This window comes from Chiloscyllium plagiosum, chromosome 21 (assembly GCF_004010195.1).
Source record: "Chiloscyllium plagiosum isolate BGI_BamShark_2017 chromosome 21, ASM401019v2, whole genome shotgun sequence".
Lineage (NCBI taxonomy): Eukaryota > Metazoa > Chordata > Chondrichthyes > Orectolobiformes > Hemiscylliidae > Chiloscyllium > Chiloscyllium plagiosum.
Genome location: NC_057730.1, coordinates 13,972,842 through 14,031,934, shown reverse-complemented (window position 1 = coordinate 14,031,934; position 59,093 = coordinate 13,972,842). Strand labels below are relative to the sequence as shown.

Genomic DNA, 59,093 nt, shown 5'->3' with positions numbered 1-59,093 from the left:
TCTAAATGACTAAACCTGAGACAGTCCAAATTACAAAACCTGAGATAGACTAAATGACATAACCTGAGACAACCTAAATGTCAAAACCTGCGAAAGTCTAAAATAAAAAACTAAGACAGTCTAAATTACAAAATCTCAGACAGTCTAAATGACAAAACCTGAGTAAGTCTAAAATGCAAAACCTGAGACAGTCTAAATGACAAAACCTGAGACAGTCTAAATTACATAAACTGAGACAGTCTGAATGACATAACTTGAGACAGTCTTTAATACAAAACCTGAGACAGTCTAAATGACAAAACCTGAGACAGTCTAAATTACATAAACTGAGACAGTCTGAATGACATAACTTGAGACAGTCTTTAATACAAAACCTGAGACAGTCTAAATGACAAAACCTGAGACAGTCTAAATTACATAAACTGAGACAGTCTGAATGACATAACTTGAGACAGTCTTTAATACAAAACCTGAGACAGTCTAAATGACAAAACCTGAGACAGTCTAAATTACATAAACTGAGACAGTCTGAATGACATAACTTGAGACAGTCTTTAATACAAAACCTGAGACAGTCTAAATGACAAAACCTGAGACAGTCTAAATTACATAAACTGAGACAGTCTGAATGACATAACTTGAGACAGTCTTTAATACAAAACCTGAGACAGTCTAAATGACAAAACCTGAGACAGTCTAAATTACATAAACTGAGACAGTCTGAATGACATAACTTGAGACAGTCTTTAATACAAAACCTGAGTCAGTCTAAAATACAAAACCCCAATGAGCCATCACGATGGGTTTGTTGTCTTCCTTTTCTACTCCACTCTTTTACTTTTGCCCTCTTGCTCATTTTTATTGTATACTATTCCTTTTTCTTCTTTGTTTTGAACAGGTAGCAGCTTCCTTTTGTTTGTAATTTTTTTTATAGTTGATATGCAAAGGAAAGGTCTGCCCTAAAATATAAACAAGTCAGGCAAAACCTTGTGCTTAATATATCATGGAATTCCTAATTACTGTTAATAAAATCTATGCAAACCGTTTCACTTACATGAAGCATGACTTATAAAGTAGACTGCATATTAATTGAGGAACTGCCAACAATGTTTGTAAAAATATTATTTTTCTCTTTTTATCCGTTAATGTGATGTGAGCACCATTCACAAGGCCTTTGCTCATCCCGAATTTTCCTGGAGAGTGTGGCAGTGAAGCCCCCTATTGAGGGTGTCCTTATGGTATATTGAGAATGTTAGATTTTGATCCAGTGACACAGAACGAACAGTGATATATTTTCAAGTCAGAATGGTGAGTGGCTTGGAGGGGTCCCTAACCCTAGCCCTTGCAGATTATGGACAGACTTTGTGGAGTCAGAAGGTGAGTTGCTCTCTGTAGGAATCTCAGCCTCTGACCTGCTCTGTAGCCACAGTTTCAATATAGTTAACCAAGTTGAGTTTCAGGTCTAACACCAACTCCCCCAGAATGTTTTTTGTAAGGGATTTAGTGATCCCACTGCCATTGAATGTCAAGGGGCGATAGTTAGATTCTCTCTTATTCAGCATGGTTGTGTCCTGACACATGTATGGTGCAAATGTTACTTGCCAGTTCTCAGCCCAAGCCTGATATTGTCACGCTGTTTCAGTTACTGAGAGGCTGAGAATGTTTCTGAACATTATCAGCAAACATCCCCACTTCTGTTTTATGATGGAGGGAAGGTTAATGAAGAAGCAGCTGAAGATGGTTAGGCATAGGACAGCACCCTGAGGAACTCCTGCAGGGATGTGCTGGAACTGAGTCGATTGACCTGCAACAACCACAACAAAGTCATTGAATCATACAGCATAGAAACAAGTCCTTCAGCCCACCATGTCTAGACCAACCAAAAAACACCAAACTACACAGAAGGTGGTGGGAGAAGGGTGTTTTTCCGGTTAGAAATCTGTGACTTGTGGGGTTCTGCGGCAATCCATACTGGGACTTCCGCTGTTTGTGACATATATAAATGACTTAAATGAAAATGTGGGTGGGTTAGTACGTTTGTAGATGATACAAAGATCAATGGAGGTGTGGATAGTGTTAGAAGATTGTCAAAGGATACAGCGGAATATCGATCAGTTGCAGATATGAGCGGAGAAATGGCAGATGGAGTTTAATCCAAGTGTGAGGTGCTGCACTTTAGGAGATCAAATGTTAAGGAAAAGTATACTGTTAATGATAGGACCCTGAACAGCATTGATGTACAGAAGGATCTTGGGTTTCAAATCCATAGCTCCCTGAAAGTGGTCATGCAAGTAGATAGGGTGATAAAGAAGGCCTATGGCATGCTTGCCTTTATTGGTCAGGGAATTGAGTACAAGAATCAGGATGTCATGTTGCAGCTTTAAAAGACTTTGGTTAGGCCACACTTAGAGTATTGTGTTCAATTCTGGTTACACACTACAGGAAGGATGTGGAGGTTTTGGAGAGGGTGCAGAAAAGGTTTACCAGGATGCATTAGAGGGTATGAGCTGTAAGGAGAGGCTAGAAAAATTGAGGTTGTTTTATGTTGAGCAGCAGAGGCAGAGAGGAGCCTTGACAGAAGTCTATTTAAATTATGATATGCAGAGACAAGGTTGATGGTCAGAATCTTTTTCCCAGAGTTGAAATATGTAATACTAGGGGGTATGCATTTAAGGTGAGCGGGCAAAATTCAAAGGAGATGTGAGGGGCAAGTTTATAACCCAGAGAATGGTGGGAGTATGGAATGCAGTGCCAGGGGTGGTGGTGGAGGCAGACACAATAGGGGCATTTAAGAGATGTTTAGACAAGTGCATGAATATGCAATGAATGGGGGGATATGGACCAAGGCCAGGCAGAAGGATTAGTTTAATTTGGCATCATGTTCAGCACAACATTGTGGGCTGAAGGGTCTGTTCCTGTGCTATACTGTTCATTGTTTTATGAGGCACCAAGAAGAAGGGCCCATTGATTCCCCCCCCACCCTCCTTCCCCCCTCACCCTCCTTCCCCACATTAAAATGTACATAAACGCAGTATTTGCTACACCAATATTAATAGCCGTTCTAAACTCTCATGATCATTCTCACACCTGTTCAATCACTGGACACCATGTGCCCAAACTATTTGTTTTTTGGAGAGGGGAAACTGTCCATATGAGTAGTTTGTGTGTTTTGTACTAGTGCTATCTTGGGAACAGTTTGAGATTGCCAAAACACAATTCATTCAGAACCCTTGTGTTCATACAAGAGTGGGGGAATAACTAACTATCAGGCAGCAGAGAAGCTATATTTGCTTGCTGTGCGGCCTAGGACATGGCTTAAGTGTTTGTCAGGACTTTTTTGAATGAAGTTAAGGAAACACATCTATACGCAGTGATGTTTGAATCACTTTTGTAAATGGCAGTTGATGCCAGATCAGTTTTAAATTCAGATTTGGTAGATTTTTATTGATCAAAGTTATTGAGCAAGATGGACCAGAGGTGGGTTTTGTGCACTTGGGTCACACATCAGCCCTGGTTTGTTGATTGACACAAGGGGCCGAATGGTCGTCTCCTGTTCCAGTGAAATGTGTCGTAAAATTCAAATGAGGGCCTCAATCTACATAACTGTAAATGCAATTTTTTGAAATGAGTGGTCTTTTAATGTGTTTATTTTTTCCCTCAGAATCTGGGGCAGCGGTCTGTGAATTCTTTCTGAGAGCATCATGTGGAAAGGGTGAGCTATTTCTAGTGTCAATATGCTGTTGTTTTTCCTGTTTTTGCTCATTATAGTGATGTTCTGATCTGTTTATTAAGTAGAGCTCTTACCACTGATGCATTCAGATGCTACTTTTGCTTTTTGACATCATTTTGAATCATGCATGAAGTATTCGTGTTGGGAAGAGAGTTCCTGAAGTCTCCTTCCCAATATCTCCCCTATGTTTGTGTCTCTTGACAATGACAGAGGAAGTAAGAAGCAAGTTGCCTTTCCATGAAGTCAGTTCCTCTGATAACGCTTATGTGCTGGTGCCTGGCTAAGTAGTACACGGACAGAAGTCTGAGAACAGCTCAGAAGTCAGTCTTTTCTGTTACATAACTTTTTGGACAAAGAGAGCTAGTGGGATGAGGTGAGGAAGGGAAGAAAATATAGTAGAATTATAGAATTTTACAGTACAGGGGGAAGCCATTGAACCCATTGTGTCTGTACTGGCTCCTGAGAGAGCAAGCCAGCTAGTCCCATTCTCCAGCTCTATTTCCATAGCCCTCTGAATTGATCACTTTCAAATATATATTCCACACTCTTTGAAACCTCCTATGGAATCCGCCTCCACTACTCTCCCAGGCAGGGCATTCCAAATCTTAACCACTCTGAAGTTTCTCCGTATCCCATACCTAGCTCTCTCGTTGACAATCTGGAAATTGTGATCCCTAGTTACTGACATACCACCTAGTGGAAACAGAATATTCTTTTCGACCCTGTCAAAACTGTCCATAATTTTGCTCACTTCATTAAGGTTATCTCTGCACCTTCTCTGCTCCAATGAGAATAATCACAATCTCTCTTGTTCTTCCTCATCTAAAATCCCCCATTCCTTGTATTATTCCAGTAAATCTCCTCTGAACTCGCATCAAGGCTTTAATAAGGTGCCCAGAAGTGAACAACGTGTGGCACACTTTCTCAGACTATTTCTTTTTCATGATAATTGAATAAATCTGTTACCACTGAGAGTTAGTGAGTCAGGACCATTGACCTACGCTTGTCAATTCCAGTTTAGAGCTTTCTTTATCTCTGTGGTTTCAGGGGTGTGGGGGTCCCAGATATTTCACCAGGGACTGAAAGAAAGTCACACGCTAATTCAATTCAAATTCCTGTCTTTCCAATTAAGGGCTTTCTCTCCTAGCTTATAGCCAACTCCAGTAGTGCAATGTGCCCACACAGGGAGAGAGGATTTCTTTCTTTGTATCGAGCGGGTATCATTTGTTTTATCATGTGAAATTTGCTGCTCTTTAAGTGAAACGTAAATCGATTTTTCCTGTGCACCAGAAGTCTACTTATGCAAAATCCCTGTCTATCCACGCTGCGTCCTTTCCTCATCAGAAAGCTGTGAAGGGCCCTGGTGAGGAGGAACTGATCTGGTGATTGAATCTGCTTTTGTTGTGTAGGTGGGATGTGCCCTTTTCGTCACATCAGCGGTGAGAAGACAGTGGTGTGCAAACACTGGCTGAGGGGCCTCTGCAAGAAAGGAGATCAGTGTGAATTCTTACACGAGTATGACATGACCAAGATGCCTGAGTGCTATTTCTATTCCAAATTTGGTGAGTGCTCCCTGTTTGTAGTTTCCACACCAACCCAGATGACTGATCACAATTGGGGTTGGGAACGACCAGGCTTTGTATCCCCAGTTATAGCAGAGTGGTTAACCTACTCTTTCCCCTTGCAGAGTGCAGGGGGAAGAGGCACCATTTCCTCTCTGCTAACTCACAATCACTTTAATTCTACCACTACATTCACCTCCCACCAAGGTTCAAAGTATACTGATGTTGTTAATCTTGAAAGGGTGCAGAAAAGATTTACAAAGATGTTGCCAGAGTTGGAGAATTTGAGCTATAGGGAGAGGTTGAATAGGCTGTGGCTACTTTCCCTGGAGCATTGGTGCTGAGGGGTGACCTTATAGTGGTTTATAAAATCATGAGGGGCACAAATAGAATAAATAGCCAAGATTTTTTGCCCAGGGTAGGAGAGTCCCAAACTAGAAGGCAGAGATTTAAGTGAGGGGAAAAGATTTAAAAGGGACCTAAGGGGCAACCTTTTCATGCAGAGGGTGGTGAGTGTATGGAACGAGCTACCAGAGGAAATGGTGAAGGTGGGTACAACTATGACATTTAAAAGGCATCTGGATGGGTATGTGAATAGAAAGCATTTGGAGCGATGTAGGCCAAATGCTGGCAAATGGGACTAGATTAATTTAGGATTTCTGGTCAGCACGGACAAGTTGGACCAAAGGGTCTGTTTCCGTGCTGTACATCTCTATGACTCTACTGAGATAGGACTTTAACAGTACACCACAGTTTTCCTACATAGTAGAGCTGTATATTGTTTTCTATAGTATTTAAGGTTTAAGAATATCATTAGCTGCTTTGTTTCTTTTCAGGCAGTATTGTGGATTTTATTGGGAGCAGGAAATGTACCAAGGTTGGTGAAGAGTTGGAGGGAACTCTCGTTGCTTGAAGTTTCAGCTGACCTTTGAGTTAGAAGATACTGAGAGTTTGCAGCACATGCATTTTGATTTTGTAGGCTTTTTAATTTGAGCCCATCTGCTTCCTCATCAGGAAGGAGTTTACTGTTTGGGCATGTCGCAAATAGTGAAGCTGTTCTTATGCTTTTGACATCATCTGTCCCCTGAAACAGTTCATCTCATTGAAACTGAGCTGGATTTGGTTTAAAATCTAATTTCTTTATACCCTTGAGTTAAGTTTGGGAATAAACTGTCACCAGCCTGAGGTCACTTAGTTCAGATGAAGTATTCAGAAAGGAAATGGATTGGTTCCTGAATTATTTGAAGGTAATGGATTTTGGTACAGCATCAAGACAAAAGGATCCAAGTAAAGCCTGCATATTGAGGGGGAGAAAAGAACCTGTGGGTATTTTGGTTGCTGCTTTCTCCTTGTGGTCTGTGTTTCATTTCTTCCTTTTGTTTCTGTAGGAGAATGTAGTAATAAGGAATGTCCATTTCTACACATTGACCCTGAGTCCAAAATCAAAGACTGCCCCTGGTATGACCGAGGATTTTGTAAACATGGTAAGCAGTGAGCTGTGGAAAAATGGATGAATTAGATGCCTTTGGTTTTCTCTCACAACGACTTTCTTGCGGGATATTGGCAGAGACCTGGCAGCAGGTCACTTTGTACAATCCCAATCTGGGAATGAGTTGTGGCCCATTGGGCACTTGGTCTGGGTTGAACCTGCTGTTGATGCAGGAATATTCACTAGGAGGCACTCAATGGTGATCCAAAATATCGTGATTTTTTTTAAAAAAACTACCTTCTGCCTCCTTAATCAAGGGGCAATTATAGTGGCACAACTCCCACTGTGCCCAAGATTGGCCTTCCAAAACTGCGCTGAGTGAAGTTTTAAAGTTGAGATTTCTGTCAGTGTTGGGTGAGTGCATCTTTATTTTGCTTTTGTTAACTTGTGCGTTGTCCAAATGAGAGAAATTTTGTAAGTGTTCCTCACCAACATGAGTTGTTTTAGAACAGAAGTTTTAAAGTTTAGTAATAATTCTTTAAAGCAGGTGGAGTTGTGTACAGCTAAGATCAGTCAGACCCTTTGTGATTAACTCAATTGAATCGTGTGGTGCCATGGGTATGTGATTGTTATTTGCTGAATTACAACTTTAGTCGATTACTGACCTTGAATCTTGTTTTGTTATAGGTCCCCTGTGCAGGCACCGACACACACGGCGAGTCATCTGTGTTAACTATCTGGTAGGATTCTGTCCCGAAGGCCCCAGCTGTAAATTTATGCAGTAAGTACACAGTGAGATAGGGACACTGGAATGAGAGCAGGCCATTAGTTCTGCCATTCTCTTGGATCAAATATGATGTCCACCTTGCTTCCATACAATAATGATACCAGAAATCATGTACATGTTCTTCATTAGGTGTGTGTTCAGCCAATGTTAGAGTTGTCATGCAGTATTACACAATGGGTATATAACTTTCTGTGCCACCTACACGCACAGTATTGATTGCATGTTGTGGCCATTCACTACTTAACATTGTAGATGCCTTTTAAGGTTGCCAAATCAATTTGTAAAACCTATATAATTTTATTGAGCAATACTTTCTCTAAGGTTGAGAAGAAATCTGAAGAAAATCTTGAAATGGTAATTAGTTTCAGTGGATGGAAATGGAACGGTTACTTCATCAGAAGAGATACAGAACAAGGCATACTCTTCAAATTTAAGCTGAGCCACAACGGACTGAAATTAGGCAGAATTTTGTCCACGTGAAAGGCATTGGAAATCATATGCACCAAAATACTGAGTGTATTTGGAGTCATTTGAAATTCAAGAGAGACAGCACTGGACTTTTGCTATGTAAGGGTAATAAAGATCTGAGGAAGGGAAATGGACTTGAGGCACAAATTGCCATGATCTAAAATGATTAACAGAGTGCACTTCAGGGTTGAGTAGCTTCTATGTATTTTTAATTAATTGCAGGCAGTGTTTACACTCCAGATCAATGGGTGCCTGAATAAGATGCTTAAGCAGGGCTTTCATTGTTAATGGTGTGCTATGAAGTCAGAGTTCTGTGAGTCACGTATTTTGCTTCAATGAGTGGGCTCAGTAAAGTAGTTCAGGTGAAACTGTTCTACTTGTAAAAGGAGCAAAAACAAGAGTCTGGTTAAACTAGTCCCCAGTTGTCTCTGAGAAGAGATTAACCCTATGGTCCTTGGGGGACTATGGCAACTTTATAAATGGTTTAGTCTTGGATGTAAGAGGATTGATCAGTAAGTTTGCAAATGACCATAAGAGCATAAGACATAGGAGTGGAAGTAAGGCCATTTGGCCCATGAAGTCCACTCTGCCATTTAATCATGGCTAATGGGCATTTGAACTCCTCTTACCCGCACACTTTCCTGTGGCCCTTAATTCCTTGCGATTTCAAGAAATTATCAATCTCTATTTGAAGATATTTAAAGACCCGGCCTCCACTGTGTTCCTGGGCAATGAATTCCACAGGCCCACCACTCTCTGGCTGAAGAATTGTCTCCTCATTTCCGTTCTCTAATTCTAAGGCTGTGCCCATGGGTCCTAGTCTTCCTGCCTAATGGAAACAACTTCCCAGTGTCCATTCTTTCTAAGCCATGCATTATCTTGTAAGTTTCTATTAGATCTCACCTCAACCTTCTAAACTCTAATGAATACAATCCCAGGATCCTCAACTGTTCATCGTATGTTAGATTTACCATTCCAACGATCATCCGTGTGAATCTCCGCTGGACACGCTCCAGTGCCAGTACATCCTTCCTGAGGTGTGAGGTCCTAAATTGGACACAGTATTCTAAATGGGGCCTAACTGGAGCTTTATAAAGTCTCAGAAGCACGTTGCTGCTTTTATATTCCAACTCTATTGAGATAAATGACAACATTATATTCGCTTTCTTAATCACTGACTCAACCTGCAAGTTAACCTTTAGAGAATCCTGGACTAGCACTCCCAGGTCCCTTTGTACTTTGGCTTATGAATTTTCTCACTGTTTAGAAAATAATCCATGCCTGTATTCTTTTTTCCAAAGTGCAAGACCTCACATTTGCTCAAGTTGAAGTTCATCAGCCATATCCTGGACCACTCTCCTAAACTGCCTAAATCTTTCGCAGCCTTCCCACCACCTCAGAACTACCTGTCTGTCCACCTAACTTCATGTCATCATCAAACTTCGCCAGAATGCCTCCAGTCCCTTCATCCAGATTATTAATATATCAATTGAACAACTGCAGCCCCAACACAGAACCCTGCGGGACACCACTTGTACTAGCTGCCATTCCAAAAAAGAACCTTTTATCCCAACTCTCTACCTTCTGTCAGATGGCCACCCTCAATCCTTGCCAGTAATTCACCTCGAACACTATGAGCCCTCACCTTACTCAGCAACCTCCCGTGAGGCACCTTATCAAAGGCCTTTTGGAAGTCTAGATAGATAACATCCACTGGCTTTCCCAGGTCTAACTTACTTGTTAGCTCTTCAAAGAATTCTAACAGGTTTGTCAGGCATGACTTCCCCTTAATAAATCCATGCTAACTTGTTCTAATCCGACCCTGCACTTCCAAGAATTTAGAAATCGCATCCTTAACGATGGATGCTAGAATTTTACCAACAACTGAGGTTAGGTTATTCGGCCTATAGTTTTCCATCTTTTGTCTTGATCCTTTCTTGAACAAGAGGGTCACAACAGAGATTTTCTAATCATCTGGGACTTTCCCTGGTTTCAGTGACTTTTGAAAGATCACAATTAATGCCTCTGCTATTTCCTCAGGCACTTCCCTCAGAATTCTAGAATGTCAGAGATTTATCAATTTTTAGACCTTTTAGCTTTTCTAGCACTTTCTCCTTTGTAATGGCAATCATGTTCAACTCTGCCCCCAACTCTCATTATTTGTTGGGATATTACTCATGTCTTCCACTGTGTAGGCTGCGCAAAGTACTTAAGTTCTTCAGCTATTTCCTTATCTCCCAGCACTAGCCTTCCAGCATCAATTTGGAGCGGCCCCATGTCTACTTTCGCTTCTCGTTTGTTTCTTATGTATTGAAAGAAACTTTTACTGTCATTTCTAATATTATTGGCTCGCCTACCTTCATGTTTGATCCCCTCCTTCTTTATTTCTCTCTTTGTTATCCTCTGTTTGTTTTTGTAGTCTTCCCAATCTTCTGATTTCCGAGTGCTCTTGGCCACTTTATAAGCTGTCTCTTTTTTTTGATACATTTCCTGACTTCCTTTGTCAGTCATGGCTGTCTAACCTCCCCCCTTACTTCCCTCCAAGGCCCTAGGGATCCTTCCATATCCGCCACAAATTCACCTGCACCTCCACACACATCATTTATTGCATCCGCTGCACCCGATGTGGCCTCCTCTATATTGGGGAGACAGGCCGCCTACTTGCGGAACGTTTCAGAGAACACCTCTGGGACACCCGGACAAACCAACCTAACCACCCCGTGGCTCAACACTTCAACTCCCCCTCCCACTCCACCAAGAATATGCAAGTCTTTGGACTCCTCCATCGCCAGACAACAACAACACGACGGTTGGAGGAAGAGCACCTCATCTTCCGCCTAGGAACCTCCAACCACAAGGGATGAACTCGGATTTCACCAGTTTCCTCATTCCTCCCCCCCCCACCTTGTCTCAGTCAAATCCATCGAATTCAGCACCGCCTTCCTAACCTGCAATCTTCTTCCTCACCTCTCCGCCCCCACCCCAGTCTGACCTATCACCCTCACCTTGACCTCTTTCCACCTATCACATTTCCGACGCCCCTCCCCCAAGTCCCTCCTCCCTACCTTTTATCTTAGCCTGCTGGACACACTTTCCTCATTCCTGAAGAAAGGCTCATGCCCGAAATGTCAATTCTCCCCCTTGGATGCTGCCTGACCTGCTGTGCTTTTCCAGCAACACATTTTCACCCCGCTAGAGAATCTTTCTTTTCTTTGGGATGAACCTTTGCACTGTCCTCAATTACACCCAGAAATTCCTGCCATTATTGCTGTAATGTCTTTCCCATGAGGCTCTGCTTCCAGTCAATTTTCGTCAGTTCCTCTCTCATGCCCTTGTAATTACCTTTACTTAACTGGAACACCATTACATCCAATTTTGCCTTCTCCCTTTCAAACTGCAGTCTGAACTCTACCATATTATGATTGCTGCCTCCTTACTTTAAGATCTTTCATAAAGTCTGGCTCATTACATAGCGCTGAGTCCAGAATATCCTGCTCCCTTGTGGGCTCCATCACAGGCTGTTCCAAAAAGCCATCCTGTAAGCATTCCATGAATTCCCTTTCTTTGCATCCACCGGCAACATTATTCACCCAGTGTATTTCCATATTGAAGTCCCCGTGATCACCGTGACCTTGCCTTTCTGACTTGCCCTACCTATTTTCCAGTACATCTTACGCCCCTGGTCCTGACCACTGTTCGGAGGTCTGTACATAACTCCCATTTTGATTGTTTACCTTTGTGGTTCCTCAACTCCACCCACACAGACTCCACATCATCCGACGGTATGTCATTCAGTGCCATAGATTTAATTTCATTCTTAACTAAAAGGGAACCCTGCCTCATCTGCCCACCTCCCTGTCTTTTCGATAAGTTTTAAATCCTTGGATGTTTAACTGTCCTGAACCCTCTGCAACCACATTTCTGTGATGCCTACCATAACATAATCATTCACGATGATTTGGGCCGTTAATTTATCTACTTTGTTACGAATACTATAAGCATTCAGGTGAAGCTCCTTATTAATTTTCTTATCCTCGTGACTTCCAACATCTCTAGTATTACGTCTTAAGTTATCCTTCCTTTTTGTTTCATTCCTAGTCTGTGTTGAACTCAAACCTTGTACATGTTAACCTGCTGCTTATCTTTCTACTTGATTCCATACTCTGTCGCTTTCCCTTTCCCTTCCCCACTCACAAGTTTAAAGTCCTAGTGACCACCCTATTTATCCTTTTCACTAGAACACTGGTTCCAGATAGGTCCAGGTGGAGACCGTCCCATCGGTAGATTCCTCCCCCCCCCCCCCCCCCCCCCCCCCCACCAATGCTAATGTCCCATGAATCCCTCTTTTCCACATCAATCTCTTAGCTATCTGTTTACTTCCCTAATTTTCTTATCCCTATGCCAATTGGCATGTGGCTGGAGCAGTAATCCAGAGATTAGGACCCTCGAGCACCTGTTCTTCCATTTCCTTCCTAATGCTTGATAATCCCCAAACAGGTCCTCCTTCCTAGCCTTGCCTATGTTGTTAGTGCCACCATGGACCACAACATCTGGATCTTCTCCCTCCCACTCCAATATCCTTTCAAGCTGGTCAGAGATGCCCTGCACCCTGGCACCAGGCAAGCAACACACCATGCAGGACTCCATATCCAGCTTGCAAAGGATACTATCTGTCCCCATAATTATAAAATGATATGAAAATTGGTGGAGTGATAAATTGTGAGGAAGATTAGTTTAGATATTGCAGGAGGATCTTGGTGGGCTGATGAGTGGCAAATGGAATTTAATCCAGTAAGTGCGAGATGATGCACTTGGACAGGACAAAGAAGGTAAGGGAATAAATGACAAATGGTAGGATCCTGAGAAGTATCAAGGGTCAGAGGAACCTTGGTGTGCTTGTTTCACCAGTTCCTTCAGATAGCTGGCAGGTAGATAAAATGATTATATGATACTTTTATTAGCCGAGGCACAAGAGTTTAAGAGACGGGAGCTTGTGCTGGAACTGTATAAAATGTTGGTTAGATAGCTAGAATATTGTGTGCAGTCCTAGAGTCTACGTTTATAGGAATGATGTAATAACTGTGAAGGGTGTAGAGGAGATTTACCAGGATGTTCCCTGGGCTGGAGACTTTCAGTTATGATGAGAGATTGGGAGGTTGGGGTTGTCTTCCTTGAAGCAAAAGAGATTGAGAGAACTACATGATCGAGATGTACAAAAATTGAGGGGAGAGTGTAGACAAGAAGGAACTTTTTTTTATTGGTGGAGGAATCAATGACTGGTGCATAGATATATCTGAGGCACACAAGACTATGGGGCAAGCACTGGGAAATGGCATTAGAATAGTTAGGTAGTTGTTTTTGACCAACACAGACTCAATGGGCCGTGTGGCTTCTTTTCTATTTGAAGACTCTGTGTCAGGACATGGATATAAATTGATTTTCAGAGGAAGCAAGAAGGGATAAGGAAATCTTTTTCACTCAGTGATTAGATAGTATATGAAATGCACTGTTGAAACTGTGGTGGAGGTAGGTTCAGTTGAGACATTCAAGAGGCTATTAGATGATTATTTGGATCTAAACAAAGTGCAAGGGAATGGGGCAAAAGCAAGAGATTGGCACGAGGTAATGATGCCCGATTTGAGAAGTCAGTGCAGGTGCCATTGAACCTCTGTGTCCTTCATATGTTAAACCGAAATGGAAGAAGCCATAAACCTTTTATTCGGATTTTATGCTTTGATTTAATTACTGATATGTCTGCTGACACTAGTGATCCTATTGCGAATGTCAACTGTACATCCTCACCTCTGATTTTCTCAGATTGCGAACGTGCAAAACAGAAAGCTGACTTTTAAAGATAATTCTACTTTGTTTAACTCTTTTTTTCCTATTCAGCAATATACTCTTTCATTCTGTTCTTTTCATTTATAAGTATTTGTAAGGTCTTAATAATTTTTTATTTAAATATATTTGAAAGATTTCACTTCTAGAATCATACAGCACATAAAGAGTCTGCAGTGACAAAGTTAAACTAGTCCCACTGTCCAGCCCAATGTTCTGATATATCAAGTGCTTATCGAAACACTTCTTAAAGGTTAGAGTTTCCTACCTCAACTATTCTCCCAGGCAGTGCATTCCAGACTCACATCACCCTCTAGTGCATATGCCCTGGGTGTCAGTAAGCACTGACCTTAATTAAAGTACTTCACAGGATCTCAATGTTGGCCTTTTTCATTGCTTGCCTTCCATGCAGGTGGCTCTCGGGATTTGTTGAGAATGACACTGCTTTTATTTTCTCCCTATCAGTCCTCGTTTTGAGCTGCCAATGGGTACTGGTGTTGACCAACCACCGTTGCAGCAACAGCAACAGATACTTCAAAAGGTGAGCCTCAGCTATGGTCCATTCCTTTACAAGATTATTTATTTGCTACGCTACTCTCTCTTCCATTCATTAATTGCTGGGATATCTTATGAATCTGGAAGAATCTGTCCTCAGCCTTTGCAGAGTGATATTTATTCAGGCGATTGAATTATGTTGCGTTGCTTTATTTTCCCTTCCTGGGTATTAAAGATGTATGCCAACTCCACCAAAATTCTTTCGGCTCCCACTCTCCATCTATAGTATGTCCTTGGGGTCAACTGTGTTACCACTGCATCTTAACAGGACAGTATCTAGATATATGGTGTTGAACTAAATCATACAGAGCAAAAGACACCAAATGATCTTTGTACTTCACTATTTTAGAGGGCCCAGTAAGTATTATACTGGTTTCATTAACCATTGGCCAGAATGAGTTATTGTTCCTGCTAAAACAACAAAAGTTTAAACAGTATTGGGTTGAGCAAGGCTAGAATAAAGCTGGACAATAGATAGATATTTTCTTATCAGCCTGTTCAGAGATGTAATTACAACATCTTATTATGATTTCTGGACCAGATGGGACCTAATTCCAGATCGCCTGGTCCTGGACAATTGCTCAGGTAGCCTGCCTATTCTGTTAGAGCTAAGAGGTGAAGAATGGATGGTTGTGTGGTATTACCAGCACCTACAGATCATTCTGCAGCAAATTTAATTCTTGTGTTGCTGATAATCGCAGAGAAGGAAGAAATTCATGAATGACTGAATTGTCTATAGTATGATTTAAAAATCATTAAAGAGGAGGTTAGAAATTTCAACCTGACTGTAACGATAGCACTCTTGTCTTAAATGTCATGGGTTCAGGCTATAATCTGGAGATACACCAGTATGACTGAGAATTAAGTTTGTGTAGTTTGATTTTTTAAATTTAGCATGGTAAAAATATTAAAAAATTACCAAGTTACATATCAGCTCATGACGCATAGTTTAGGCAATCCTGTGCCAATATGTTTTTTTTCTCTCTTTACAGCAGAGTCTTACTCCGTTTCTTCAGCGGTCATCCTCACTGGTACAGATTCCTAGCACCAACATAATTGTAGGGCAGCAGAAGTCAAACACGCAATCAAGTGGATCAGTGCAACAATCTCAATTTCAGACATTGTCGAATCGAGGCCCTAGACCATTAGAGCAAGTCACGTGTTATAAGGTGAATGCCAGCTACTTGATGGTTCTTTGTCATTGAGAAATAATTTTAGAAGTGAAGATGATTCAGTTACTCATGGGTGTATTGCTGAAAGCAAAGCTTCATATCTTGCACTCATCAGGACGTTTTGCAAGAATGCAAATTCAAGGGAGAGCCAGCATTATGAGAGGAGAATGTTGATTGATTATTTTTAGGTGGGGGCACAGTGGCTGAGGGGTTAGCACTGCTTCCTCACAGCGCCAGGGACTTGGGTTCAATTCCAGCTTTGGGCGACTGTTTGCATCTTCACCCCGTGTCTGTGTGGGTTTCCTCTGGGTGATCTGATTTCCTCCCACAGTCCAAAGATGTGTAGGTTAGGTGGATTGGCCATGCTAAATTGCCTGTGGTGTCCAGGTATGTGTTGGTTAGGTGGGTTAGCCATGGGAAATGCAGGATTACAGGGTGGGGGTGGGTCTGGGTGGGATGTTCTTCAGAGAATCGGTATGGACTTTTGGACTGAATCGCCTGTTTCCACACTGAAGGGATTCTATGAATAAACTCTGGTAGAGACAATGTTAAGGAGAATGCACCTAATGAAGCAATCATACCCTCTGTTTTTAATGACTAGCATTTATCACCCGTTGTCAATTGTTCTGGAACATAATGCTAACCCTTCTTTGGGTCAGAGTCATATACCATGGAAACAGACCCTTCGATTCAGCTAGTCCGTGCGACCATGTTCCCAACTAAACAAATCCAGTTACGTTTGGCCCTCAGTCCAGTTGGTATAGGTATGCCCACATTGCTGTTGGGCAATAAGTTCCATGTTTTTGATCCGATGTTTTTGATCCGATTACACTGACGGAACTGTATAAATCAGGGTGGACTCTGGCTTGGAGCAGAACTTGCAGGTGTTGGTGTTCCCATTCATCTGCTGCCTTTATCTGTCAAGTTGCTGCATGCATTTGTACAAAGTACATTTTACTCCCCGTTGTGGAGTGAGTGAATGTTTAAGATGATGGATGGGTTGTGTTAAAGCCAGCTGCTTTGACTTGAGTTATGAGTGTCATTCACTCTGGTACTTTATTCCAGACTATTGGGACAATTAAGTTTGAAAAGTCATTAGTGATAATTTACTTGGAAATAATCTATGAAGTACAAGTCTGGTATATTGAATATAACCAACAAGAGATAGGAACAGAAGTTAACCACATGGCACTGATATTTTATTCACTTGCAGAAGATAGGTGTTGCTGGTTGGCCACCATTTATTGCTTGTCCCTAGTTGCCCTTGAGAAAGTAGTGGTGAGCTGCTGCCTTGAACCTAAAGGTCATTTCCAGTGCCCAGATAGATACCTGCTGATCCATTCAGCTTCACTTCTACATTGAGATTTTATAGCGATTGATACAACTCAGTGGCTTGCTAGACCATTTCAGAGGGCATTTGGTCACATCGACGTTGTAATTGCCATTGTTTGGAATATTTTGACCCCATATGATTTGGTAGTGATGGGTTCTTACTTCACCTATTATATATAGTCTAGTACACTTATTATCAACATTCAAATGCGTTTACTTCATTTAAAATATATTTCAGCATTATATCTGGTATATCTTATGAAAGGAAAAATCATTTGATCGCATATTGGTCCTTGGATCAGTGCAAAATGAACTGTATTGTCCTAGTTAATGCTTCTTTATTAATTACAAGAAACAGAATGGAGTGTGAATTTTCTCATTGTGCTTCTGTCAGAATCTAACACCTAATAATGATGACCTACGTGTGCTGCTATTATTGTATTCTATAACTGACTTTGTAGTCTGCCGATTTCTGATATTGAAATAAATTGTTTTTTTTCCAGTGTGGTGAGAAAGGACATTATGCCAATCGATGTACCAAAGGACACTTGGCATTTCTTAGCGGTCAGTAGCAGAGTAATTGGTGAACAACACATTGGAAAATTCTCCAGTTCTATTGATGCCCTGATTGGAATGTACATTATTCTTGGATGGGGTTGGGAGTTGGAAAACTTAATTTATCTTTTTTTCTCCTCACCTCCCGAGCCCCTTTATGCACATTGTGACACTTGTTACTGAAATATGTGCGCTGTTTTAAAGTTTGGTGTCAGGAAGCACTACACCATGAAGAAAAGCTACTTTGAATAGCTTCTACTTGTACTGTTTCCAGCCATAGCCTTTAATATCCTTCAGCTCCGACTTTTTCAGTGAAAGTAAGTACAGAGTTGACAGTGGATTTAATTGGTAAGAAACTGAGGGAGAGAACAATGCAGATTGCTAGATTGTGATCTTTATATCTCAATTTGCGAATTACTTTTTTTTGTTTCTCCAATTGTGAGGGCAGTTTTGAGTCATGTATTGAGCTGAAGCTGTTTGTAATGTTTTTAGAGGCCTTTTCAGACATACCTCTCAATTCTGGTAGCATCCACTCAAAGCATTGAGCAGATCTGCTGTTCTCTGTAGAGAACCATAAGTTTGGTTGGTCTCAGTGTCTTAATACAAGCCTGATCCTTTTCTCTAGCGGAGCTGTTATTGAGATGCTCTGAATTTAGACATTTGAGATTTATGTATATAAAAGTGGTAAGGAAAGGAGCTGAGAACATCCTTAGTCATATTTCAATGAATGGATTTGCACCAGGCACAGGAATAGTGTCCTGATACATTGTGCCACTCAACCTCACATTGATGTGAAAGCCAACAGAAAATCCTGGCTAGATATCAAACTTGGAAACAAATATGTCTGTTGGATTAGCAAAATAATGAATGATGAGGGTTACTTTAGGTCATGTAGAATTACTTGCTAGGATTTCTTATTGATTTGCCCTGTGCGTTATCACATTTTATAGGAAAGAAGCTTTTAGCTTTGTGGCAGAAGAAAAATGCAATAAAAGTTGCAGAAATTCTACTCTTGAAACCTAAATTACCTTATGATTGTCAAGTGTTCATTTTTATCCAATTTAATAAATATTTTTTAACAAAAATCTGCCTTGTTTTGTGTCCTTATTTAATCTCATTCCCAGTATGTTCATAGTATTACCTTCTATTTCTCAATTCTTGAAATGGATTGCTTCAAAGATTTTGTTTAAGGTTCTTGTATTTTTTTTTAATTGAGTGATGCTCCTCAAAGCAACGTGAGGCCTCAATTAAGATGATTGGGAAAATGTGGGTCAAAGTTTTCTTCATAATGCAGAAATTCAGATGAAGGCACAATGAGCCACCAAGTAACATGTTGACAATGTTGAAAATATGCACGTTAACTCTTCCATATGGTGACAGGTAACATGTTTACTCGATTGATTCCAGTGTGTGTTGGATAAGAAAGGAATGTAACAGAAAAGCTGATGTGGACATTTCTTTTTAAAAAGAAGTACTCATACACAGCACTTGGATTATTTTGTTCCTTTTTACAAGACATTGGTTAGGCCACGTTTGGAACATCGTGTGCAATTCTGATCTCCCTCCTATCGGAAGGATGTTGTGAAACTTGAAAGGGTTCAGAAAAGATTTACAAGATGTTGCCAGGGTTGGAGGCTTTGAGCTACAGGGAGAGGCTGAATAGGCTGGGGCTGTTTTCCCTGGAGCGTCTGAGGCCGAGGGGTGATCTTTTATATAGGTTTATAAAATCATGAGGGGTATGGATAGGGTGTTTTTCTTGGGGTGGGGGAAATCCAGAACTAGAGGGCATAGGTTTACGATGAGAGCGGAAAAGTTTAAAAGGGACCCAAGGGGCAACTTTTTCACACAGAGGGCAGTATGTGCATGCAATGAGCTGCCAGAGGAAGTGGCGGAGGCTGATGCAATTACAACATTTAAAAGGCATCTGAATGGGTATAAGAATAGGAAGGGTTTAGAAGGATATGGGCCAAGTGCTGGCAAGTGGGATTAGATTAGGTTAGGATATCTGGTCGGCATGGACGAGTTGGACTGACGGGTCTGCTTCCGTGCTGTAGATCTCTATGACTCAAAGTGACCATGTGGTAGTGGATTTTGTGACGATACTGTGGCTTTAAGAGGTGTATTTTGTTCTAATTTGAGGGAGATTGAACGAGAGGTATTGAGTATTTTGTGGTAATGTAAATAGCTTGTGAGGGCTTGTGTTTTTAAAAAAGTTGGAACAATAGAAGCAGCCTGGGTGGCTGTGGCCAGTTCTCTCAGACCACGATTTCTAGTTTTTTTTTTTTGCTTTTAGATTCAGCAGAAGCTACTAAAGTAGAAACGTCTTCCCCCTCTCTGTTACAGCCAGAAGCTAGGGTTTCTCTTCCTTACTGTAGGTGTTGTACGTGAGAAAATCTGATTTCTAAATTTGCCTTTTTGCCAAGTGGTGTGTTCATGGGGATGTTACTATATTGGAACAGTTAATTAGTAATTACTGTATCTATTATTCTCAAGTTTTCTAAAGCAGTTAAGTTATTGAGTTTTTCTTTTGTATTTTAATTATGGGATGTTTAAATTGTTTTGCTTAATGATGAGTAGTTTGACCAGTGGAATTGCATCTGGATCACAGCACTTTACATTTGCCTTTAAAATAAGAAAGAGGTTAGGGTCTAAGCTACCTTAAAATATTTTAAGGGGTCTGGTCTGGTTGTAACAATTGAAATTCTAATAGACAGGATCTTCAAGCACTGAGACTGCTTTCTTAGTTAGAAATATGAAGAAATCTATTTACCTCTTATTATATCATCACATTTTCAAAGAAACCAGTGTGATGGAATATTCTTCATTTGCTGGGATGAATGTAGCTCCAACGATATTAAAAGTTTGACACCAATCAGGTGCTTTATCGACGTCCATCCAGCATCTTAAAAATTCAATCCCTTCATCATACACACTACTGCCACTGAGTATGAAACATCCACAGGATGCACTGCAGAAACTAAGGCTCTTGACAGCATTTTCCAAAACTGAGAGGTCTAACAAGTGGAAAAATATAGGCAGCAGATGTATAGCAACACTTGCCTGCAACTTCCCTTCCAAGCGTCACAATATTCTGCCTTAGAACAATATCATCAATCCTTCACTGTTGCTGGGTCAAAATCCTAGTTAGAGCCAAAACAAAACTACAGATGCTGGAATCAAAATCCTGAAAATGCCTTCCAAATAGCAGCGGGTGTACCTGCAGCACAGGAAATGCAGAGGTTTATGGAGGTTAACAACATCCTGAGGGCAACTGATGAGCAATAAATGGTTTAGCTTGTGGTATTTAAATCTCAAATGAATAAACAAAACCAAGACTAAATGGCAATATACTAGCTGTTTATTGAACTGACATAGAATTCCCATCAAATCAGGTTCTTTGCTGTAATAAATATGACTAATGTTTCTGTCTTGAAACTTGTAAAGAAAGAGCTTTCATTTATTTAGCACTTTTCAAACATCCCAAACAGCTTTGTAATCAATGAAGTCCTTCTGCAGCGTATTTATTTCCTGGCAAATGCAGTCGTGAATTGTAAGCTCATCTGTGCCTACCAGGCATCCCAGCCTGATGTAGTCCCATTTGCCAGCATTTGGTCCAGACCCCTCTTAAACCCTTCCTATTCATATAACCATCCAGATGCCTTTGAATTATTGTAGGCAAAAGTGAGGACTGCAGATGCTGGAAACCAGAGTTTAGATCAGAGTGGTGCTGGAAAAGCACAGCAGTTCAGGCTGCATCTGAGGAGCAGGAAAATCGACGTTTCAGGCAAAGCCCTTCATCAGGCCCATTCCTAGGGTGCTGCCTGACCTGCTGTGTTTTTCCAGCACCACTCTGATCTAAACTTTGAATTGTATCCAACTCCACCATTTCCTCTAGTAGCTCGTTCCATACACGAATTTACACACAGTAAGATCCACAAACGGCAATGAGACAAATTACCAGGTCAACCTGTTTTGCTAATAAAGATGTATTGGTGATTACACCTTTTAAATTATCTGTGGAATAGGGTTTCTAATTCTTTGGACATTGAGTCTTGCGGTGCAGTGATAGTATCCCTACCTCTGAGCCAGAAGTTCTGAGGTCAGATCCTACCTCTGATGGTCACAATGATCATAACGTATCCAAACAGGTTCATTTAAAAGAAACACTGAACATGCTCTGGGAGATGTCATCACATGACCACTCACCTCCTACTGCATACCCCCTCACTCATGCTATTGTTGCTCAAAATGAATCATCACAGAGTCCCATGGAATGTGGAATTTCAATGTGTCCTAGTTTTGGTTTTAGAAAATGTGATCATCCAAATGTACCCAAAATAAAGTTGGTGTTTCCGGCCAATCACATTTTTCAGACAGTTCTTAGAGATGCAATAGGTTTTAAACAAATGGAAAGAGAAGGTTGGGGGAGAGATGAGAACAAAAGGGTATGTCTGTCTTCAGTCAGCCTTGCTCAAGCTCTGGAATATCCACCCTGACCTTCCCAACTATCTTCCTTTCAGATGTTCCTTAAACTGATCTTTTTGACCAAGCTTTTGATGGGATAAAAATGACTCTAAGAAGTTGTAAATGATTCCTGTATGAAAAAATAGGGGAAGTGGCTACAATCTGAAATTGTTCAACTGAAGCAGGTCTTCACTAGTGATCTGGAGTCACAATTTCAAATGCCATTACACTGTTGGAAATTTACCTTTAGTTAATTAAATGAAAATATCCAGCTATCAATCATAGTAACCATGAAATTGTCAACTTATTGCAAAAATCCTCTTGGTTCATTAATATTCTTTAGCAATGGTCGGCCGAAGGACAGGCTCTCTGTTCATTACTCTATCTCTCATACTTTCCTCTTAAATTGCTCTCATAAGCCTCCCATTTTCAATTTAAAATAATCTGACATAATCATTCTCCTTCTCCCTCTTAGTGGACATCCCTCCAGTTTTTCTTCAATTGCCTTTAGCATGTTGTCATGTGTCAGAAAATGGACAATCCAACCTTGTTTCCTTTTCATGGTGATATTCACAACCAATTTTTCCTCTGCCACCATCTCCAGAATTACTTTATTGTGTGCAGTTTTGGTCGCCATACTATAAGAAGGATGTGGAGGCACTGGAACGGGTGCAGAGAAGGTTTACCAGGATGTTGCCTGGTATGGTAGGAAGATCGTATGAGGAAAGGCTGAGGCACTTGGGGCTGTTTTCATTGGAGAAAAGAAGGTTTAGGGGTGACTTGATAGAGGTGTACAAGATGATTAGGGGTTTAGATAGGGTTGACCATGAGAACCTTTTTCCACGTATGGAGTCAGCTATTACAAGGCGGCATAGCTTTAAATTAAGAGGTGGTAGGTATAGGACAGATGTTCGGGGTAGATTCTTTACTCAGCGAGTCGTGAGTTAATTGAATGCCCTGCCATTAGCAGTAAAGACTCTCCCTCTTTATGGGCATTTAAACGGGCATTGGATAGGCATATGGAGGATAGTGGGCTAGTGTAGGTTAGGTGGGCTTGGATCGGCGCAACATCGAGGGCCAAAGGGCCTGTACTGCGCTGTATTTTTTCTATGTTTCTATGTTTATTAGTCTTATGTTCTTTCCAACCGATCTGCTCCATCCTTCCCCAAACTACATTTGACAACTTTCACATCTTTCATTGCCTATTTTCCTCAAGTTGAAAAATAAGCCTTGAAGAAGCTTATGCCCGAAACGTCGATTCTCCTGCTCCTTGGATGCTGCCTGGCCTGATGTGTTTTTCGAGCATCACATTTTTCAACTCTGGTCTCCAGCATCTGCAGTCCTCACTGTTTCCTATTTTCCTCAAGGTCAATGATTCAAATGCATACATTAAAACAGTTCATATCATTGTCATGATCGTTATTTTCTTAAGATTTGTACTCTTTCATTAAACTTAGAGAATATGTTCTTCCACATTGCTAGTGTACCTTAGATTTTTTTATGGCAATAACTACCTTATGACAAGATACATTCTAAATACTTACATTGTGATCCTTGTTCCAGCTGTTGACCATTTAACTTGATGTCTACTTTCTTATGTCTTTCAATCTCCCAAGTTCTTTAATAGGAATGAAATCTTCCATCTTTATCTGTCTAGCCAATACCTGCAAGTGCCCCACAAAGCCACACACAGTCCTAACTTGGAAGTATTGTCATTGCTCCTTCACTGATAATGGGTCAAAATCCTGGACCACCCTTCCTACCAGTACCAAGGACTGCAGCAATTTAAGAAGTAGCTCATCACCACCTACTCCAGGGCAATTAATGATGGATGATAAATGCTGCCTTAGGCAATAACACCCACATTATCCTGAATGGAAGTAAACAAATCCTCAAAGGGTGCAATTCAACAAGGTGTTATAATAAGACACCAAGTGTAGCAATTATCTGAATATGAATTTGTATAGGAGACATAGATTCTGAGCTCAACAGTTGAAAATATGTTCTTGGGTGTGGAAAATGTCAGGGTCAAACAAACCAAGTGTTGCTCAACGCTGTGCCTCAGGTGCAGCCAAAGGCAAAGTCAAAAGAAGGAAAAGCAGACTCCCATTTTCATGGTTGCTTTCACAGACTGTAATTTTAGGGCAGTAGAGATCTGGTGTTTGATCTAACCTCGCATTACCTCAACTGCTACTTTGAAACTGAAAAAAAATTCAATGTGTTTTACATCCCTTTGTTAATTACACATTTAAAGAAGCCAAATTCAGCAATATATCACATTTAATTCCAGAAACAATGAACAGGTTTTTCAAATTTGTCCTTTCACAAAAATCAGGACAGAGTAATATAACAAAAGAGTAAGCAATGAGTTTTACTTATAACCAACTGGTGTAAAAAATGCATGAACAAAGTAACCATTCAATAACAACAGGTCCAGCAGAGATGTTTGTCAGCTTCTATCATTACTTCGAGCTGTAATGTTATTGCAGTCATTTAGTGGTACTTTCTCCAGCGATCCTGCTCTACAATACAATGGAATATATATTAGGCATCTGTCCTCAAATTTCTACTAAAATAGGAGATTGCAACCGTGTTTATCAGTCTGTCTCTCTGCTACATTATCTGCACATCAACGTACTGAAGCAGTTAATTGTTTGGAATTTTGAAATGACACTGCGCTTGCCTCTGTGCTATACTGCATCCTGTCAGGATTATATTTTAGAGGCTGGAACTAATCTCGCATTTAAAATCAAGCCTCTGAAATATTAATCAGCTTCAGAAAGATCCACTGAGAATTTTTTTTGTTGGTAACAAATTGGATGTGCTTCTGTTAAATTGATTGCAATTGCAAACTTAAACTCCACTAACCCACACGATCATCCCACTTTTATCCCCCCCGCCCCCCCCAGGCTGTAAATGTTTTTAATATTTAACTGAGTTAGAAATGAATCACACGAATGAGGCAAAAAGTAAATCAAAATTTGGAATAAAATTCAAGATGAGTAAATTGGTGTAATTGTATTAACAAGGTCTCTCGCCAGTAATGGAAGATTTGTTTTGATGCACTAGTGTGAATCAATCACATTCCATTTCATTTACACATAAGCAGCACTGTATATCGGCATTCATCCAAACATGAGCCTTTCCCTTGGGGAAAATGCCAGCAATTAAAGCTCACATAAAGTCACATCCGTGATTTTATAAGTGTTAAAATATGCAATCTCTGCTTGAGTTAATATGATACACTGTATGAAACTTGTTTGAATTAGTGTGCAAAGTTCATCAGAGGAGATTAATGAGGATATTTGCATTTGATACACAGAAGATACCAATTTACCCAGTTCTGCCTGTGACAGCCATAGGACACCTGAAATAGCTGGTCAGGATTTTGAATGTGCATTTTAGTGAACAAACAGTTGAAGTGCAACAGGAAAATGTCTTATTTTTATTTCAAAATCATTCCACACCTCTGCTTCCATCTTGCTCAAAGGGAGTGAGTTCTGGGTCATGACTACTTGAGAGACAAAGCAACAAGAATATACTGATGGGATTCGATGAGTCATGGAATCATTACAGTGCAGAGACAGGCCATTCAACCCATTTACATCCACTGTCAGCTCTCTCAAAAGCAATCCAATCAGCCCCATTCTCCCACTCCTTGTAACACAAAGTTTTATTTCACTTCAGAGCCCATCTAATTCCATATCAAAATTATTCATCTGCTTCCATTGTCCTCATAGGTAGAGAATTTCAGATCATTCCCACTTGGTATGTTAAAAAATGCCCCACATGTCTTGTCAAAATCTTTAAAATCTGTGTGGAGCTGGAGGAGGCACAGAAGCTGAGCCACATTATCTGTTTGTGTGCACCATGTTCTGTGAAATTCTATGCAGTTTGTAAAAAGCACTTGCCAGCAGCCCATAACCTTTAAGGATTTCACTGCAAAAATTTTATAAGTCTTACATGTGCAAGAATGTATGGGCTTGGAATCTAGTTAGGGTTTCAAAAGCTAGGTGCAACCTGCCAAATTCCACAATTAACTGCAGTACAGAGGGCTGTATGCAAGCAAATCCCTCAGGAAAGTTGGATTGTTAATTTTAACATATTACTCACTTGATTACTGCAATACTAGCAAGGCTTCTGGAATTTAACGATGTACATGTTTCCTGGGCTTCCTGCTTCCACAGCAACAACTGAGGGAACTGTATACACCACAGAAAAATACCAGCAAGTATCAAGATTTTGCAGCTCTTTTGCTGCCTGTTTGTGCAAAAGACTTTGCACAGCTGAGAAGCTGCTTGGGCAAAGTTGGAGATTTCTTTGTGTGAGCTCCAATCAGATCAACTAGGATCCTGCTTAAAATTTGGTTACTTTGGATCTTTGATGAGGACTAGCATGACAAACAGCATCAGCAGGAATAGTGTTATGAGATGCAGGGGTAGTGTACTGTAAATCAAGTACCATTGGGTGGGGGGTGCGCATAGTGGCTCAGTGGCTCAATGGTTAGCACTGCTGCCTCACAGTGCCAGGGACCCACGTTTGATTCCAGCCTTGGGCGACTGTCTGTGTGGAGTTAACACATTCTCCGTGTGTCTATGTGGGTTTCCTCCAGGTGCTTCGGTTTCCTCCACAATCCAAAGATGTTCCGGTCAGGCGAGTTGGCCATGTCGGGAAGGGGAGGGGGAATGGGTTTTGGTGGGTTACTCTTCAGAGGGTTGGTGTGGACCTGTTGGGCCGAAGAGCCTGTTTCCATACTGTAGGGAATCTAATCTAATGTACCACTATTCCTGCAGTCACATCAAATGTTAAGGTGTGCATAGTACCCAGTTTACCTGACTTTCCAAATGTGAATAAATCTTATCCCTAAGAGTTTTCTCCAATAATTTCCCTAATACTGACGTAAGGCTCACTGACCTACAATTTCCTGGATAGCGAAGAAAAGAGAAGGTAAGTTATTCTAGAATTGCATAAAAAACAGTTACACTACAGTGAGAGCACTATGTGTTGTAAGATGGTACTACACAACAGGAAGGATACATTGCCATTAGAGAGGGTACAAAGGAGATGACTTTTCCAGGAATAGAGAAATTTAGATTTGAGGGAAAAGTGGATTGGCTGGATTGTTTTCGTTGAGTTTCAGGAGTTTGAGTGGAGATTCAGTTTAGGTGCACAGAATTATGAGGAGAATAGACTTCCCTATTCACTTAGGCAGAGTGAATAGGGAAGTCTAACCCTTAGTGGAGAAGCCAAATAACCAATGGTTTAGATTTGACATAAGTGGTAGAAGGATTAGAGGGGAGTTGAGAAATAGTTTTCACCCAGAGAGTAAGTCTGAAACTCGCTGTATGAAAAGGTAATTCAAAATTCAAAGAAAAACTTGGATATGCACTTGAAGTGCCATAACTCACAAGGTTTCTGACTGACAACTGGGAAGTGGGATTAAGCTGGAAAGCTCTTTTTCAGGCCAGCACAGACACTGATAGACTTCTTCCATGCTATGAATGTTAGATGTTTCTATCTTCTCAATTGAATGATTTTCCAGCCACCCGGGTGTATTTGAAGGCAGCGTAGAGGGGGCTTGTAAATAAAGTGCTTGGCTTTTCCACCTCCTTTCTACCCACCTGTTCCTGGGGTCTCTCAAATGTTGTTGTTGGTAGGACAGGCATCGGGCAATCCACCACCCTTGGACCATTCAAAGCATTAAATAGTCAACTAATGGCAACAGAAGGCCCGATTTCACATTTGTTGTTATTTTATGAATAGTTGGGGAAGGTAGAGTCAAAACGGGTAGCATGTCAGCTTTCACTGTGCAGATTGCTGTCAGGCAGGACTCATGTTCTTTGCTGTTTGGGATTTCCCCATGAGATGCACCCTTCCCCACCAAGGTCATACCCATCCTTTACCCATTCTCCACCCTCTAAGATGTAACCTCCAAACCTACTTGCACCATTCCCAACTTCTGTGGGATTTGCGAGATGGGCTCATCCAAAATCCTAAACTTACCTGAGGTCCAGGTTCCACAACATTTGAATTTCTCCTCAGGGACAAGGCATAGTCCCAGCAGGGGCCATCGCTCAATCCTGACACAACTGGGATCGCAGAACCAGATATTCAGATTATCCAGCAGCTCTCTACATCTTAATACTAAATGATGTTGGGGGAGGTGGGGGACGTCCCACTCTGCATCATTAATGCTGCTCCCATGGTAATATGACAGTGGAGCAGTGGGCTTCTGAGTCGGTGGGCTCATGTTCAATTTCTCCTTTGGAGTAGGGAATACATCTCTGCATAAAAACCAAATGTTTTTATTCTCAGGCAGCTGCTATGTATTTTTCATGCTGCAGCAAATCTTCCTCTATAATCTCTCAAGACAGAGTTAAATGCTAGTTGAGTGGAGACACAGAAACCTCACCTAAAATGTGACTAATGACCCCTCTTACTCTGAAGAACCCAATCAATGATGCTCAGGAAAGAAACAACAAAGCTATATGGCAATCTGTTGTAGCATTCAGCAAGCCACTGGTATGCTAAAGATACACTTCAGATTCTTGGACAGATCTAGAAAGGCCTTTCAGTACCTACCACCCAGGATCTTCAATGTTGAGGCACGCTGCATACTGCACAATATGCAGTGCAACTATGAAGTTGGATGTACAGGAAGAACAAGGGAAGAAGACTATTCCTACTACTTGGAAAACCTAAATGATGTGAGATTCACTGGGGTTCCACCAGCCCAGCCATCTGACATCTACATGCAAAATGCATTCCATTCCAACAAACCACAAATCATGCACCTCCTTCACAGATCCCTGTGGCTTTGTGTTTATGAGTTTCTGCTTTTTTATCAAAAGATCACTTGCTAGGTAGCAATCAAAAATGGTGAAGATGGGCAAGTTGCAGGAGAAAGAATATTTGAATGGTTTAAATTTAAAACACAAAACTTTCCAATTTAATACTATGAAATATACCAATGTACATAATCTTGTGCAACTTCAAATTATTACTTTAAATTTTCCAAGCACTTCCACGTGGTGCTACACCTGTGGCTACAGTGGTGATAATAGGCACATTGCTCAGATCCCAGTTTGTAGATGTAGATGCTCTTCATTAACATCTACACAAGGTTTTGGAGTCCTTAAGGATTCCTTCAGTGCCTTTGCAAAGACAAATCACCTTTCTGAGATACAAAGCAGTGTTTGAGTTATTAACTGGGAAGGCAAGGAAAAGGGTAGGAAGAGGATGCTTTTGAGCTGAGTCCCCACTTCTATGTGCACATTACTATCAATCTTATAATTCTGCATTCACATTTCTCTACTTGCAATAAGGTGAAGAACACTTTATTGCAGATTAGTGGGGTGATGAATGCCCAAGGCCAGGGTATCATGCATCCTTTTTCAGGTGGCATTGATATTGTGCAATTGGTCATTGTTAAGTTTGATTCTGCAAACAGGTGGGAACTCTATGTATGTATGAAGACATAATTGTGAAGGCTTGTGATGTGACACCAATTTTATGGCGAGCCTGCACAGTATAGCTGGAATGTTCATCTGTATAACATATAACTTCAGCTGAGGAACAGCTGGAGCATCCTTAAGCCTTTGACAGTCTTCTCTTCAATTGTCTCTCATTTCAATTTGCTTTTGCTCACTGATGATGTGTCAAAATCCAACCATGTGCTTTTCTAGCACTGTGAATATCCGAGCTGGTGCACTGTTTGCATGAGACCTGTAAACTATGCACAGAGAGGGAGTGACTTCCTCTGAATAATTATTATTGTTTCCCTGCACCATCTCCAGCAGGACACAATTGCCTGCGGCAACTTAAATATATGAATTAGAATTGTCCAGGTCAGAACATTTCAAGTGATCATTATATTTCACTCGTGATTGGCATCATGTTAATGTATGCCCTGGAGGATCTATATTTAATTGTGTCACCATCTGCAACAATCATGTGCACCAAAGCTCCACTAATGATCAGTGCCTCCTCTTTTGCAACTGTCATTTGAGAAAGGAACAAGGATAGGCCACTTGGTGCCTTAAGCCTGCAGCACCACTCAATACATCATGGCTGACCTGATTTTAACCTCAACTCTATATTCCTGCAATTTCCTGGTAGGAAAGGAATTTAAAAGGTCCCTTTTAAATCTTTCCCTTCTCACCTTAAACCAATGCCCTCTAGTTTTGGACTCTCCTACCCTGGGAAATGACTGAGGCTATTCACCTTATCCATGCCTCTCATTATTTTATCAAACTCTATAAGGTCTTCCTTCAGCCACCTACGCTCCAGAAAAAAAAAGTCCTAACCTTACCCAGCCTCTCCTTCTAATTCAAACCTTCCAATCTCGGTAACATCCTTGCAAATCTTTTTTGCACACTTTCTAGTTTAATACTAATGTAGAGATTCCAGTGTTGGACTGGAGAGGACAGAGTTAAAAATCAACACCAGGTTATAGTCCAACAAGTTTATTTGGAAGTAGCGCTGTTCCGAAAGCTTATAATTTCAAATAAACCTGTTGAACTATAACCTGGTGATTTTTAACTTTGTTTAATAATATTGTTTCTATAGCAGGGTCACCAGAATTGTACACAGTACTCCTAATGTGGCCTCCATATCCAGAGAGGCATCACAACATTGAATGTGTATGCCCCAATTTACTAATTCTATCATCTGGCAAATTGTAAACCTACAGTATCCCCTTAAATACTGAAATTGAAATCAATTCATGAGGATAATTACCACACCCACTCATGCTAATTGGTTAGGAGATGCAGGAATAAAGAGAGTATACAATTCCTGGGTTTGAAAGCCACTGACTAATGTGATGTACATACTTATGGCTTTCTTACCCATTTTTGGAACCCAATGTTCCCAACCTATCAGCAATTTAAAATTCACCATCCCGTTCCCAGGTTTTTTTTTAAACTCATTCACAGGATATGGGCATTGTGGGCTACGTCAGCTCTCAGCTCTGCTTGGGCATCCGTAAAAGGTTGTCCGCAATTAGGAATTGGCAATGTCAGGGTAAACACATTCCTGAATGTATAATTTAAAAAATAAATTCTTAACAGAGACCTTACTCATTTTGCTTAAATTTACAAAGACTGTTCTGAAAGAAAATGTGCGTTTGTGTAAAAGGGTAATTAGATAAGATTTCAAAAATTAACACTCGGGAGAAAATATAATCCTCAAAATCCTGAGAATAAAGTATACTCTGACTGAATCTCTGGGAAATAAGTAATCTAAAATTAGCAGGTTTTCTCCTTAGAATATTGACTAAAACCCCAGATTTGTGGGTGGCACGGTGGCACAGTGGTTAGCACTGCTGCCTCACAGCGCCAGAGACCCGGATTCAATTCCAGACTCAGGCGACTGACTGTGTGGAGTTTGCACATTCTCCCTGTGTCTGCGTGGGTTTCCTCCGGGTGCTCCGGTTTCCTCCCACAGTCCAAAGATGTGCAGGTCAGGTGAATTGGCCTTGCTAAACTGTAGTGTTAGGTAAAGGGGTAAATGTACGGGAATGGGTGGGTTACGCTTCGGCGGGTCGGTGTGGACTTGGGCCGAAGGGCCTGTTTCCACACTGTAAGTAATCTAATCTAATCTAATCTAAAGTAAGACTAAGATGACAATTAAGGAACTTTCTATAGTAAAAGATTTCGGTGGACTGTATGCAATGTTACACAATGTCATTATACCATAGTTTCATGACACCAAGATCTGGCATTAGAGAAAAGTTGCCTCTGTTGACCAAATGGCAATGAGTAACTGAAGGACACTTGATGAATGAGGAAGATGATTGTGGTTTTTGGAGGTCAGTCATCTCAGCTCAAGGACATATCTGCGGAAGTTCGTCAGAGTAGTGTTCGAGGTCCAACAATCTCTAACTGCTTCATTAATGACCTTCCTTTCATCACAAGGTCAGAAGTGGGGATGTTTGCTGATGATTGCACAACGTTCAGCACCATTCAGATCTCCTGAGATACTCTAGCAGTTCACGTCCAAATGCCACAAGATACGCACAATATCCAGGTTTGGGCTGAATGGTGGCAAGTATGCTAGCACCATATAGATGCCAGGCAATAAGCAACAATCTAATCACCGTCCCTTGATATTCAATAGTGTCACCATCACTGAATCCCCCACTATCAACATTCTTGGGTTGCCTCTGACCAGAAACTGAACTGGACTCCCTGTACATACAATAGTTCCAAGATTAGGTCAAGGCTTGCAGTAAATAATTCACCTCCTGACTCCCGAAAAACTGTCGCCCAACTACAAGGCACAAAGCAGGAGCGTAAAGAAATACTGCCCACTTTCCTAGATGACAGCAACTCCAACAACACTTAGAGTCATAGAGTCTTAGAAATGTACAGTATGGAAACAGACCCTTCGGTTCAACCCGTCCATGCTGACCAGATATCCCAACCCAATCTAGTCCAACCTGCCAGCTCCCGGCCCAAATCCCTTCAAACCCTTCCTATTCATATACCCATCCAAATGTCTTTTAAATGTTGCAATTGTACCAGCCTCCACCACTTCCTCTGATAGCTCATTCCATACACGTACTACCCTTTGTGTGAAAACGTTGCCCCTTAGATCTCTTTTATATCTTTCCCCTTTCACCCTAAACCCGTGCTCTCTAGTTCTAGACTCCCCGACCCCAGGGAAAAGACTTTGTCTACTTATCCTATCCATGCCCCTCATAATTTTGTAAACCTCTATAAGGTCACCCCTCAGCCTCCGACGCTCCAGGAAAAAAAGCCCCAACCTGTTCAGCCTCTCCCTCTAGCTCAAATCCTCCAATCCTGGCAACACCCTTGTAAATCTTTTCCGAACCCTTTCAAGTTTCACATCTTTCCGATAGGAAGGAGACCAGAATTGCACGCAGTATTCCAACAATGGCCTAACCAATGTCCTGTACAGCCACAACATGACCTCCCAACTCCTGTACTCAATATTCTGACCAATAAGAGAAAGCATACCAAAAGCCTTCTTCACTATCCTATCTACCTGCAACTCCACTTTCAAGGACTATGAACCTGTACTCCAAGCTCTCCTTAGGACTTTACCATTAAGTGTATAAGTCCTGCTAAAATTTGCTTTCCCAAACTGCAGCACCTCGCATTTATCTGAATTAAATTCCATCTGCCACTTCTCAGCCCATTGGCCCATCTGGTCAAGATCCTGTTGTAATCTGAGGTAACCCTCTTCGCTGTCCACTACACCTCCAATTTTGGTGTCATCTGCAAACTTACTAACTGTACCTCTTATGCTCGCATCCAAATCATTTATGTAAATGACAAAAAGTAGAGGACCTAGCACTGATCCTTGTGGCACTCCACTGGTCACAGGCCTCCAGTGTGAAAAACAACCCTCCACCACCACCCTCTGTCTTCTACCTTTGAGCCAGTTCTGTATTCCGTGAGATCTAACCATGCTAACCAGTCTCCCATCAGAACAATACAGACAGCTTGATTGGCACCATATCCACAAAACTTTGGTCATTCCACCACTTGCAGGTGGAACACCCCCCACCTGCAAGGTCCCCTCCAAGCCAATCAGTGCCTTGGAAACATATCGCAGTTCCTTAAATGTTGCTGAGTCAACATCCTGGAATTCTCACCCTAATGGCATTGTGGGCATATCTACAGCATATGGACTGCAATGGTTCCAGAAGGCAGCTCACCCCCACCTTCTCAAGGGCAACAGGAGGTGGGCAATGCTGGTCAGTCAGTGACGAGATGTCCCATGAAGGAACTTTAAAAATTTGCAGGTCCATTATTTTAGTGAATTACAAGTAAATGAAAAACATCTCAAGCCCGAAGGAGTCTGTGCACATTTACTTACTAATGTGGCTGAACCCCCAAATGTAGCTGATCACAACATAACCCATCAGGAACATTGAAATGCCACCAAGGCCGCCCTTTTTCACATCGATGTAATGTTTGTAGTAAGAATCATGGCCTGTATGATGGAATACAGCAGAAATGAGTAGAACATCTGCTACGGTAAAGAAATCTTACTCAAATTCTAACCCATGCAGTAGCTGACTAGTGTACATTCAACGTGACACTGAGATCTAATGTGTAGAATTAGATTTCATAAATCACACTTACATCTGCAGATAGCATAAAAGATAGACATTGGGGATAATAGTCTCCGTACAGTCCAGGAAGGAACTTCTTTTACTTTCAGATCCAGCAGATTCTTCTCGATAAGTGGCACTACAAGACAATCACAAGTTACTTAACAAGTATGCTTGGTGCCAAACGACAAAGTGGAACAATGAAGGAAGAAGCACGTACAGGTAGTTCTTCTATAATGTGATGGCTGTGTTCTTGTGCAACCCACCCCACTATAGAAAAATCGCTCTTTAGAAACAGCGCTTACAGTGTTGTTGATGTAATTGCATTACAGCAACACACATTTTAAAAGATCGCACTTCAGAAGCAGTATTCCCAATTTGTCAACTGTGTTTGTAACAAATTCGCATTAACAAAATGCAAGTTATAGCAGAACGACCTGTATTCAAATACATCACCTCTCAGAGATCTTGAGTAAAGCATTTGGTCTGCACGACGGGCGCATGTTTAAATCACAGACCTATACTGATTTCTATCATTTGAGGACCTAAATAACAATGGACCATTTCTGAATATTATAATTGTTTCTAATATACTTCAAGTTTAATTCTGTCTGACGACCATAAAAGATCTGCCCAAACAGTGGCTAAGAACACTACTTGGTGTGGTACTGAGACCGACAGATTAGAGTTTGTGGGCTTGATTCCTCAGATTTTCTCAGTGTCTTTCTGTTAGGAAGGAAAGAAAACAAAGTCAAACTTTGTAATTGTATAACCACCCAATGATAATTGCTGGAGAATGAATGCACATTGATTGAATTTAAGACCTGGATTGTCTGGTTAACCTCTGCTGCCTGCCAGTTTACTGTCAGGTATACCAATGAGTAAATGTCATTTTATATGGAGTGTCAGAATGTTACAGTTGTCTTTGGTACTATACCCTACATTAATTTGAAAAGACTGTATCTTTTTCATTTTTCTGTATCTTTAATTGTGGGTTGAAATGGAAAGGACTGTTTTAAAAAATGCAAAGATTGTGGAAAGGATTGCTGCACTTTTAAAAAGCAGGTTGCCAACATTCATTGTTAACATTGTTGTTTGTTCAAGCAGTTCAGGTGTGGGGTGTTAGTTGCAAAGAAGCTGGAACCAGGAAATATGTACAAATGAAATTTGGCCAGCAACAAGTAGCTAACTGATCTGTGGAATTGTGGCAGTTGCCAATCACAAAGGCTTTTACCTGCCACTGAATATATGATTGGTTTCCAGGTAACTGAACAGCTTATGGATGTGAATGTTTGATCAGTAGCCATTGAACCTCTGAAACAGAAGGTGCAATCTTTTTTCTGCACCTAAAAAGTACTTCAAGTCTGGAGTAAACTAGTTTATTTCCCCATAACATTTGCTGTAGGCTGTAGCTTTTAACCAATAAATCAGAGACTTTATAACTGTGAAGTTGTCGCCATATTCCTCTTACAAGTATGTGAAAATACCTCTGAAAGATTGATGAGCAGCAAGTCCTGACAAACCCAAAGGACAGGAATCACTGAACTGCCTTTCCAGTCTTTTCCTCTACCCATAACACTAATTTTATGCACTTGTCTGCATGAGTGTGTAGGTTGGGTTTTATAAGGAGGTTAGAGTTTTAACTATTAGAGTTACATGCTGACCATTCACAATTGTTTATCTGCAGCTAGACTCTATTTAGCTGTCATAAATAGTAATTCTTGTTAAGAACAAAAACGTGGTCTATGCTTTCTGTCAATCTGGGTCAAAAAGACAGGTATTTTTGCCTATTTTAAAAATCTTTAACTCATGACAACACTGGAAATAATGAGGCTTGATTTCTAGTGTGCTTCCCCAATCTAACAAATTAGTATCTGCAGGAGAATGCTGAAACAGAGAAAGTAAAGCTTTAATTGCTGCCAGAGTATTACCATATGAAAATAAATACCAATAATGTGTAAAGTCATGGCTTGAACAGTGCTCAAATACAATATTGATTAACTGGTAAAATAGTATTAGTTTTTTTAAAATAAAAAAGTAAGGTTTGCCCATGAAAATGAAAGATATCAATCAAATGACTCCAAGAGAGGAATCTTGTTTTTCATGAAAATGCAAGCATTCCTTTCCCTTTAACTAACAACTTGCATTTATAATGATGCTCTTTCAATGCTGGAAAGTATGTCAGAATACTTTACAATAAAGAGAAGGATATAAAGTACAACAAGTACAGTAAAATGAAGCTGAAATTGAACAAAAAGAAATTTACAGAGGAGAACTTTATGACAGGGAGAATATTGGGATTTTGCAAGAGATTAAGTCAAAAATGCCGCAGAGAAGGAAACTCGTGGACAAAACAGTAATGAGTGATAATAAATGAACTGAGTGAAGAGAGTCTGGTGCAGGAAGAATCAGAAAGCACAGACAGCAACATCAAGGAAGAGAAAGTCAGTAAGTTGGGTATGAAAATTTAAAAAGACACATGTGAATTGTGAAATCAGAACTCTTGAACATAAGTTCGATGAAGACATATACTGCTGTAATTATTGGATGAGTTGCAAGATTGTTGAGATGTAGTACAAGGAAACAAAGTTGATAGATGTTGGAGAAGCCAAAATGATGAAGGCATTGAGAAGAGTACTAGTGGAAAAAGAGACAGCAACCGTAGGGATCAATTTTAAGGTAACTGAAGTTGATAGATTCCAGGCTACAACTTCTCAGTCTTTAATGTCCCAAGTCTTAATACAATACTTAGGTCACTGGACAAAGCAACAAGGTAGAAAACAGTTAATTCAGTAGACGTGAAAGCTAATGCACCAATTTGAGTTAATGAAGAATGTGGCCAGGGAGGAGCAAAGGGTTGAGAATGGAGCATAAGGAAAACAACTTAGATATAGGAAAAAGCCATGTCTCAAAGCGAAACAATTCCATCATTTTAGATTATTCTGACATAATTGTTATCAATCTGTCACCATTGCAAATTAATGTAGGAATTTATTTGTTTGAGACATTCTCTACCATTCAAAACATGGCTCCCCCTTCAAATTACTATTCAGCACGTATGATGGAAGGTTCATATTGATGACAATAGCATAAGGTTCAATTGTGATGCCACCTATGAATAAATAGCTACAGATATTGATTAGGCCAACAAATGAAGAGTTGCAGTTATGTACAATTTTACAGGTCTACTGGTGTCAAAAAATGGTGGATGTATGAATGAAGGTAAAAAACTGCTGGTTTCTGCAGGCAGCCACACTCCACTTCAAAAATTTGAGGTTCGTTGAAAAGAAAAAATGCACCCAGTGGGTGAGTTTTCTTGAAAGAACCAAAGGAGTCATTTGTATACCGCGGGTATGCCATCTGGCAACATAGAATGGAGTAACAAAGGTAGCATTTAATATCAAGACAAAAGTGATTCATGGTATTGGGTTGACGTAAAAGATGAGAAATAAAAGTCAATGGATTGGGAGTCTACATCCCATGTACAATTATTGTACCATGTTGCTGAGAATTATTTACTACTTCTGTTTGTGTGGCAATAAACAATGCTACATAATTATTGGATTTTTCCTTTGTGAACTGACAGCAACATTTATAGCATAAAATATTGTCCACTGTAATGAAGCGTAGAGTATGTTTGATTCCCATTGATGGCGGACTATAACATCATATATAATGACACATGGCACCATTTTCCAGAGGCACTTTTTTTAGTATTCTTTGGCTTTTTTGCACAGACAGAGAATTTGAAGAGTCTAATGGCTATTCAATGATGGAGAGTGCAATATTTATAAAAACACTACAGATGATCTGGGAGCATCGATTGATTGTAGCCTCAATATTAGTCCTTTTCTGGCTATTAAAATGTGAGAAATATTTATTTATCTAGTGTGTCTCAGAATTATCCCTGAGTTTGCTACACACAGAATTAAATTGAAGGCACTGATTCTTGTTCTGTGGGAAGTATAGTTTCCATTTTATGTGCAGCATGATCCTCCAATAGCAATGAAATGAATGACCAAGTCACCTGTTTCTGGCATTGCTCCACTCAGTACTGCACTGATGTATCAAATCTATTTATCATAATCTTGGCTCAAGTGTTTTCACTTTATTGAAGAATTGCAATCTATTTTCCACTGGCTTTTGAATGAGCATCTGATGATATACTACAAGTAATGATGTTAGCAAGAGAGATAAACGGCTAACACAATTTGCATAGGTTTATCAAGAAAATAAAATGTCAGTAATTACTGTTCTGGAGGTACTAAATTCCAGAAAATGGTAGAAATACTTCAGTTGATGGCTCTGCAATGTGCACAAATATTTATTTTAAGCCAGATTAGATAGAATCCACGATACATAGGCAAATTTGTATAACTGAAGCAAGATATTAACAGAAATTCTTGGAGCAGAGAGTCATAGAACATGGAAACAGACCCTTCTGTCCAACTAATCCATGGCCACCATGTTCCCAAACTAAACTAGTCCCACTCGCCTGTGTTTGGCCCATATCCCTCCAAACTTGTCTATTCATGTACTTGTCTTTTAAATGTTGTAACTGTACCTGCATCCATTTCTCTGGCATTTCATTCCATGCTCGAACCATGCTGTGTGAAAAGGTTGCCCCTCATGTCTTTTTTAAAGCCTTCTCGTCTCACCTTAAAAATATACCCCTCATTTTGAATTCCCTCAACCTAGGGAAAAAAGCCTTGCTTTTCACCTTGACTATGCCCATCATGATTTTATAAACCTCTATAATCTCCTCCGTTCAATGAAAAGCTTATCCTTATTATTGCAACCCTCCATTCCCGGCAACATTCTGGTGAATCTTTTCTGAACCCTCACCATTTTAATAATATCCTTCCTGTAACAGTGCAACCAGAACTGCACACAGTACTCCTGAAGAGGCCTCATTTGCATCATATACAATATCAACATGACATCCCAACTCCAATACTCAAAGAACAGAGCAATGAAGGCGAGTGTGCTAAACGTCTTCATAACCACTCTGCCTACCGGTGACACCAATTTCAAAGAAGTATGTACCTGAACTCCTAGGTCTCTCTGTTCTACAAAACTACCCAGGGCCCTACCATTAATTGTGTAAGTCCTGCTCTTGGTTGTTTTACCAGAATACAATACCTCCCATTTATCCAAATGAAACTCCATCTGCCTTTCCTCAGCCCATTGACCCAATTGATCAAGATTCATTTTAAAGTTAAATTGCAGGGAGCGGCAGCTTGCAGCTCAGGGATACTCAATTTGGAAGAAGAGGTATTACAGAACACTTCACCTTGTCAAGTTAATGATGGAGCCCACTGCTGCTGATTCTTTCATGTTTGGCTACCTCTGGAGCAATAGCAAGGCAGTTAGCATGAGACATCAAATTCATAAGTACTTTTTTACAGAATTAATTTGCATTTTGTCATCATTTTTTGCCTATATATCAGCTTCTCTTTGAAAGTACAATCAATGAATTAACATGAGCAAGAAGTGAAATTAACTCTCCAGCACATTTAAACTATGAGATTGTGGCTTCAACTGTACTTTTCAGAGTCTGTCACAGACTTTGGAAGCTGCAGGGTAGTTCTCTCCTGAGACTGCTACTTGGCTTTTTGGCAAAGTGCAAGGGTAGTATTGTAAATGTTTGAGTGAAGAGTCTTGACTTTTCTCATTAGTTTGTAGCTTTGGTCTAATATCAATAGGAGTCGAGGAGTCAAACGTGTTAAAATGGTGAGCACTGAATGAGGGAGTATAGGGCACTGTCAGAATGTTGATGAAGAAAGTGGAAAAAGATATGCCTGCTAACCTCACCTTTATGTGCAGAGGGATCAGTTCAAGTGATATGATTTCCAAGCAGTGGACTACCTTGCCTATGGTGCATAACTTGAAATGATATTTTAAAAACGTGAATGGATCCCCAAAGTTTCTGCAAGCTTTCCTTCCCAGCGTAAAGGAATTGCACCATGACAGCACATTCCTGTCACTGAAACTATACAGCAAATATACTGATAGGATTGGAAGGTGCATCTACATCAATGGTCTGATAGATCAAGATGGTATTGAAAATGAATGCCAAAGAAGCCATTCCATACCTCTCTCCAATTTTGCTATTGAAAGAATCAAGGTTACATGTTGCAGACCATGTGTTGTAGGGGCAACCACAGTACTGTTAACACCGAAGTTAGACCATAAAACATAGGAAAATTAGGCAATTTGGTCCATCAAGTCTGTTCTACCATTCACTGAGATCATGACTAATTTGAGAATCCTCATCTCCACTTCCTTGTCTTTCCCCATGAGCATTGATTCTCTTCTAGAGTACAAACCTATCTATCTCTGCATTGAATATAGAACAGAGAACAATACAGGGCAGAACAGGCCCATCAGCCCTTGATGTTGCGCTGACCTGTGAACTATTCTCAGCTTGTCCCACTACACTATCCCATCATCATCCATGTGCTTATATATTTAACAACTCAGCCTCAACAGCCCTCTGCAATAAAGAATTCCACAGATTCACTATCCTCTGAAAGAAAAATGTTCTTGCTGATTTTGGCATTAAATAGGCAACCCCTTACTATGATTTTATACCCTTTGGTGCTAGGCTGTCCCACAAGGGAAAAGAACTTCTCAGTTATCTATCCTGTCAAGCCCCTTCAGAATCATATAGGTTTCAATAAGGTTTCCTCTCATTCTTCTGAACTCCGTTGAGTACGAGCCCAAATTACTCAACCGCTCCATCTCTTGCTGCCTCTCATGACAGTATATCTTTACTTTGATAAGTGGAACCAAAATTGTTCACATTATTCCAGGTGCGGTCTGGCTGGTGCCTTGTATAATTTTAACAAGACCTTTCTATTTTTATACACAATTTGCTTTGAAATAAAGGCCAACAATCCTCGGATGCGAGCTTTATTTGATTCTTACATGAGGACCCCAATACCATGGGCTCACCTTAAAAGGTGGCCTTACGGTACCTCATTTGATGCTGTTTGAAAATCCCAATATATGACAATTACTGGTTCCCCTTCATCTAGCCTGGTTGTGACATTCTCAAATAATTCTAAGAAATTTATCATTTATTTATTTATGATTTCTCCTGCATGAAGCCATGTTGACTCTACCTGTTATATTATGTGTTTCTAAATGCACTACTGTTACATCCTTGACAATAGATTCTAACATTGTTCCAATGACAAATATTCCAAAATTTTGACTTAAGTCAGAATGGTGTAAGGTCTGGAAGGGACCTTGCAGGTAATACTGTACAGGAACATACCCAAAGGCCAGAACCAACCTATATGACATTTCAGATGGATCTTTGAACCAACCTTTGTAAACAAAAATTCAAAGTTCGAAGGATAATAATGTGAAGAAAGAAAACTATACAGTGGTCTTTGATCCTAGGATATCTCCCTAAGGTTAACTGATGTTCTTTCAGGTGGTCAGGATAATGGTCATCAATTTGGTCAAGAGGCAATGATCATTGTTAGTGATATTTGAGAGAAAAAATATCAGAAATGACATCACCCACCTTAAGAAAGCAAGACCTATAAGTACAGAGGCGGGACATACCACCAGCACTTCACTGGAGACTCTCACTGATGATGTTCCCTCGTATGGTGACTGGAGACTGTCACTGATAATGTTACCTAGTATGGTGATAAAACATCTGAAAACAAACCTTCCAGCTCAGTGAGCTAATATGTATGTTAACGGTCATTGTTCTTTACAGCTGGATATTCTGTTGCTAGAAGACACTTCGCTAACACTGAAGGAAGCAGTACTTAGTGGTCTTGTTGCAAAATTACTAGATGAAAGCACTTTGCTTTGACCACTCAGGTTTCATTTCCTGGCTTGAGTATATGAGTGACTGGTCTACTTCTAGCAACTCCTCTTGCTGCTGATGATGACAAGGCCATGTTGTTCTATGCAGTAACTGCAACAGCATCATCAATGGGGCTGGATGATCCAGCAAAAATGACAGCAAACTGGACGCCACAGAACTAGTAAAAGACACCAAACTGTGTGATGTCATTAGCACACTGCAGATCTAGCGCATCCTTGGTTGAAACCTCAGAAAACACGTAGGACATCTTTGGAACTCACACAATTGGAGGATTGTGAAAACCTTTTGAGCAATGGTTCCTCTCAATTCCATGTGATAACCTGGTTATCAGAATACAAAATGCTCTCGGTATTTCTATACATGGTGCGTGTTTGACCCATTCTCCCTGCAGCACTAAGGCAATTACACAAGCCAGACTTCGTTTTATCTGGAGACTGAAAATGGACCATATTTGCAGGGGTACAATGCTCAAACCTTTAGATGATAAAGGATGGAAAATACACCTGATCACTACCTTTGCATGTGGCTGCATCAAGTTCTCCATAGTTCCTCAGTACACAAACACTACCTGCCAGTATGTGCAGTAGTTCTAATTGTTCCTGGTATTTTGAAGGATAGATCTGGCCAAGTTCCCAGGAATGCTCCATTCAGTTGGACACACCATACTACCTGCTCCTGATAGATAATTTTTTAAAATATAAAAACATGTTTGATCAGACAATTTGATGAGGCAGTGGTTGCATGTAATATCCTCAAAGCCCTGCGGAGAAAGGAGATATTGGATCCTGTCGGATGGTTCCTCAAAACACTTTATTGCCAGAATTGACAAGGAATAACCAAGATGTGGCTTGAAGTGTGGTGAAAACACTCCTCTCCAATAGCTCCTTCATGCACACCCAAAGTCCCACTTTGTGGTTAGATGGTTGGGAAGATTTAGACTTGTCATCTTTTGTGCACTTGCAAAGAATGTTTTGGAAAGGGGTTCAGGAGCTTTTGTCGAGGCTCATATCAAACAGCTCTGTAAGATCAGATGCTATGCTTCAATCCAACCAGATATCCTAACCTAATCTAGTCCCATTTGCTAGCACTTGGCTCATATCCCTCCAAATCTTTCTTATTCATATACCCATCTAGATGCCTTTTAAATGTTGTAATTGTACCAACTGCAACCACTTCCTCTAACAGCTCATTCCATACAGGGACCACCCTCTAAGTGAAAAAATTGCCCCTTAGGTCCCTTTTAAATCTTTCCCCTCTCACCCTAAACTTATGCCCTCCATTTGGGACTCCCTGACCCCAGGGAAAAGACCTTGTCTATTCACCCTATCCAGGCCACTCATGATTTTATAAACCTCTATAAGGTCACCCCTCAGCCTCCAACATTACAGGGAAAACAGCCCCAGCCTATGCAGCCTCTTCCTGTAGCTCAAATCCTCCAACCCTGGCAACATCTTGTAAATCTTTTCTGAACCCTTTTGAGTTCTACAACATTCTTCCCATAGGAGGGATACCAGAGTTGCACACAATGTTCCAAAAGTGGCCTAACCAATGTCCTGTACAGCCACAATATGGCCTCCCAACGCCTATACTCAATGCTCTGACCAATAAAGGAAAGCATACCAAACGTCTTTTTCACTATTCTATCTACCTGCCACTCCATTTTCAAGGAACTATGAACCTGCACTCCAAGGTCTCTTTGTTCAGCAACACACCCTAGGACCTTATCACTAAGTGTATAAGTCCTACTCCGATTTGCCTTTCCAAAACACAGCATCTCACGCTTATCTAAATTAAACTCCATCTGTTACTGCTCAGGCCATTGGCCCACCTGATCAAGATCCCGTTGTATTCTGACATAACCTTTTTCGCTTGTCCACAGGCAGTGTAGACTGGTATATTCCAGGCTCCAGGAATAAATGCTGAGAGATGCACTGGAAGTCTGATGCAGTCAACATAAAGTAACAATGGGGAGAAGGCCACAGTCAGAGTCTAAGTCACATTGGACCTAAGTCACACTAAGGACCTGGAACCAGTGTAAAACCATTCACGCTTATACCAATCAAAATATATTCATAACATAATTAAGAACAAGCAATTGGGAGAACCTTAATTAGAAGTAACTGGGTGAGAACAATTCTGGTTACTTTATAGAGTCATAGAGTTGTACAGCTTGGAAACAGTACTTTCGATCCAACTCATCTACGTTGACCCGATATTCTAAACTAATCTAGTCCCATTGGCCAGCATTTGGTCCATATCCCTCAAAACCCTTTCTATTCATGTACCCATCCAGATTTCTTTAAAATGTTGGAATTGTACTAGCGTCATGGCATCAGGATATTGTACAGACACCCCATTTTACTTAGGGAAAGGCACAGTTAACTTGAGAGGCGTGTAAATATGATTGAATAAATTAATTTTTGTGATAAGAGGGTTCTCTGGTGAAGCACAATGAAAAGAATGTGCATTCAGAAGTACAAAATGTACATAGAGTCATAGAGATGTACAGCATGGAAACAGACCCTTCGGTTCAACCCGTCCATGCCGAACAGATATCCCAACCCAATCTAGTCCCACCTGCCAGCACCCGGTCCATATCCCTCCAAACCATTCCTATTCATATACCCAGGACAAAGTGAGGACTGCAGATGCTGGAGATCAGAGCTGAAAAATGTGTTACTGGAAAACCGCAGCAGTCAGGCAGCATCCAAGGAGCAGGAGAATCGATGTTTCGGGCATAAGCCCTTCTTCAGGAATGAGGAAGGTGTGCCAAGCAGGCTAAGATAAAAGGTAGGGAGGAGGGACTTGGGGGGAGGGACATTGGGAATGCGATAGGTGGAAGGAGGTTAAGGTGAGGGTGATAGGCCGGAGTGGGGGTGGGAGCGGAGAGGTCGGGAAGAAGATTGCAGGTCAAGAAGGCGGTGCTGAGTCCGAGGGTTGGGACTGAGATAAGGTGGGGGGAGGGGAAATGAGGAAGCTAGAGAAATCTGCATTCTTTTTCAGGAATGATGAAGAGCGCCTCATCTTCCGCCTAGGAACCCTCCAACAACAAGGGATGATTGCAGATTTCTTCAGCTTTCTCATTTCCCCTCCCCCCACCTTATCTCAGTTCCAACCCGCGGACTCAGCACCGCCTTCTTGACCTGCAATCTTCTTCCCGACCTCTCCGCCCCCACCCCCTCTCCAGCCTATCACCCTCACCTTAACCTCCTTCCACCTATTGCATTCCCAATGCCACTCCCCCTAAGTTCCTCCTCCCTACCTTTTATCTTAGCCTGCTTGGCACATCTTCCTCATTCCTGAAGAAGGGCTTACGCCCGAAACGTCGATTCTCCTGCTCCTTGGATATTCATATACCCATCCAAATGCCACTTAAATGTTGCAATTGTACCAGCCTCCACCACTTCCTCTGGCAGCTCATTCCATACATGTAACAATCTGAGAGAGAAAAAGTTGCCCTGTAGGACTCCTTTATATCTTTCCCCTCTCACCCTAAACCTATGCCCTCTAGTTCTGGACTCCCCGACCCCAGGGAAAAGACTTTGCCTATTTACCCTATCCATGCCCCTCATTATTTTGTAAACCTCTATAAGGTCACCCCTCAGCCTCCAACGCTCCAGGGAAAAAAGCCCCAGCCTGTTCAGCCTCTCCCTAGAGCTCAAGTCCTCTAACCCTGGCAACATCCTTGTAAATCTTTTCTGAACCCTTTCAAGTTTCACAACATCTTTTCGATAGGAAGGAGACCAGAATTGCATGCAAAATTCCAACAGTGGCCTAAACCAATGTCCTGTACAGCCGCAACATGACCTCCCATCCCCTGTACTCGATACTCTGACCAATAAAGGAAAGCATACCAAATGCCTTCTTCACTATCCTTTCTACCTGAGACTCCATTTTCAAGGAGCTATGAACCTGCACTCCAAGGTCTCTTTGTTCAGCAACACTCCCTAGGACCTTACCATCAAGTGTATAAGTCTTGCGAAGATTTGCTTTCCCAAAATGCAGCACCTCGCATTTATCCGAATTAAACTCCATTCTCAGCCCATTGGCCCATCTGGTCAAGATCCTGTTGTAATCTGAGGTAATCCTCTTCGCTGTCCACTACACCTCCAATTTTGGTGTCATCTGCAAACTTACTAATTGTACCTCTTCTGCTCGTATCCAAATCATTTATGTAAACGACAAAAAGTAGAGGATTCAGCACTGATCCTTGTGGCACTCCACTGGTCACAGGCCTCCAGTCTGAAAAACAACCCTCCACCATCACCCTCTGTCTTCTACCTTTGAGCCAGTTCTGTATCCAAATGGATAGTTCTCCCTGTATTCCATGAGATCTAACCTAGCTAATCAGTCTCCCATGGGGAACCTTGTTGAACGCCTTACTGAAGTCCATATGGGTCACATCTACTGCTCTGCCCTCATTAATCCTCTTTGTTACTTCCTCAAAAAACTCAATCAAGTTTGCTGAGACATGATTTCCCATGCGCAAAACCATATTGACTATCCCTAATGAGTCCTTGCCTTTCTAAATACATGTACATCCTGTCCCTTAGGATTCCCTCCAACAACTTGCCCACCACTGACATCAGGCTTACTGGTCTATTGTTCCCTAGCTTGTCCTTACCACCCTTCTCAAACAGTGGCTCCACGTTAGCCAACCCCCTGTCTTCCGGCACCTCACCTGTGACTATCGATGATAAAAATATCTCAGCAAGCGGCTCAGCAATCACTTCTCTAGCTTCCCACAGAGTTCTAGGGTACACCTGATCAGGTCCTGGGGATGTATCCACCTTTACCTGTTTCAAGACTACCAGTACTTTCTCCTCTGTAATATGGACATTTTGCAAGATGTCACCATCTATTTCCCTACAGCCTATACCTTCCATATCCTTTTTCAAAGTAAATACTGATGCAAAATACTCATTTAGTATCTCCCCCATTTTATAGGGCTCCACACAAATGCTGCCTTGCTGATCTTTGACGGGTCCTATTCTCTCCCTAGTTACCCTTTTGTCCTTTATGCATTTGTAAAAACTCTTTGGATTCTCCTTAATTCTATTTGCCAAAGCTATCTCATATCCTATTTCTGCCCTCCTGATTTCCCTCTTAAGTATACTTCTACTTCCTTTACACTCTTCTAAGGATTCACTCGATTTATCCTGTCTATACCTTACATTTACTTCCTTCTTTTTCTTAACCAAACCCTCAATTTCTTTAGTCAACCAGCACTCTCTATACCTACCAGCCTTTCCTCTCACCCTAACAGGAATATACTATCTCTGGATTCTTGTTATCTCATTTCTGAGGGGTTCCCATTTTCCAACCGTCCCTTTACCTGCAAACATCTGCCCCCAATCAGCTTTTGAAAGTTCTTGCCTAATACCTTGATTCTGAAGATTTGAAAGGGTAGCTACTCAGAGGATGCTTTCCTTAGATGGCGAGCCTAGAGCTGGTGGACATCATCAAGGTTATGGGGATACCATTCTGGACTGTGATGAGCTGAAATGTCTTCACTCAGAGTTAGAAATCTGTCAAATCCACCCCAAAACAGTTGCAAACGCTCAGTCAATGAAGGCTAAGAATGGTGATCACTGAAAATCAGACAGGGAAGTGGCAGCATCTGCAGGTCCTTATTGTCTCCAAGTGGGAGTTACAGTTGAGGATCAGCCACAAACTAATTTAAATGGTGGAAGAGACGCAAGGGACTGCATGGATAAACTCAGTTCCAGTTTCCCATATGGAATGTCAACGTACACTGTATGGAAGTGTAGCGAGGCATTCTGGTGTGCCAGAAACTGTATTTAACAAGTGTGGTTTGTATTACGCTGTGATCAGCCACAGCTGAATTGTACATTGCTGTATCCTTATTGACTGACGAATAAAGCCTATTTCGAGGATAAAACGGGAGAGAGAATTAAAACCACATCTGAATTGAAAGGATGTGACTGCCCGACCCTTTGCTGCTGTTTTCAGCTCTGGACAAGGCTGGTTCCCATAGCAACCGCGGCCCAGAGCTGAAGGCTCTCCGATTCACTTCAATCAGAGACAGCGATTTCTTCCCCTCCACAAACCCACTAAAAGACAGTGATTCCAATGCTGAAGGCAATTAATAACTCTCTCCCTGTTTCACTCTAACCTGTTTCTTTCCCCATGGTCGTGCCACAAACGCACCCGGCACCATGGAAGTGAGGTCAGGCCTTCCCGCCACTCTCCAAAAGCAGGAGTATCTCGGGAGTGAGGTCAGGCCAGGAGCGCAGTGCACCATGGGCTTTAGCTCAACTGGCTGCTTCCTGAGAGAGACAGGTCAAAGCAGGTGTCTACTGTGAAATGTAAATCCAGTTAATATATTTCCCAATTTATTTTCATTCTCTCTAACAAGTGAAACGTGTTTAATTCTGCAGCTGGTGTGACTGATCATCATCAGTGACGGTTGTTTTCCCATCTCCAGCAACAGTTAATTACCTGTAAGTGTTTCCCTCTCCATCTCCATTTTGATTAGTCTCTTCCCTCTCCCTCACTTTTGATAACTTGCATTCCCCATAATAGGTGTTGCTTGAAACTATTAGGTTGGCTCCACGAGTGATTTTACTCGTGGTGGTTAGTAGTTTACAAATAAAATTACCTGGAAAAGTTCCCTTCAACTCCAACGCCATTTTGATTTACTTCCTTCCCTCTCACCCTACTTCCCCCTCACTTTTGATGGCTTGCATTGTCCATAATGGGCTTTGCTGGTAACTGTTTAATTGGCTACTTGGTGATTTCTGGCAGTAGTTAAAAAAAATGCAAAATAAAGACATCACAGTGGTTTTGATGGTGGGCAAGTCACTCAGCAGTGTGTGATAACACTTCTGAGTAAAAGAAATAAGTGATGAAACCTGTAAGTGAGATAATTCTCTGCCAGTTTGGTGCTGTGGCCCCTTCCTGGCTAGTTAGAGATGGTTTGAAACTGCCCAAACTCACCAAAGACATTTGCAACCAGCATCAGTCAATCTTTCAGGATCACCCTGGTGACTCATAGGAACTGAACACATTAGTCTCCTGAACACTGTTATGGACAACCTGCTGCAGGAAAATTGCAGGGTCAGTTAAAAAAAAGTTTTGTATTTTCTTTGAGCAGTTGTTATTGTAAAAGTGAAATGTTTTGGAAGCATTGGAGAAGGATGTTTCAGTGGGTGGTGTAAGTTGAAATAAGTAATCTGGGTAACAAGAACTTCAGGGACACATTTACTTTATGTCAACCATAAGTTAGATAGAAGAGAGCTTCATTCTATTGGACTGACTAATTTTTGAGCCTTAGTCCAGGCTGTTCCCTTTAAATCAAATACCATTAATGAATTATCTATTTTACAAGACAATCTCCTGTCATTTCATACAGAAAAGCACGACCAAACTGTAGTTTTCATGTTGAGCTAGATGCCAGAGAATACCCATACTTATGCATGCTGCTCTTGCAGTGAAATTTCTCAACATTCATTCCTAAAAGGGTTGAGTAAGTTGAGCCGATTTCATTGAGGTTTAGAAAAAGAGAGGTGATCTCATGAGAATAAGTGAAAGAGTAGGATAGGAGATTCAGGCTTTTGAGCCCATTCCACCATTAAATGTAATGACTGATCTCCAACCTTATTTTCCTGCATCATCCCTGTATCCCTTTTTGTTTTCCACATGTCAAACTCTATCGATCTCAGTCTTCAGCCTACTCAATGAACCTCCACGGCCTTCTGGCCAAAGGGTTCCAAAGATTCACCGTCCTCGGATAAAGACACTTCTCCACAATTCAATCCTAAATGGCCTGCTCCTTACTCTTAGACATTGTCTGCTGATTGTAGCCACCTCAGCCAAGAAAGTATACTACCAGCATCTACCGTGATGAGCAATGTAAGCATTTGATAGATAATAAATGTGGATGCTGGCAATCTGAAACAAACAAAAACAAATTTCTGGTGAAACTCTGCAGGTCTGGCAGTTTCTGAAGAGAGAAAAACAGTGTTAACTTTTCAGATCCAGTGACTCCTGGGACCCTTGATGCTGTCAGAGCTGCTGAGTTTTGCCAGAAATTTCTGTTCTTTGTTAAATAAATTCTGCAAGTTTGAATGAGATCACCTCCCATTCTTCTAAAGTGCAGAGACTAAGGACCTGGTCTGTCGAATTTTTCTACATGGGACTATCTCTTCTTCCAGGAATTAGAGCGTGAATATTCATTGCACTCCCTCTATGGCCAATCCACATGCCTGTACTTGAGGAGATCAAACTTGCACGCAACTGTGGTCTCATAAAGCACTATATAATTGTACAGTAGGAAGACATCTTTACTCCTGAGTTCAAATCTCCTTGTCAAAGGCCAACATTCCTTCAAAGGTCAACACTTTACGGTCTTTTGCCATTTAAGAAATACTCTGTATATACTGTATGTTATTTTCACAAAGTGCATAACCTCACATTTCTCCACATTGTGTTCCATCTGCCATTTCTTTGCCTATTGACAGCCTCTCCAAGTTCCCTTGAGGTGTCTTTGTATCCATTTCTCAGTTCTAACTTCCCTCTAGTTTTGTGTAATCTGTCAACCTGGAAGCATTACATTCAATCGCCAGATCCAATCTATTGTTACGAATCGTGAATAGTGGGGTCCAAGTACTGATGCTTGGAGTACTCCATATGTCACAGCCTGCTAACCTGAGAATGACCTATACATTCCTACTCTCTGTTTTCAGAGCATTAATCAATTTTCAATCCATACCAGTATATTCTCCCCAAATCCTGCACACTATAATTATGTTTAGTAACCTTTGTGGAACCTTATGAAAAGCTTTCTAAAAATCTAAATATACCACATCCAGCTGTTTCTGTTTATCAATTCTGATAGTTACATCTTCAAAAAACTGCTAACGGGTTTTTTCAAGGTGATTTCCCTTTATGTATCCATGATGGCTGTGCCCAATTCTCATATGATTTGTCGACTGTCCCCTTGTCATTTTTTGAAATATACCCTAGCACTTCCTTATGACAGATGTTTGGCAAACGGATCTATAATCCACCACTTTCTGTCTGTCGCTCCTTTTTTGCATAACGTGTTTGCATTTGTGGACAGATATCTCTTGTTATTTTTCTGTATTTTTGATTGTAAACTGAAATGGGAAAAGAGCTGATTTTAAAAATGCAGTATTATGGAAATGATTACTATACTTTTTTAAAAATGAAATATACCATGGCTAATACACCAGGTCAGAGACTAGGGATTTCAGTGGTGAGAACTCACCTCTTGACTCCCCAAAGCTTGTCCACCGTCCACAGAGCACAGGTCATGAGTGTGATTGAATTCTGTCCGCTTGCCTAGGTGAGTGCAGCTCATAAGATGCTTGACACCAACCACGATGATGCAGCTTGATTGACTGAAATCCAATCTAACACCTTCAACATTCATTCCCTCCGCAACTGTTACATAGTGGCAACAGTTTGTACTGTCTACAGGATGCTGTGCAACAACTCACCATCAACTACTTCCTAATGGCACTGTAAGGTACTTATACCAAATGTACTTCAACTTTCCAAAAGAGCAGTTATGGATGGACAGTAAATGCTGGTCCAGTCACTGATGCTCACATCTCACGAAAGAATTTTAAAAATCCTCGTGCTTACCATTTTATGGGTAACTTTAACACATCTTTCTTTGATTAATACGATCTTGATTCCTTTCATTAATATTATTGGAAGATTTTCTGTACTGGTTATTTAGCATTCAAGGAATGTATTTTTGTTGTAAACTCTGTATTAGTTCTTTAAATGTTAGCCATTGCCTGTCTGCCATCATGTCTTTTAATGCAATTTTCCAATAATACCATAGCCAAATTTTTCTCTGTAAAGATCTTTGTCTTTTGAGTTTTTCTAAAATTGTGGTCTGAAGTGAGGAAGAATTATTTTAAAACCCGTGTTTTAAAGGGTTGCTGCATTTTGAAAAGTAAGTAACCCAACACTCATGACAAACATAGTTTAAACAGTTTTTTGGACAGACAATAACTGAAGTTATTATGGAAGAATCAGAATCAAGGGGATTTGTATAGATGCAACTGTGTGGCAACGGAAGTTGTTTGGTGTCTATGGACTAGTGCCATTTGCCTGCTAATGGCAGATGGTAACTGAACAACTTGGTGTTGGGCACAAGATAGAGAGAAGTGTTTTGATGTCCATCAGCACAGAAGCTGTTTCTCTGTTCTCTGCAGTCAAAACCTATTTTAAATCTGAAGAACACCAGTTCATCTTTCCTTCAGTTGTGACTTTTAACTGATAAATCAGCAACCTTGTGTCTCTTGCGAACTAGTGGAAGCATCTGGAGAAAGATGACTGAAAAGCAATATTCTGACCAGTATCGGAATCATAAGGAACATCTCAGCAAGGCACTGAACAGCCTCACAGCTGTCCTTCAACCACAGTTCATCTTTCCTGGTATGTGTGTGTGACTCGAATGTGAATATTTCAGAGGATTAAAGTTTTTAATTTGTGGCGTCCTATACCAGTGGTCTACTATTGTTTACCTGGTGTTAGAGTTTAATTACTTGTAATAAATGGTCATTTATAAGCACAGAAACCTGGTGTGTGCTTTCTATCAACCTGGATCTGAAGATCAGGTAAATTTGGAATTTTGTGTACTTACTTTAAAACCTTCAACTTTTATGATGACTCATGTTGTGAATTTACGTGGATTGGTGGACTGTAACTTTTGGAGTGCAATTGGTAACTAGCTTAATCTAACCTTGCTGCCGACAGAGTGAACAATCCCTTAATAAAGCTCCCACTGTTTCACGTATCATATTACTGGTTTTTCTTGGAACACAGTGTGCTATCCCAGTGAATAATGACACTTCATACCTTATCAGTTTCCTTTGTTGAGATGTAAGTCCCTAGATTCTGAATGAATTACATCATTTTCAAAGTTAATGGAAAATTCCATCATATTATGTTCATTCTTCCCTAAAAGCTTCTATACAAAACTATTAGGAATCAGTCCTTTTTTTATTGCACATTACTAGATCAAAAATAACCTATCCATTAGTTGGTTCTGCAGCATCTGCTGCAGAAACCATTTTGCATATATTCCAAGAATTCATCTTCCTCGACATCAGTACTAATTAGATTTGGATTTCATTGAAACGTACTGAATTTTGTAGGGACTTGATAGGGTAGACACCTAGCCATTGGGGAGCAAACCTGCATGATAGAAGGTTAATTATTAGGTGGTGAGGAAACATTTATTCGCTTTTTTGGGCTGTGGATGTTCAGTCATTGAATATATTAAAGGCTGAAATGGATTGATGTTTGGTCTCTCAGGGAATCATGAGGTATGGGGACTGAACAAAAGAAAAGTAGAGTAAAAGCCAAAGAGTCATCATGATGCTATTGAATTGTGGAAAAGGCTTAACAGGCCATTTGGTCTATTCCTTCTCCTATTTCTTATATTCTTTATTTATGTTCTCACTACACATTCACATGTCCTTCTTTATTCAGTCTCTGTTGTCATTACACCCTCAGGCCAGTCATGCCTTACCCTCTATCTGATATCAGAATATTAATGTGTTGGAGGAAGGTGATATTGGTGAAGAAAATGTCTCAAAATGCCAGAAATTGAACAGCTACGTGCCATTGAATTCTTGACCTTCTGGAGTTTGATGATCAGCAAAACATGCTGAAGCTTCCAAAAGTAATTCACGTGGAGGTTCTCAGGCTGGGGGCAGGTTGCTGGGTCAGAAAAGAAAGCACGCTTTTGGATTTTAACGCACGGTGGCACAGTGGTTAGCACTGCTGCCTCACAGCGCCAGAGACCCGGGTTCAATTCCCGCCTCAGGCGACTGACTGTGTGGAGTTTGCACGTTCTCCCCGTGTCTGCGTGGGTTTCCTCCGGGTGCTCCGGTTTCCTCCCACAGTCCAAAGATGTGCAGGGTCAAGTAAATTGGCCATACTAAATTGCCTGTAGTGTTAGGAAAGGGGTAAATGTAGGAGTATGGGTGGGTTTCGCTTCGGCGGGTCGGTGTGGACTTGTTGGACTGAAGGGCCTGTTTCCACACTGAAATCTAATCTAATCTAATCTAATCTAAAAATCTAATCTAAAAGATCATTGGAAATATCAGTTTGATGCAAGGATGCTTCTTGCAGATGGTCACCTAGTGATTTATATTTAAAGAGGCATATTGACATATCAACCTTTAGAAGTGTTACCTTCATAAGTCAGATTGCCATTAGTGATGATTAAGGCTGGTGCACAGCATTGAACTTGGCCAAGATGCATGGTATGATATTCACACTTCCTAGGACAGCTTTTAGGGAGATGATATTACTATTGATAACCCAAATGCCATTTGTTTTTCATTTTCGTAAAATATCAAATGTTAATTCTATAATATAAGAATATATAAAAGATAATAGAATCCATCAATTTCGATATCAAGAAAACAGTTGAATTTGCAGGACTATATTCTAGGGTACATTAAAAAAAAACAAATATATCAATTATTAGTGCACACAGGGAAGGAACCATTTTGTACGAAGTTTCTATGTGGCTCCTGCTAGGCCTTTCCATCCTGGTATGCAAAAATGTCATAGTCAAACCTGTCAGTACAATAGCAGGATTTGTCTCTGAATCAGATGGTCATGGGTTCAAAATATGTTTAGTGCAGAGGATGGAGTTGTAGAGAGGAAATTTGAAACTAAGATTTCCTGAATGTCCAGCAACTTTTAACCGCAGAATGTCTTAAATATTTTTTCAATTGACCCTGAAGGATCAACAATCTGGTTCATTAAAAGGCTGCAGTCAAGCTGAGAGCAAGTAACTCTAGTCTTTTGAGGTGATGGGAGTGGTGCTCAGGTATGCCCTGTCCACAAAAAACAACTAGTCAAATCCAGCTCAGTCATTTTCTATCCCATCAGTCTACTCTCAATCATAGGCAAATTGATAGGGTTGTTAACAATTCGATCAAAACCACTAACTCAACAATAATCTGTATACTAGTGCTCAAATTGTATTCCATTGGCCCCATATGCCTCCTGATCTCATTACGACCTTGGTCCAATCATGAAAGCAAAGTGCTGAATTCCAGAGATAGAGTCAGAGAGTTGTACAGAATGGAAACAGACCCTTCGGTCCAACCCGTCCATGCCAACCAGATATCCCAACCCAATCTAGTCCCACCTGCCAGCACTCGCCTAAATCCCTCCAAACCCTTCCTATTCATATACCCATCCAAATGCCTTTTAAATGTTGCCATTGTACCAGCCTCCACCACTTCCTCTGACAGCTCATTCCATATACGTACCACCGTCTGTGTGAAAAACTTGCCCCTTAGGTCTCTTTTATATCTTTCCCATCTCACTCTAAACCTATGCCCTCTAGCTCTGGACTCCTTGACCCCAGGGAAAAGACTTTGTCGATTTATCCTATCCATGCCCCTCATAATTTTGTAAACCTCTATAAGGTCACCCCTCAGCCTTCGATGCATCGGGAAAAACAGCCCCAGCCTGTTCAGCCTCTCCCTATAGCTCAAATCCTCCAACCCTGGCAACATCCTTGTAAATCATTTCCTTGTCAATATTGCCACGAATGTCCATTTTAAATATCAGATACTTTCAACAAATTATCAGTATAAAATGCATGTGGACTGCTGATAAATTTAGGAAAGGGGTAGAATTTGATAAGTCTCCTAAATTGGGCTTGGGGTTGGTGATTAACCTGTGGCTGATCATAGAGTTGCAGGCAGCATCCAAATGTCTAGCATTGAACGTATTACTGAGTAGCTACTCACTTAGGAGAGCCTGCAGTTTGATATAAGCTTGCAACAGTTGAGTCAGATTGCATCTCCTATAGGTAAGCTAGATTCTGGATATAATGGATGTGCAAAAGTCTCTACTACGCCATTTGTAAATCCAGACCTTCACTTAGGCGGTGCGACATTCTTGGAAACAGTGTGAACTTCAAAATACCAGCTTTTAGAATGTCTAATACCAGAACATGGCCAGATAGTGTGATTGTATGTGAGGTGTGCAGGGTGGCCACCTCCTTGGAGTGTACAATTAAGAAAATGTTTTATTTACCTGATGCTCCACAAGTCAAGCTCAGACTGCTGGAGAACCTTCCAACACAAGTGGTTCCCCCAAGATACTCAAAGTGTCCTGACATTTCCAAATGGCACAGGAATTCCTAGCATAATGTCCCAGCTAGTCCAAGTTCTAAAGTTAATCTGTATTATCCATCTTTTAGAACCCAGTTAGTACTTTATTTCCCTTAAGGGAAAAAATACTCAAATTCGAAAGATTTGAGTCATTTGACAGTAGTCAACAGTTCTAACAAGCCACATGATTGTGCTGCCAGTAATCAGCTAGTTTGTGGGCACTTTTGGAGTACTGCATATAATTCTGATTGCCCTGCTATAGGAAGGACGTTATTAAACTGAAAAGATACAAAAAAGATTTACAATGATGTTCCTAAGACCGGAGGGTTTGAATTATGAGGAGAGACTGCACAGGCTGAGATTTTTTTTCCTGGAGCGTAGGAGGCTGAGGGGTGACCTTACAGAAGTTTATATTATCATGAGAGGCATGGATAATGTGAAGAGCCAAAGTCTTTTCCCTAGGGTAGAAGAGTTCAAAACCAGAGGGCATAGGTTTAAGCTGAGAGGAGAAAGATATAAAAGGGTCTTGAGGGACAACTTTTTCACACAGAGTGGAGAATTTATAGAATGAATTGCCAAAGGAAATGGTAGACCATTTAAAAGACATTTGGATAGGTACATGAACATGAATATGGGCCAAACGCAGGCAGACGGGACTAGTTCAGTTTGGAAAATGGACGAGTTGGACCAAAAGGTCTGTTCCATGTTCTATAACTCATATCTTTCTATGAAAGAGACTGTAAGTTCAGTTGAAATTAGGTTACACACTATGTGCAAAAAAAACTAAGCTTTAGCAGGAGTTCATTTCTTAAAATCTCTAGAATTTCCTCCTTCACTATATGTATAATACAGTGCAGAAGTTCTCCACAGAATAGGATTCCTGTTAGCAATGGTCATTTTCTGGAACTTGTGTGATATGAAGGTTACTTGTCACTTTTCAGCCTAATTCTTACTGTTGTTCAGGTCTTGCTTCATGCAAGCATGGACTGAATATGAATGGAAATCACTAATGTCAGCGACCATCTCATTTCTAACCTTATGATGATGGGAGGTAGGTGAAAATAATTGTGTGTGGGACATTGTCCTGAGGAGCTTATGGGATTGTTGTGGCACAGTGTTACTATCCCTACCTTGTGAGCTAAACAGTCCGGATTCAAATCCCTTACGCTCCAGTTATGTGTCCTAATGTATCTGAACAAGTTAATTAAAAACCTGTCCTGAGGAACTCCTGCAGTGATGTTCTGGGGCTAAGATGATTGACTTACAATTCACCATCATCTTCCTTTCTGCTGGGTATGTTTCCAGTCAATACAAAGATTTCCAATAATTATCAATGAGTCCTATGTTTCTGTCAATAAACTGTGATCTATTAGCACTCTTCTGGTTTTGATTTCAAATTTTCAGTACTCATGCTTGTTTTATATTGGATGCCTTTTCATGCTAATCAGAAGAAGTTTAATATTAGGGTATCAGACAGTATTGACAGTTACAAGTGCCCGAGGGATTAGGCGTCTGTCCTCATGGATTCGAGCATGAAAGGGCATTGTTTAATTACATAGTCCCAAATTCTTCTGATCGCTGCTCGATTAATTGCTTTTTGTGTTTATTTTTCAACATTTTGATTAGAAATATGTCTTTAAATCTCTTCCATCATAAATTTCATTGCTTGTAAAGTAAAATATTATTATTCTGCGATTTTGGAACCATGCGACTTGCTGAAGCTTATTTCTTCAGTAATTTGTGATCTGTGGAAACTGCAAAGTAAGGCAGTTCTGCTAATCTACTTGTTACCACCAGGGGGAATCACACAGCTATCTGAAGCTCCACGCACACGCCTCTGTGTAAATCGAAGCTTTCAGCTACATCAGCTATGTTTGTGATCCGAGCCTCAATTGCTTTCCTCCTTGGTTTCAAATATCAACCCACATGTTCATCGAGGCTTTATCCAAGTAACTTTGCTAGTAATGTGACAAGAACAGGACTGGACCGTGACTCTACCACTGAATGTCAAGTCATCTTTGCTCAGATAGTCACTGTCTTCAGCATCTCTGGGGACACTTTGTTCCTAGGCCCCCCAAGTGTAACAATTCTCAACCCCACACAGTCCACTTCTGTTTCCTTCTCAAGATCCTCAAACAGAACTTCTCAGATAAGACCAACCATTGCAATTTATTCTAAGAAGAATATAATTACATTGGAGGCAGTACAGTGAAGGTTCACTTTTTTGGCCGCTGGGATGAGGCGATTGTGCTATGATGAGAGGTGCAGTAAACCTGGCTTATATTCTCTGGAGATTAGAAGAATGATTTCACTGAAACATATCACATTTTGAAGAGACTTGCCAGGTTAGACGCTGGAAGGTTGTTTCCCCTTGCTAGGGAATTTAGGGCAGTTTCAGGATCAGTGGTTGATAATTTAGGACTGAGATGTGGAGAAATTTCTTCACTCCAAAGGTTGTGAATCTTTGGAATTCTCTACCCCAGAAGGTTGTGGATTCTTAATTATTCAGTGCGCTTAAGGCTGTGATAGACAGATCTCTCAGGGAATCAAGGGTTAAGAACCGCAAACTTTAACTTTCCTATATTGTCTGGGAAAGCTATAGCTCGAGTTTGTTAGATGGGTCGGTGTTTGTCCAATGTGTGCAGGAGGGTTTCCTGACACAATATGTAGACAGGCCAACAAGAGGTGAGGCCATACTGGATTTGGTTCTGGGTAACGAACCAGGCCAGGTGTTAGAATTGGAGGTAGGTGAGCACTTTGGGGACAGTGACCACAATTCAGTGACTTTTACTCTAGTGATGGAGAGGGATAAGTTTGCACTGCAGGGCAAGAGTTATAGCTGGGGGCAGGGAAATTATGATGCGGTGAGGCACGACTTAGGGTGCGTGGCTTGGAAAAGTAGGCTTCAAGGCATGGGCACAATTGATATGTGGAGCTTGTTCAAGGAGCAACTATTGAGTGTCCATGATAAGTATGTACCTGTCAGGCAGGGAGAAAAGGGTCGTGTGAGGGAGCCGTGGTTTAATAAGGAATTGGAATCCCTTGTTAAAGGGAAGAGGGCGGCCTATGTAAAGATGAGGCGTGAAGGTCCAATTGGGGCGATTGAGAGTTATA

The 59,093-nt window shown here is 40.9% G+C and overlaps 2 protein-coding genes and 1 long non-coding RNA gene across 6 annotated transcripts in view; 2 read left to right on the top strand and 1 right to left on the bottom strand.

Annotated features, from left to right (window-relative positions):
* Positions 1-18,513, top strand: part of cpsf4 (cleavage and polyadenylation specific factor 4) — a 21,758-nt gene extending 3,245 nt beyond the window's left edge. Inside the window, exons 2-8 of one of the 2 annotated variants that reach the window (XM_043711290.1) lie at positions 3,662-3,712; positions 5,140-5,292; positions 6,681-6,776; positions 7,409-7,502; positions 14,280-14,355; positions 15,365-15,538; positions 17,377-18,513. In XM_043711290.1, the coding sequence (XP_043567225.1) occupies positions 3,662-3,712; positions 5,140-5,292; positions 6,681-6,776; positions 7,409-7,502; positions 14,280-14,355; positions 15,365-15,538; positions 17,377-17,445 (713 nt within the window). In that variant the 3' untranslated portion in view covers positions 17,446-18,513. Of the gene's footprint in view, positions 1-3,661; positions 3,713-5,139; positions 5,293-6,680; positions 6,777-7,408; positions 7,503-14,279; positions 14,356-15,361; positions 15,539-17,376 lie in introns of both variants that reach the window. The other variant, XM_043711287.1, reaches the window with a different exon arrangement.
* A 5,641-nt stretch (positions 18,514-24,154) lies between these two features.
* Positions 24,155-48,588, bottom strand: atp5mf (ATP synthase membrane subunit f). Of its 3 annotated transcripts, none has more exons than XM_043711284.1 (4): positions 48,452-48,588; positions 34,009-34,116; positions 33,740-33,856; positions 24,155-24,409 (listed from the first exon to the last, which is right to left on the bottom strand). In XM_043711284.1, exons 1-4 carry the CDS (start codon positions 48,480-48,482, stop codon positions 24,342-24,344), a joined length of 324 nt encoding a protein of 107 aa, XP_043567219.1. In that variant the 5' UTR covers positions 48,483-48,588; the 3' UTR covers positions 24,155-24,341. The 3 variants fall into 3 exon arrangements, with proteins under 3 accessions (XP_043567219.1, XP_043567221.1, XP_043567220.1); XM_043711286.1 differs by having other exon boundaries at positions 24,155-24,414; positions 48,452-48,582; XM_043711285.1 differs by lacking the exon at positions 48,452-48,588 and adding an exon at positions 47,966-48,078.
* LOC122560547 lies at positions 48,081-52,608 on the top strand. Its single transcript, XR_006314770.1, has 3 exons — positions 48,081-48,142; positions 48,231-48,293; positions 51,161-52,608. It is a non-coding gene; the product is annotated as an uncharacterized LOC122560547 (long non-coding RNA).
* The last annotated feature ends 6,485 nt before the right edge of the window (positions 52,609-59,093 follow it).

What these genes read in the sequence shown, in the direction of transcription:
- atp5mf (XM_043711284.1), bottom strand. Translation starts at nt 48,482, where the DNA reads ATGGCGTTGGAGTTGAAGGGAACTTTTCCAG. An exon ending in GTTGAAGGGAACTTTTCCAG is followed by an intron (nt 34,117 to 48,451) that starts GTAATTTTATTT and finishes ATTGTCTTGTAG; the next exon opens with TGCCACTTATCGAGAAGAAT. An exon ending in CTTTTATGCTATCTGCAGAT is followed by an intron (nt 33,857 to 34,008) that starts GTAAGTGTGATT and finishes TCCATCATACAG; the next exon opens with GCCATGATTCTTACTACAAA.